The sequence below is a fragment of the Pecten maximus genome, chromosome 14 (assembly GCF_902652985.1).
Source record: "Pecten maximus chromosome 14, xPecMax1.1, whole genome shotgun sequence".
In the NCBI taxonomy this organism is placed as follows: domain Eukaryota; kingdom Metazoa; phylum Mollusca; class Bivalvia; order Pectinida; family Pectinidae; genus Pecten; species Pecten maximus.
The window spans coordinates 24,739,617-24,811,705 of NC_047028.1; the positions used below are offsets into that span (position 1 = coordinate 24,739,617).

Genomic DNA, 72,089 nt, shown 5'->3' on the forward strand with positions numbered 1-72,089 from the left:
TAATGTTCTTTACACGGTTCTGATTTTTTTTATCTATCTGAAGGGTGAGTGACAATGTTTTTTGATCAGAAAAATATGGATGCCAGTCACCATTTTGCACCATAAAATTTCACCATTTTTCACCCTGGTAAAAATTTCTTCCTGAGCATTTATAGTTGTTTATTTCATGTGTAATAATGAAACTTTATTACAATGCTAGATCTAGATATATCCTCTTCTTATTCAAATGAGGGTAAAAATGGTGAAAATTCAACGTTGGTGAAAGATTTGTGGTGCAATATACAGTGCTTACTTTTACTTTAAAGAATCATAATGATTAAACTAAAATAGGGAATTAGAATAACAATGTAAGCATATCACAATACAGGTTATACTATTGAATTACGGGTGAAATGATATCACAAATAATCATGACAATGGAACATATCATACAATCGTTTATAAAAAATGATGGCCAAATTTTAAACAAAATGGAAAACAAAAGACGGTAAAATTCGATTTGACACCATTTACTCGTAATAGTCGCTACCACAGACTCATACAGCATATACATACATACAAACATACAATATTTCTTTGCAAATAAAATAAACTGAAAGTAAGTACATGTAGCTAAATATTCAATCTATGAAAACGTAAATCAAGATCACTTGTAGAAGAACAGTGAACATATTAGTTTCTCTCTTGTTGATGATGCTCGTCTTGTCGAACAGTAAATTATTACAAACAATACTAGTTGTTCGCATGGAAACCTATATAAGCTTTGCCTTAAATGTCAATACTTTCATGGTAGAGCTCTGTCCAGATACTCACTTGTAGAAGAACGGTGAACATATTAGTTTCTCTCTTGTTGATGATGCTCGTCTTGTCGAACAGTAAATTATTACAAACAATACTAGTTGTTCGCATGGAAACCTATAAGCTTCGCCTTAAATGTCAATACTTTCATGGTAGAGCTCTGTCCAATGTATCTGGTATTTGGAAAATCCATGGTACGTGTACATAAATTTTTCTGCCAATTGTACATGTATTTCTTAGAGCTTCCAATTCGCCTCAGGTACTTTAGTATTTACTTTCTATCATTGTATAATTCACAAAACAAAGCTGAAGTAATAAATAAAAAATTAATCCTTCTCCATACTATGCCACACGCATTGGGAAAAAGGACAGACCTCGTACAAAGTCATCCATTTTGCTCTCAAAAAGTTCACTTTTGATGGGTTGGTCCAGGGAACACATTGGATTTCTCACCACATACTCCACGAAAATCTGAAATAAATGTTACCATGTAATACTTCAGGATGTAACAGTCTGGGGGTTGGGTTGGGGGATGATCAAGAACTGCTTTCTGTAAGTATACCACAACATGAAATAACAGAACTCGATCTTTGACATTTAATCTTGAAAACATTTCCAAACTTACTCTTCATCAGGATTCCTAACCACTGTATTTGAAATTGATAGCCCAAAGCAAGTTGATATGGAGTAATATTGACTTACTTGCATTATGATAACTTGAAATTTTGTCTACATACCAGAATTATCAAACAAACATTATTCAAAAATTCCACCGTTAATGAATCTTCTATTCAAGAAAACCATATATACTTACATTGCTGTACATTTGATGTAAAACATCCTTGATGTTGCCAACAGACAGGTCTGTGTTCATGATAAACTTTAGTCCACTTGGGGTCTCATAAAAGTGAAGCTTGTACTGACTTGTTCTGAAGTTGAGAAATCCATCTTTTCTAATAAAAAGTCAAGGACTGATTATACTTCAGCTAGCTAATTAAGGTATCTTGCTATTTTTTGGTTTTGACACCAACCGAAAGTGCCTGTCGTAAGTTTCACGCCGTACGGGTTATCCTCTAGCCTTGTTGGAGTAGGACTGATTAATGTGATTCTGATACAAAGACACTTGACAGGTGGATTTGCTGGCATCTTCATCAAAACAAATCTAACTGTTTTTTTTTACACCTGTTGAATTCACATATCAAAATCATGAAATTAACTTCCTGCGAAAATAATCATTTTTTCATGACAAAAACAATATTTTCAGGCAACAGTTTTTAGTAACATTTGTTCTGATAAATGATTACAAAATTTTACACTTTTTTTATTGTGAGAAACATTACAATGATGAGATTAAACTAATAACAAACTAACACTAAAATGAAACGCCTATAATCTTTGCTATGCATTACCAATTGACAGAGGAATGCATATGCTGTATAATAAACTAAAACTTGATTCTGGAAATGTTGCTATAGCCTTTTAAAGCATCAGGAAATTGTGGAGAGATGACTGTGTAGCCACCAGCTGATAAAACTGGTCCAAATTTTGGTTAGCTGATATAAAAAGGATACAGATCTGTTGGTGATATCCTGTTCACAAAAGATTTGATTGAGTGAATCATTCCATACATCAGTTTGTACTCCTGTAAGTAAACAATGTTTGCATCAAATTTCAAGTGAATGGTTAACAGGTAAAGTATATATATACATAAACAAAATATTACCCGGTATGTAAATCACATGTGTGCTCATTTTACATGAAAATTTAAAACCATGTAATAAATTATAACAGTAAATAATTAATAAAAAATAACTTAATAACCCTCCAGCGCCCAAATTACAAATTGCACAAGACCCATAGTCATTATCAATTTTTGGATGGTGACTATGCAACCATGGTGTGGTATTTTGTCTATCAGAATAATGTTGCGCTGTGCCAATCCATTACAAATGAAAACAGTCCATGAACAAAAAGAAAACTATATCTTAGTTGTGCTCAATTTGCTGATATAGGATGTGTTTTTGGGCCCCGAAATTGGGTACTTTCTGGTCTAGATGGGTCCAATGACCAATGTTAATGCAAAATTATCTGAAGCTCTAGTCTAGTATTTTAATTTTATTAAAGACACATGTACTTGTGGACAGGAGTGTGATTTTTCATTAAATATTCGCACTGTTCACAATGTTCTCCGGTCACTTAAGTACTGCATGTAAGACTGTCCTTTGCTTCTTCATCCTTTTAGGGTTTTGTACGCATACCCAATAAGAGACCCATGAGAAGAATGGATATCTTTTTTAAAAGCCCATACATATATATATATATGTGTGTGTTTTAAAAGCCATGAATTCGAACAACTGTACATGGGTCAGATCCACAATCGAATCCCCTTCACTCTAATATGGTGAGTGAGAAGAGAATAACTCATTTCTATAGGTGCTAAAGTTCAAAAGCTTATGGAATTTACGATTTACAGATACGTATAATAAGTGTCCTTAAAATCATATGCATGAAAAACCACAAGTACACCTGCGATTAATGTCATTGTAATTATGCAGACCAAGCATTCAATTCGTTAAGAATTCGTAAAGAACACATTTAAAATTACCTCTTCCCTATCCATTCCTGACTGTTTCCTCCGATTCCATTCTGCGTAGTGTAGACAAGTTCCATTTCTATCAAAAATATAGAAGTTGTATACTGTCATCTTGTTTCAGAAAGGTGGACACCGGAAGTGCCTGACAACACATTTATATTCTTAATGAGCCATGGACTTTTTTTTCAAATGAATAAGTAATATATAGGATTACTCAGCAAATATTACAATATCAATAAATCGTTGTAATTTAATGTACAATAGTATGCATATTGCTATGTATAGTTTCTGCCCAATTGCTTCATTTATCTATATTACAACGCGTAGTTATATCGGCTGTACCGGAAGTGAATATTTTTGCCATTTCATTGCGCGTGCGTGTGTATATCTGCGGTTAGTTTTGAAGCGTGATACGATGTTTACACACTTATAAGTGGTGAATTACATTAACTGTATTCTAATGGAGGTGAAATAAACAGGTAAAAAACATTTCCTACAACATAACATAGTTTTAGGTGCTGCATTTGCCATACCCATGTACTACATTATATGCAGTGATGATGAAAAAAATGTAAACAAACTTTTGGCATGTTACATGTTGATGCACGAATTAAGAGATTCTGATATTTAGTGTGATTTATCATGTTTCTACAAAATGTCGATATCCTGTTTTAAATAAGATCGGTCCCTGACATTGAAGAAATCAAACTAATGATGAGAAATTTCTCTTTTGCACTTGTGACGTTGTCCATGTGTATGGAATCTAATAATGCATGGTTTTCCTATTTCAGGCTAACATATAAACTGATCAGCCAGCCAGTCATCATAATGGATGAGTTCAACGACAGTTTAAATGAGACTGATGGAATCCCTCAAGAGGAAATAAGATTTGTTGGGTCGGGTCCAGGACATTTTAAAGGAGAGGGGGCTCAGGAGGAAGACGATAACTTTGTTATGATATCTGATAGTTATGGTGATCATGCACAAGGCTCACAGCAACAAGGTTTTGACATGGATGTGAACAGGGAGAATGGAATGATGCACCCAGAACAACTACCAGGGAACTACAACTATAGGAATAGATTACAAAACAATGCTGATATAAGCAGAGATACTGTATCAGATTTTGGAAACATGGAAGCTTACAGAAGGTCTGGGCCAGAGGGAAGTCCAGCATTTCAGCAGAGTGGAGGCTTTCTGCCCAGTATTGCAAGCGATAATGAGTCAAGTGTAATATTCAGGCCTGTTCGACAGCTAGACTTCTCTGCTTTGGATGAAACTGGACAGACTGATGAAATAATACCCCATGGTATGAATCGTTCCGTGTCAACTCCAGAGCATGAGGATAGGAGCATGTCCTACCTGGAGAGAGAGGTGTGTGGTTCTCAGGCAGATGATGAAAACACAAGAGAAACATCACCAGAAACAGGATTCTTCGAATTGAAATCTTCTCCACTACATACAAGTGAAAGTGAGGGTGAATTAGACAGTCGTGTCATATTCTCGCCATTAAACAATGGTGGGGCGGGTACTATGTATAACACATCAATGACATTTGAACCAAATTTGAATCAGGTAGATACGGTTAATAAAAGTGGTCCTCCACCTTCAAATATGGTGACAAGGTCTCAGTATTCACCACCTAGTCGTCCATTTGACAACCAAGGTTCACCTCAGGCAGTGCAGTATCAAATGTCTCCTATCACAGGTCATCCTGTGGGGAAACGTTCAGTCTTTGTCAATATACCTAATCATTCAGTGTATGATAGAACAGAAAAAGAGTCGCCAAATAATAGAATGTTAGAAACCAATCTGAAATCACAATCTCCAAGGCTTCAGTTTGTTGATGATACTAATATCCAAAGTATGTCCCCGTCACAACCTCAGTCACAAGTATTCTCAAATAGTTTGCCTCCTAGATTACAGGGAGTACAAAGATCGCCACTCAGAAACCAAGGACAAATGATAGGTGCTACTGGCTCTCCACGATCTATGAATTCAAATATACGAACTGACAAGAGTGTTGAAAACTCTCCACAACAGCTACACGCAAATGGAGCACAAAGATTAGACTCTCATCAAGGTCATGATCAAGTGACAGATCATCCTCAGAATCAAACAGATGATTCCACACAAAGGTTACCCTCTCCATCGGCTTGGAAAATTCCTGGTGAGCAAACAAAACAAAATCGAAATCTTTTCAAAGAGCCAAAAATGGCAGCCCCAAAGCGAGCCGGTAACACTCAAATGCAAAATAATAAAAGACCAACTATGCCAGCAAAGAACTCTCAACGAGAAGTTGTAAACTCTGGGCTTAAGGCCAGACAGGTACAAGCAAAACAGGATACATCTGGTGCCAGGGTCAAAGGTCAAAATTTAGATACAAGGCTAGCTAATAGTGCTGGAACAATGTCTAACAGGATGGTCGGTCCTCCTACTCAACAGCAGAGAGGGGGTCCTAACTCTCAGCCAGTAGGAGAGGATATGGCCAGAAAGGGTGCTGCGATTGACAGGAAGGGTAACATGACCCAAAGGTCAACAGTGACTGCAGTGAAAAAAATGGACAGATCACAACAGAATCCTCCGTCTGAATACGAGAGAAAAGTGGAAGGAAGTTTGCATAGAAACAGATCAGAAAGGTCAAGAACAATAGGTCAAGTATCATCATCAAGTGACCGAGGGGCAGGTACTGGACAGGATTCCAGTTCTCCTGGCACACATGCACAGCATCCTGGAGTGAATGTGGTCACCCAAGTCCAACAGTATGGCCGAGACCCACGGCAGGATGAGTTTGGTCAGCGTGTCATGTACAAAGAGGTATTAAACTAGTTTTCCTGAAAATGCATGTCTCCTTTGTAAATTAAATACATGCATGTATATCTAAGATGAACCACAATTCTTGGTGGTAATATTAATCCATACTAATTAATGATAGTCCCCCACAGAAGTAACACAGTAACCTGTAGATTGACTCTAGATCTACATGTAGATTTCCATCCTAGCTTTCATTCATGAATTGTGATAAAATTGGTAAATCAGTCTGATATACGTATACACTGTTTAAAATTGTCAAATTTGTGTGCATGTACACATGCTACATGGAATGTATACAAGGTTTATTTTCATGAGACTTTTGGTACTAATAATTGGCCCCATTCTCAGAAATTGATCAATATAGATAATATAATTTAATATCTATAGCTAAAGTAAAGCCAAAATTTGCATGATTCTTTTCATTTCACTGTTCTTTCCCAGATGTGATAAAAAGTGCCAAACTGTAAATGGTATATGGTTATTCGCCAGGAGCATATTATACTTACATCTCACTTGCTTTTGAATATTCATCAACTTTTGTGTTTATTTTCTAACTTGTGTAAACATATATAGTTAAATTTATTATTGTTTTTAATGCTTTTGATAGGAATCTAACCAGATATATCTAGGTCAATATAATTGGGTGTGCAACATGTATATAAATAATTTGATAATTTTCATGTTTTAGCAGCAGAATCCTCATTTTGGTATGGCTGTCCATGGAGGAGATACAAGTCTGGATGTCCAAGGGATGGAAAATGTCCGTAGTCAACTCCAGAGTATGCTGAAATTTTCATCAGATGCTCTCAATGGTGAGCACTTATATATGTCACTAATTATCAAAATGGTTAGGTGAAGACATCTAAACTTAATAGTTAACTGGTAAATATATAGGAAACTGTGCAAGTTCTGATCTTCGGCAAGGTTAGTTAAGTAACAGTATTGTTTTCCAAGATTTCACAACACAAACTGGTTTTTTTTTCTCGCTGGTTTGGGGTGGGGTCTTTTTCTCTCATTTTTGGAATAAAATTGGTGAATTGGGAAGATTTTTCCTGGAATAAACAGCAAATTTTTGCTATTTGGCATCAATATGATATAATTTCAGCTGAGAATGGGGTCCATCATCAACCCAAAATGCCCCCAGAAAAAGCCCAAACAATGATTTGATCACTTGATTGTACCTTCCTTAAATATATGTTTTCATATTTGGCTGATAGAAACACAGCAGTACAACCATGTTGATTCGGTCAGTGGACTTTTGATGGATGTGCCACAGGATCCCTACCTGTATCAGGCCTCGCTTGACCAGTCAGTCTCCAGGTAGGTCAGACTGTCTCAGATTCTCATTGCTTGATCAGTAACCATAGAGGTGGTTCATTATTCACCATCTGAAACCCTGACAATATAGGTACTGCTTGACAGGCGACGGTCTGTGAATATACAGACAGATCAAACTTCTCTAAACACCACTATCACTTGACCATGAGAACCCTGGTAGGTCTTACTCCCACCTTTCAGCTGAAAGGCTTCAAGGCCGTAATAGCCGACGTAAAACCCGTTAAATAGATAAATAAATAAACAAATAAAGTGTACTACTTTTGTAAATGTAGCAATACAATAAACATATAACAATAATGCCTTAAAAAATAATACATGTATAACCCAACATGCCAGAATAAAATTGTGTATGTAGGTCGGGAAATCTTGTTATTTCTTAAATGTTTTTACAACGGTTGACTTGTAAAGACAAAGAATCTTGATTTCTATAGTCCTTCCTTGAAAATGTCCAAAAAACAGCAGGCACATAATTATAGGGCCAGTAAAGTTATCAGAAACAGGTGTGGTTTTTTTTATAAGACCTGACATATATAAGGTGTATTGTAATTATTCATTAGCAGAATTATTCACATTAACAAAGAAACCATTTTGCAAATCAAACCAAATTAGAAAAAACTTCTAAAGAAGGAATACTGTTGTTGAATGTCTTGTTTTTTTATTTACAGGGGTAAAGAAGATGCATCAGAGTTTTATGAGAACTTTCCGAGTTTTTCATCTCGTATTTGGTCAGACACTTCCAATGTTGCCCGTAGTGATACCTCGTTACAGCAGGAGAACCAGCGTCTCAAGGATATGTTGGAGAAGGAGCGGTATCGCAGGAAGGTACACGCGTTATAATGTAGTTACCAACAAATTGGGAAATTATTTTCGTACAGGTAAAAAAAAGTGTCTCAAAAGAAAATGTCATTTGAAGAATGTTTTTATGCAATATATTTTCTTTTTCTTTTTGTTTTTTTTTTGTTTTTTTTTTGAAGAATGTTCTTTTTATGATAGAAAGAATCTAGTGAGAATTACCCAGAAAGGAAAAAAGATGAGTTTAATTTGACTAAATATGTGACAATGTGCATGAGATCTAAAAAAATGTAGATAAATGTTTTACTCATATTAAAAATAGTGTTTTTTTTTAAATATTACAATTTAAAAATAATTGCTTTTCCATTGATTTTCATCCTATATGAGATAAACATTTCAAATAAAATTTCTTACCATTGCAGCATTGTGAGCAGCACATTCAGAAACTCAATGTCAAAGTAAGTTTTAATATATTTCAAGATCCCTTGTTTATTTACAATAGAGCTGTAAAGAGATTAACATGAATTGATGGATCTTGTTTTGCAATTGTTGTTAGAGAAATAAAATCTGGCCTGTTCTAACATGTAATTCGCCCAATGTCATAGACAGAGTTGCAAATGTTGTGACCTAGTAAAACATCTACCCCACCCCAGGATTCCAGGTTTTGTTAAGGGGTACCACCTATAGAATTTATTAAATGAATTACATAGAAGTAATAAGAAGGAAATCTAACTTAGGATAAAAGTCATCTATCTTAAGAGTCCTGAGGTCAGGTAGATATTTTAATGTAATAGCCCTTAGTACATTTATATCACATCACACCATTGTAGTGATTACAAAGCCTCTTTTAAACCAAAAGTTTGTTGATCACAGCTGTTAGAGACCCAACAACAGGTTGCTGTGGCTGTTTCCACTGACAAACGTAAAGACATCATGATTGAACAGCTTGACAAGGTATGTGACTGTTGATATTGTGTTGTTTCATGCAAAGTTGTTAGAAATCAGCTTATTAATTTACAGTATTAAAAATTTATTGACGTATAATATGCATTGATTCTCTGAATCATCTGCAAATATGTTGAATATTTCGTAGATTATGGATACCATTTGACAAGGGATATGATTTAATGAATTATGTGTAACTAAAGGATATAATGATATTTGTTCATTCATGGTTAAACAATGGGTGTATATATATATACCTACGAGTGTTGGTTGATAAGGATTTATATCTTTGAACCTGGTAGCTTATACTTCAAACTTACTACTATCTCTAAACAAGTCTTTACCTCCTACCTTTGGCAGTTGTAACCACGACTTTCCTGAAATAGGAATTCTTATTTCAATCTCTTGTAATATGAACTGCTGTATACATTGAATTCTGTTTTAGTAAACTTCTACTTGGTATAACTCTTATTCACTTGTGAGTTGGCATGTGATTATTATTGTATAGAGTTCAAGATGAGATGAAACAGTTAATTTCAAACCATCAAGATGAGTTGAAATAGTGTATTTCAAACCATTAAAGTGAGTTGAAATAGTTTATTTCAAACCTTCAAGGTGAAGTGAAATAGTTTATATAACCAATTAAGGTGAGATGAAATAGTTTATATAAACCATTAAGGTGAGTTGAAATACTGTAAATCACTTATATTTCGCGTGGGATTTATTTTCGCGTTAATTCGCGAGGAGAGTCAAACGGGAATTCAAATCCCTCGCAAATATTTATATAAGAATGACAAGAGGCGTCCATTTTGAATCTACTGTAATCTTTAGTTGGTGAACAGACATCGCCATGAAAGTAATAATAGAATGATAAATTATATATTTACATATATCAGATTGTAAATTTATATCACAAAACACTACATATGAACGGGCGTGAAAGCTTTATTTACATTGAAAACAACTCACTTCACTCTCAACATGGAAATATCGCCGACCTGTTAACGTCATTCGCGAATTTTAAGTAATTTTGAGATCATAAATCCCGAAATTTTGTATTCGCGAATAAGTCGAATGAGGCGAGTTCGTGAAATTAAGTACTCGCGAAATATAAGTGATTTACAGTAGTTCATTATTTCAAATCATTCTTTCAGCAATTAGCCAAGGTTGTGGAAGGATGGAAGAAAAGAGATGAGGACAAAGAGCAATTCATCAAACAAATGGAAAGAGAAAAGGCGCAGTTGGAGGAAAATCTGTCTAAACAGCAGAATGTATGTATTACACAGCCAGTATAAACAGATCTCTTCAGGGACTATGTCTCATCCACATCAGTATTACAAAAAGAACATTGACATATTCTCTGATTGACATATTCTCTGATTGAAAGGGAGGGGGATCCCAAATATTTTATGTGCCTATGCACTTTATACATTGTGCTTATCTAGTTTTGACAATTTACAAAAGTTATGAGTTTGACCATTAGAATCTTGTTTAAATTTCTTGGATGGCTCTATAAGAAGTTATCAATATAATATTCTAGTGAATAATCAACATATTAACTTAGAGTATGAACCGGTCATTGGATGATACAATTTATTATCTGTATGACATAGAAAATGCATTAAATGTTATCAACAAACATAACAAATGTTTGTAGATTACTGCCAACTTTGAACAAGATATGTCTCGAGCTGTGAATGAGATTCGTCAGGAGAAAGAGGAGGCCATTTTGACCATACAAAAACTGAGGACTGAGGTGAGACTTGTTAATTTCTCACCCATTTTAACTTATTTATTTTTGGTCAGACATTTCTACCTTGATGGAGTAGAGGCAGACATGCTTCATGAAGAAGATGCTAGTTTAAAAGTTATTAAAGATGGCTGGGGCTAAGAATTTGCCTTTAAATGGACCTTGTTCATTTTGTACTATTTATGCATTCCATCAATATTTGTTCTCAAATTTCAGTGTTAAGTGATCTGTTTTAGAAGATTTTCAAATGCTTTACTTTGATTGTAGGCTGATGACCATGAACGGAATCGCATTCACCTTGAAGATGTCATCAAGTCTGAACGAGAAAGAACAGAACTGATGGAACAGGAATGGCAGAAAGTCAGAGAAAACCGTGAATTAAATGAGATGAAAGTGCAACAGTTGCAAGATAGATTACATAAGGTATATTGTATGAATTTGTCAAAATCAACATGCTGGCTACTTTAATATACTTTTGAGATATTGTCGAAGTGCAATGATTTATTTAAGGATTGAATATAGTTATGTTGAGGTGTATGGGGGTATAAACCTCAATAGGTCTTGAGACAAATTGTATGAACTGCATAAATTTGTCTCAAGACCTATTGAGGTTTATACCCCCATACACCTCAACATAACTTTGTTCAATCCTTATATTTATATAAATTTTTTTTTATATTTTTGTATGATATTTTGTCCTTGACAAATAGGGACTTGTACAAGTCTACCACGGAACTTACCGTCATCACTCTTCGTCTACATATGGTTATTTACTTAATAACGAATTAATACAAATATTATTTTTAATGGAATTGATTTCATATAAATATGATCACTTTTAAAAAGGAGTTTAAAAAATATAGTCCAAGCTTGACAAATGTATTCCTACGCCGGACTTGATATAGTTCATTGGAAAATGACTTGAGTTAACTGTGGTAGGTTCATTGAGTCTGAATTAAGTGGAAATATAAATATTATACAGTAAGTATATAATCATCAGTATGCAATTTATCAAAATTAAGCTCATATTTCCTGGAAAATTTGTATCTCTTGAATGGTTTGAAGATATTGATCATTGATGTTGCAAGTTAAATAGTATTAATTCATTGTGTTGGACAAGTCTAAGGACCAAGGTATTGTGACTGTGTCTCACATCCCAAAACAGGCCGTTTATGATGGATGTAGATGTTTCATTTCTCACATTAATTTTCAGAATCATGAAAACAAAATGTCGTGTAGTAACACCCCACCCCTAACTTTGAAGTATATATGTTGGCACCTTAGCATGTAGTGGTATAAATACATTGCATAGTGGTCGGATGGCACAGTGGTAACACCTTGCCTTTCACCTAGGCGACAGAAGTTTGATTCTCTGATTGGACATATTAAAAGAGGTATGGGGTCACCTGCTCGAACACATGCATTTTCTCTGGGTACTCCAATTTCTTCCCACAGTAAAACCCCTATCATAGGGCTGCCATCTGGGTCATCAAGATTGATTATCAAAAGTTGGTATAACTTATTTCGCAATTGTTGTAAAATAAATAAAGAGATAATAAAACTCCTGCCGCCTAGGTGAAAGGCATGGTACCCCAGTGTTACTACTGTGCCATCCAACCACTATGCAATGTATTTATACCACTGCTATGTAAAATAAGTAAAGTTTACAATACATTGCCTGTTCATAGTCATAGTTAAAAGTCCAAACCAACAGTCCTGAGTCAGATTAACAGTTAAGAGTGATCTACCCTTGGCTGAATTCTGAAAATATTGCCTTCGCTACTGTAATAAGTGAAATCTGTGGTGTTCTTTAATTGTATTGTGGTATCTATAACTAGGAGCAGGACGAATGGTTCAGAAGGGAACAGGAACTTCTGCAGCGTGTGGAGGAAGTGACAGAGAAAAACATCAAGGTTGTTCAGCAGGAACGGGTAGGTGGAGCATGACTGTTGTTCTCACTTTAAGAATGCATACATTAGACTGAAGATCAGTGTAAAACATTGTGTCCGGACACTTTATCACTAGCCCTCCACCTCTGGGCTGCGAGTTAGAAAACTACGTGGGGCAGTTGACAGGTACTAACCGTAGGCCTCCACCTCCAAAACCTGGCACGTTCTGAAATGACCCTGGCTATTAATAGGACGTTTAACAAAATAAACCAAACCAATAAACCAATGCACATGTGTTGTGATTATTAACTCTCCTGCCAAAAGTACAAGTAAGCTTATTTAACATATCCTTGTTGCAATGTCCATCTGGCATAAATTTTTCCGCTCAAACATCTTCTCATTAACAAAAAAAGCCTAGGGTCATTGTATTGGGGTAATGATATGCTGGGATAAAGGGATACATGTTTAACTTTGACATACTTTCAAGGTCACCAGGGTAAAATGTTTTTAGTTGTTACATTTTAAATAACATTTTTTTTTCAAATACAAAAAAGCTGGGGTCATATTTTCCCAAAAGCATGCTCAGATATAAAAGGCTTATTAAATATGTTGATATTTTTTGATGTCACATGATTCAACTGTGCTAATATTTTAGATAAGTTGTTCCTGAATATTAAAATACCTGTGTTATATCTTACATGTACCATTTACTTAAGAAAAATGGCATTAAGTTTGTTTTATTTAGTATTCCTTTGACAATCTGCAGAACAGACGAACTTGTTATTTTGAGCTAAAGGAATTTCAACATTATACTGTGAAACCTAACTTTATTGACACACTGTGGGACGAAGTCAAAGTGTCCAATATGACAGTGTGGCGGTAAAGTCAGTGTCCGGAATGACAGTGGAGTATTTGCCATTCTGCTGGATGGTCAGATTATGTAGGATGTTGTTAAGTCAGTGGTCGGTAAAATCAGGTTTCACTCTAATATCAATTACTTTAGTTACAATATTTAATGATATTTATTAGTAACACACACATTATTAATTAGTAACAAATTATTCATTAGTAACACACGTTTTTGTTTTTACAGACAAAGAACACTGAGCTGGAGAGTCAGGTAAAGGAATTAGAGGAGAAAAGACAGAAGTCTCTCACAGACATCAAACGTCTGGAGATGGACATGGACGTCGTCACAAGGGAAAAAGAGAGTATGAAGGTAGAGATGGGGATAATGGAAGACAAGTATGAGACCTCACAAAGGACGCTCGAGGCAGAACTACACTCACAGATGCAGAAAGAGGTATTTTTATACTTAACACACTTTGGAAAATGGAAAATCTTCAGATGAAAAATGAGGAATCTTCTGATGTAAAATCTGGGAAAATTCTATTATTTTGAAATTGTGAAAAAAATCAGTTTACTTTTCTTTCAGAATGTTAACAAAAGAATTATACTAAAAAGGAGATAATTTTACTTGAATTTGACTCTGTATACTATTTACATGATAATAAAGGTGACTTCAACATTAAAAAAAGACAAATTCTGGTGTTAATCTATTTAATATATTCCTGAAGTTTGGAAAGGTTATCAATACTTTGTCAATAGTTTGCATATCGTTGAAAATCCCATCATGGAGAGAAGCCCTGGGGTTGGAAGAGGTTTTTGTTTTACTGTAAAAGACCTTTAAATACAAATTACAAGTTAAAATATTTAGTTATTTTGTGACATACATACAAATTTATATTTTATTTACAACCGTATGAGTTAGCATCAAGTTCAGGTACACTACAGTCATTGTGATAAACTTGGAACTTTGCCCTGACAGATAGCATCCCAGATCGCTGATGTCCATAAACGTATCGAGGAAGAGGAGGAGACGATGAGAGAGAATCATCGTCACCAAGTTATGGAGTTAGGACAAAGACACAAACGTGAGATGGAAAAACAACTGGCCCGCTACCATGAGGACCTGAAAAATCGTGAGGATGAAAGCAGGAAGATTTGTCAGGAATATGAACAGAAGTAAGTAATAGAATAATGATATGATGAGATACAGAGTTGAACACTTCTTGAATAGAAAATTATTGATACTCCAAATATTTTACAACATTGAAAGAAGAAGTCATTTTAGTTTTCAGTTTGGCATTTGATATCTATCTCTATTCCTGATTATTTACCACCAAGAGGTTTTGTACACCATTGTTTCTATTTTTTCTCTGTAGGCTCCATGATAGTAGGACAGAAATTACTTCACTGCAATCGTCGAAACAGAAACTTGAGTCCCAGAGGTGAGGATATGATTTACACTAATCTATCATTCTTGTGTCCTGTGAGAAATAAACATTGCTGTGATATCATGTAATACTGTAAATCACTTAGATTTCGTTGATACTTTATTTCACGAACTTACCTCTTCAGTCGACTATCTCATGTAGAAAGTAACTTAGAATTCGCTAGTGGTGAGCTATATCAGCAATCTATATCTTGGCTGTCATCCAAAGGTTATATTTTAGAACAAATAATCGTGAAGGATTTGAATTTGCGATGGACTGTCCTTGAGTATTAACGTGAAAATTAATCCCATGAGAATTATAAGTGATTTACAGTATATGTATTGAGATCATTACACTACTCTTTACAACCTAGAGTTTACAATCCATATGGTTGTTTTAATGTTAGAAACAAAAAGATACCATCATTATTCCCCATCAAACTACACAGATTGACCCAAGACCCAGAAGACTTCCTATATTGAATATCCCTCACTACTAGATGTTCATTAGTCTCTTGAAAATTATTAGAATTTCCCTTTTTAAAGTCAGATTGCTTGGTCGCCAGCTCAGAATAAAACAAAAAAAATTAAATGATGTTTAGATGTCCATGTGCTATCTGTATAAAGTAAACAATAACATTTAGATCCATTTTAAGATAATAACCAGAATGTTGATGTTTATTATTTATGTTGAGTAGGAGCGAGATCCTTACGAAGCTGCAGTACATGATGCAGTCACAGTGGAATGAGGCCGTGTCATTACTGTCTGGCTCTCCCAGCAGAAAGGTACAGTCCAGCCATGCTCTGTAGTATAAATCGCTTTGTTCATCCATATGTCCACAATTATTTGTGTGGACTTCTTTTTTAAAGCTATTAGGGCAAACCTTGTAAAACTTTATAAACATAATCCCCATTTGGGGAAATACTGGTAGTATACATGTGCAATTTCTTCCAAAATTTGAATGGTAAAGTGCAAGTTTAGTGGGTCTGATTTTATAGGAAACATGTTAACTAGCAGGGTTTTTCCTGGATAACATTTGGGTCCAGTCGAACTGGAATTATTATTACTGACATTTTTTTCAGTGGTTTTGATTATTTTGGGAAATGTAGCACAATATATATATAATATATAATGTATTTTAAATTAGTTGACATATGAGTTTAGATCAATGTATCAAATATGGTCATTCTACTATTTTTCCAGAAGTTGCCGTCCTCAAACACATCCTTCTTGTCCATGGCTGGCCAGACAGATGATGGTGTCCAGTCTGTTGGTCCAGCAGTTAACACTCTGACCACAGACACTGCTGACCACAATCCCCTGGGTGTGTCTGAGAGTGGCCCCTTTAACCCTGAGCTCAGTTTGGCTGACTTCAGCACCTCTCTACATATACAGCAACTTCTCCAGAGGTAGGACTTTCGATTCACAAGCTAAAACTGCTGGCTGAGTTTTTAACACTGTAACTTATACCTAAAAATTGTTTTAATTTAAAAATTATAACATAACTACTCTATTATAAGAACAAGATTAAAACTGGTACATGTTGAAGAATTGTACAAAAACACACATGCAGGGTTCACCCTGGACTCAAAAATCATGGGTCATTTTGACAAGATTTCAGAAATTGTATGGGCCAAAACATATAAAATTGAAGAAATTTGTGAGTTTTGATGGGCCATTTTGGAAAATATGGCCCCCCCCCCCTCCAGAGTTATTCCTGCACATGTTTTAATTTTATCATCTTTTAATACACGCTGAGAGTTAGATACTTTTACTACTGCATCATAAAGCTGTTATCCTTGTGATTGGTTACAGTTCTAAGGGCATAAAGTATTGGTTATGGTCCAATTTCACAAAGTTTTTAACCACTCATCAATGTTATGGCTAATACATGATACAATTTGTAGTATTGGGTGTTACTTTGCTGTGCAGATAGCTTATACCAAGATCAAGTGCTATCACAAATCCTTATTTGTACAATTGACTAATGCTACATCTACATTTCTGTGGTTTGTGGAAGTTAATGGTTACATGACCAGCATTGAGCTGTATATTAAATTTGCTGAAGTCTCTTTCTAAAACAGTTTGTCTTTTCCTTTCCAGTCTTTCTCTGCCAGGTATAAGAGGAACAAGTTCTCCTGAGGCAGTAGGTAGCTCAACCTACGATCAGGGTGTCACTAAGTTGGTGACTTCACAACCAGTCAATACAAATACTGACAGACTTACAAAACCAGGGACAAATCAACAGCCAGTAACAATAAGCCCAGAGACATTCCAAATGCCAAGCAATCCACCGACAACAATGAATCAAGAGGTGTTCCAAAATCCAAACCATTCACAAACATTAATTAATCCAGAGGATTATCAATTACCAAACAACACATTGTTGTCTTTTCAAAATACAGAGAGATTTCATGGACATGACACAAGTCAGCGGTCAGATTTATATAACCAAAATGTTCATAACTGGCTCCACCAGGCGACCATTACAAGCCTGCAGCCAACATCTACTAACAACTTTGATTGGTCAACTCAACAGGCCAAAATGGCATTAGCAGCCAATCATCAGCAGCAGCAGCAGCAGCAGCCTGTTGCTGTGCCCATCAGGCCTCCTCAGCAGCACAGCAGTGAGGTTCAGCATCATGAGCAGACCCCTGACAGTACTCTATCTGAGCATCCCTCTGGTAAATACATTTGGGAATCACATTTGAACAGTTTGCCAAGTCAGCTGTTTCCTTGACGAAACATCTTGTAGTAAGACTTTGATGTGGGCTTTTCTAGTAAAATATCTACCCAATGGGAGGACTCTAGGTTTGTCAAATAGGAACCACCAATAGAGAATGAAAAGTGTTATATTATAATAGGCAGCGTTTTCTCCAGCGCCCACTTTTCATCAATTTTTTTAGGTCACCTGAGACAATGTCTCAAGTGACCTATTCTAATCCCCTTTTGTCTGGCGTCGTCCGTCATGCTTCCGTAAACAATTTAAATTTTCGACTTCTTCTCCAAAACCCACAAACCAAATTCTATGAAATTTGGCAGGAAGCTTCTATGGCTAAAGGTCAACCAAAATTGTAAATTATATGGTCCCCACCCCCCAGGGGCCTGAGGGGCGGGGCCAAAAAGGGTCAAATTGACTAAAACTACAAAAATCTTCTTCTCTACTCTCAGATATGCTGGAATCAAACACTCTTCATAGATGGAAGGGTCTTAAGGTGCTTTACCAAAATTGTAAATTTCATGACCCAGGGCTTTCACGTTTGCCCCTAGGGAGGGGCTAAACTTTACTATGTAATTCATATAGGGAAATCACATTTTTGACTTAAATTTAATTTATTTCTATTGGAATTCATTCTAATTTTGTAAACATTGTCAGCATGGGATGACAGTTTGATGGCATGCACATGTTGGCCCTGACTGACCCCCAGAGGCTGATGGGCGGGGCTAAAAAGGGCCAAATTGACTGAAATTTCACAAATCTTCTTCTCTACTCTCAGATATGATAGAATCAAATACACTTCATAGATGGCTGGGTTTGAAGGAGCTTTACCAAAATTGTGAATTTCATGACCCTGGGGTCTCAAGTTTGCTCCTGGGGAGGGGGTAAACTTTACCATAGTTTATATAAGGAAATAACATTTTTGACTTTAATTTATTTTATTTCTATTGGAATTCATTCTAATTTTGTAAACATTGTCAGCAAGGGATGACAGTTTGATGGCATGCACATGTTGGCCCTGACTGACCCCCCGGGGCTGATGGACGGGGCTAAAAAGGGTCAAATTGACTGAAATTTCAAAAATCTTCTTCTCAAGACTGAAATAAGGTGGAATCAAATACTCTTTATAGTTTGAAGGGTCTTATGGTGCTTTATTGAAATTTTAATAAATTTCATGACCCTGGGGTCACAAGTTTGCCCCTGGGGAGGGGGTAAATTTTACTATAGTTTATATAGGGAAATCACATTTTTGACTGATTTGTTTTGATTTCTATTGGAATTCATTCTGGTTAACATTTTCAGCTGATAAGGGCCCTGAATTAAAAGTTGGTTATTGCACTTGATAGTTTTTCAACACTTTTCTGAATTTTAATATTAGTTATCTTTAATGAAAAACTCATACAGATATCCTTTCCTAAAATATGTCAAAAATAATGGTCATGGCACTTTGCTATAATTTGAAATTTTTTCTTATTTGAAAAATAGAGAATGAATTTTGGTCTTAGATCAATACATACTATTGATAAATGAGATCTGTTGGGTCTTTCTGTAACAGATTGGTCGCAGCCTGGCCACTCGCCCCCCACCAAACTGCAGGGTCACCGACGCATTAGGGAGGATCAACAGAAGTCTGATGAGGATGAGACTTCAGAAAACTTGAGGTGAGTGTTGATCTGAGAATTGATGCCAGATTAAAACCATTATAATCTGGACACATCTTGAGTAGTACATTAAAATTTTAGACTGAAGATCATAGAGGGATGTTCTTTCTCCAATACAATATCTTAATATATCTATCAGGATATACTGAAAAGTCCCTAATCTTTGTAATGCCAAATTTCATTCACATTAATAGAGGCAGTATAACAGGTTTAATGCTATTGTAGCATCCCTTTGTGATTATTTTAAGGTTTTAAAATCGTATGAGATGTTCTATTTTCTGTACTTCCAGTTCAATAGATTTAATATTGGAGGAGAAATATTAGGTATTTAATATTACATGATAAATTATATAAATGTTTTTTTGTAAAATGTTTTACTTCCAGACTTGATGTGGACTACAGTCAGTTATCGGACAGATTAAGGGAACACGAGTCGCGCCAGGGGCAGCTACAGCACTATATACAAATGGTATGATAAAAAACTGGCATTGTAAAACTAGGTGGTATTATTACATGTGCCCCATTACTGCAACATTCGCCGAGTGGTTCATGTGTCCCGACACTTTATCACTGGCCCTCCACCTCTGGGTTGCAAGTTCGAAACCTACATGGGGCAGTTGCCAGGTACTGACCGTAGGCCGCTGGTTTTTCTCCGGGTACCCCGGCTTTCCTCCATCTCCAAAACCTGGCGCGTCCTTAAATGACCCTGGCTGTTAATAGGATGTTAAACAAAAACAAAATTTTTAAAATATACCTAAAACAAATTCCGTAGGTCCATAGAAAAAAGTCCATAGTACATCTAAATGTGTCCCTTTTATGCTGTAAACTACATAGAAATTAATATGGCATTATGAGGATAATTATTTGCTTTTTAGCCCACCATCATCAGATGGTGGGCTATTCAAATCGCCCTGCGTCCGTGGTCCGTCGTCCGTCCGTCCGTCCGTCCGTCCGTCCGTCCGTCCGTCCGTCCCTCCGTCCGTCCCTCCGTCCGTCCGTCCCTCCGTCCGTCCGTAAACAATTCTTGTTATCGCTAATCCTCAGAAAGTACTGAAGGGATCTTTCTCAAATTTTATATGTAGGTTCCCCTTGGTGCCTAGTTATGCATATTGCATTTTGGGACCGATCGGAAAACAACATGGCCGACAGGCAGCCATCTTGGATTTTGACCATTGAAGTTTGTTATCGCTATTTCTGAGAAAGTACTGAAGTGATCTTTTTCAAATTTCATATGTAGGTTTCCCTTGGTGCCTAGTTATGCATATTGCATTTTGAGACTGATCGGAAAACAACATGGCCGACAGGCAGCCATCTTGGATTTTGACCATTGAAGTTTGTTATCGCTATTTCTGAGAAAGTACTAAAGGGATCTTTCTCAAATTTCATATGTGGGTTTGGCTTGGTGCTTAGTTATGCATATTGCATTTTGAGACCGATCGGAAAACAACATGGCCGACAGGCAGCCATCTTGGATTTTGACCATTGAAGTTTGTTATCGCTATTTCTGAGAAAGTACTGAAGGGATATTTCTCAAATTTCATATGTGGGTTTCCCTTGGTGCCTAGTTATGCATAATGCATTTTGGGATCGATCGGAAAACAACATGGCCGACAGGCAGCCATCTTGGATTTTGACCATTGTAGTTTGTTATCGCTATTTCTGAGAAAGTACTGAAGGGATCTTTCTCAAATTTCATATGTTGGTTTCCCTTGGCGCCTAGTTATGCACATTACATTTTGGGATCGATCGGAAAACAACATGGCCGACAGGCAGCCATCTTGGATTTTGACCATTGAAGTTTGTTATCGCTATTTCTGAAAAAGTACTGAAGGGATCTTTCTCAAATTTCATATGTAGGTTCTACTTGGTGTTTAGTTATGCATATTGCATTTTGGGACCGATCGGAAAACAACATGGCCGACAGGCAGCCATCTTGGATTTTGACTATCAAAGTTTGTTATCGCTATTTCTGAGAAAGTACTGAAGGGATCTTTCTCAAATTTCATATTCAGGTTTCCCTTGGTGCCTTGTTATGCACATTGCATTTTGGGATCGATCGGAAAACAACATGGCCGACAGGCAGCCATCTTGTATTTTGACCATTGAAGTTTGTTATCGCTGTTTCTGAGAAAGTACTGAAGGGATCTTTCTCAAATTTCATATGTTGGTTTCCCTTGGCGCCTAGTTATGCACATCACATTTTGGGATCGATCGGAAAACAACATGGCCGACAGGCAGCCATCTTGGATTTTGACCATTGAAGTTTGTTATCGCTATTTCTGAAAAAGTACTGAAGGGATCTTTCTCAAATTTCATATGTAGGTTCTACTTGGTGCTTAGTTATGCATATTGCATTTTGGGACCGATCGGAAAACAACATGGCCGACAGGCAGCCATCTTGGATTTTGACTATCAAAGTTTGTTATCGCTATTTCTGAGAAAGTACTGAAGGGATCTTTCTCAAATTTCATATGTAGGTTTCCCTTGGTGCCTTGTTATGCACATTGCATTTTGGGATCGATCGGAAAACAACATGGCCGACAGGCAGCCATCTTGTATTTTGACCATTGAAGTTTGTTATCGCTGTTTCTGAGAAAGTACTGAAGGGATCTTTCTCAAATTTCATATGTAGGTTCCCCTTGGTGCTTAGTTATGCATATTGCATTTTGGGACCGATCGGAAAACAACATGGCCGACAGGCAGCCATCTTGGATTTTGACCATTAAAGTTTGTTATCGCTATTTCTGAGAAAGTACTGAAGGGATCTTTCTCAAACTTCATATGAAGGTTCCCCTTGGTGCCTTGTTATGCATATTGCATTTTGGGACTAATCAGAAAACAACATGGCCGACAGGCAGCCGTCTTGGATTTTGACAATTGAAGTTTGTTATCGCTATTTCTCAGAAAGTACTGAAGGGATCTTTCTCAAATTTCATATGTAGGTTCCCCTCAGTGCCTAGTTTTGCATATTGGGACCAATCCAAAAACAACCTGGTCTACAGACAGCCATTTTCGCTAAATCTTAAATTTTATATATAGGTTCCCCTTGTTTGAAAAGTACTAGTTATAGAGGGCTGTTTCTGAATTTACACAGATTAGTAAGACTTAGAGGAAGGGAAAAGTAGAGAAAAGATCAATCTGACATGGAACCTATGAAGATCATTCAATGGTGGGCGCCAAGATCCCTCTGGGATCTCTTGTTGAAATTTGTAACTTCTCTATTCCTAAGATTTGTGTTATTTTCAGCTTCTGCAGAAACCTCCAGGTTCAACCAATGAGGACGGAGATGATTATGAAAACAATTCTCAGACATCTCAAGACCAGACAGGTATTATTTTAAATCACTTACATTTTGCATGGGATTTATTTTCAAGTTAAAATGTGAGGAGAATCAACCGAAAATTCAAAACCTTGGGGATTATTTGTACTAAAATAACACCTTTGGATAGTGAATAAGCTGTCTGTTATCGATATAGGAGTCTTGCAGAGTCCATGCTTCCTTCCGCTATTATTGGTGTACTAATTAATTGATTTGATAGTTGTTTGATCAAATTGTTTTCAATCAATGGATCAATCACAATTGGATGTGTTCGATTTTCAGCAGAAAAAACCGGTTGTTAGTTGACTTCAAATTCAGTAGGATAAAACCGCCTTAGATAACAGGAATCTGGCAATCAAATTTGTATCTACCTTGTTTCAATAATGTTTTCACCGAGGATGCCATTTTGTCAGATGGAGCCGCAACAGTTGTCCTCACATATTACCCATCACTTAGAACAATCAACATTAAAAAATTTCACCTCACTACTTACTGTAAACTCAAGCTACCATATTTTTTTCAACAAGATAAGCATTGCACCATAAAAACTATGTCAGACTCCCGTACTTTTTACTGGCTATAAATGAATACACATAGTTCACATATATATGCCATTATGTATATTATAATTAGTTTTAACCAATGATTGATCCTGAGTTTGGAAACAATTCCCAGCACTTCCTCCTTCTAAACCCTTCTTTAATGAAGAATGACATTCCTCTAACCATCGGATACATCCACATCTTCATATACATGCAGTGAATATCAAACTTACCTGTTGCAGAGGAACTGGACTTAAATGATACTGCGCAAGCAGCTCAGCTTCAGAGGGAGCTCACACGGATTCAGCAGCTTCGAGATGGGAAGGTAATAACAGAGGTAGTGTCAAGCTTATAAGATATATAGGGGAGGGTGTCGCACACTTCTAACAGCCCCACCACAGGAAGATAGTACTGGGGAGGGTGTCACATATATACAACAGCCCCACTACAGGAGGGTAATACGAGGGAGAGTGTTGCATCCATCCAACAGCTTCATGACAGATAGATATATTGGGGAGGGTGTAGCACACTTCTAACAGCCCCACCACAGGAAAATAGTACTGGGGTGTGTGTCACATACAGTCAAACCTCGATGATTCGAACTTCGTTGATTCAAATTTCTCGCTGGTTCAAACTTTTTGCTTGGTCCCGAATTTCCTTACTATATAACACTACTAACGAACCTATGCATGATTCGAATTTTTATAAATCAAAGTTTTCGATGTATCAAACTTTTTTCATGGCCCGTTAGCTATGATGTCATAGGTAATTGACATCTCATGATTCGAACAAAAGTTTACTTGTACTGACCACTGGACAGGTGTTGGTCGTGACCCCCGCGGCAAGATTTCACACTTCTCCCCTAGATGCCCTGACTGACAATAGGGATAACGATAGCGTGTGTTGTCACTCCCGATCATGGGGTTAATTAATAATCAGACCAAATTGATAGATAAAAGGTGTATTTAGAAGCCATGACATTTAATCACTCCGGCAAAACATCTCAGTAGTCGTCTCTGATAATCTTCGCCGCCATTGAAATCCAAGTAAATCGATTATTTGTCATTCAATCATGCATTCTCCAACCGATCGGCATTCCGTATTTTATATGCACATAACGTAACCGTACGTGTCTTTAGCAGAAAAGCCTAACGACTTACGTAAGTGTGCATTGTACTTCTTTTGCTTTATCTGTTAAACGTGATATAAGTGTTTTGTAACCGATACATAGGTTGTTTAATTAATAAAATACTTAGGTATAATTAATGAAAAGTATTTTTATTTTGTTGTGTTTGAGGTATAAATTAACTTTTGAGCCTGACAGGCGACGATCATCACGAAGACACCGAGGACATGTAACGTTAACATATATGGTCATTATCAACAAAACATTGATCTATTGTCAACCATGAATAATTCGAAGTCCCGCTGTTTCGAAGTTTTTCTGTTAGTCCCTTGAACTTCGAAACATCGAAGTTTGACTGTATATACAACAACCCCACCACAGAAGGGTAATACAAGGGAGAGTGTCACATCCATTCAACAGCTTCACCACAGATGAATATATTGGGGAGGGTGTAGCACACATTTAACAGCCCCACTACAGGAAGATAATACTGAGGAGGGTGTTGTATACATCTAACTGTCCCACCACAGATAATACTTCTTTTAGAACATTTCTTTTTTTGGTTTCCAGGCTACAAGTACAGGAAACAAACAGACCGTCCCCAGTCAGGGTATGTATAACTAAATTCTGGACTCAAGTTGAAGTAAAGAATGATAGAATTAATTGACCTCTTCTCAATCTTACGTCTAGTTCTGTATTGGGATTTTCTGCATTTCAGTTCAAATACATAATTTTTTACAAATTAATCAGTATTCCATTTATGCGAGCAAAATGTCATCATTCCCAGTGCTCTTGATCTGTTAGTTGCTAGGTCTCATGTCAGTTTTTGTTGCTAGGCAACTCATTTCAAGGAGTACTTAGTCCAGACCAGCTGGCTGAAATATCCAGATTATTGGGGCACCAGAATACGTTAATGGAGCAACCTCAGGTTCACCAACAGGATGCAGAACAGATCACAGAGTTAATGGAGGTGTTAAAGAGTTTAAACTCAAGGTAGGGATCAAGTTTAAATGCAAGTCAAGACAAGGTAATGATCAGAATTTAACCCACTCTCCAGCCACATCTTATCTTGTCCATGCCTGTGTCTGTGATAAGCTTTTGTACAGGATATCTTTAAAAGCTTAGGATATATATACATTTACACCATAAGGTCAAGTTTTACACCTGATTAGATTTTGGTGGTCATCGGTCAAAGGTGGCACTTAATCACTTTCAAGAGTAGTGGCAGTATATGAGATCATAGTCACTATGCTTTCATTCTGAACTTATGGTAATTCCTTATTATCTCATTCCTATTCATAAATTTTCTAACCATTCAGCTGTTTCATGAACCTGTCAGTTACAACTAGGAACAGGTGTGGCTGGACAAACAGGGCTCTGATATCTTCATTCAGTTAAAAGTTGGATCAAAAGCACATATTGTTACGGTAAAGTTTGACAAATTTTCATTTTTACTGCAGACAGCCCCCAAAACAGTCTGGACAACAACCACCTCCAAAGGGAGGGAAGAAATCAGCTCCCCCCAACAACAGTTCACCACGCTCCCCACCTCAGGTCACACACAGAGATGTGGCCAAGGTCAAGCGGAATCTCAAGGTCGCTCTGGCAGGAGTAAGTATAGTTTGCCTTTATCTAATTGAAAGTACTCCGACTTGGAAAATCTTCTCAATTGATGGTCAGATTCTATGCTGTATAACAATTCAGTGAATCAATGGTTGGATGGCATAGTGGAAACACACTTGCCTTTAATCAAGGCGACCAGGGTTTGATTTCCTGATTGGATGTGAAAAATCATTGAGGTCACCTGCCGACCACGTGGTTTTCTCCGGGAACACCGGTTTCCTCCCAGTGTAAGACCACTTGCACATTTTCATCCAGGCTGGCAAGAGGGATTAGTATAAGTTGATATTGCAGTTGTTGTACATAAATAAAGTCAACAATTACAGGTTGTTTTCAAATATCATAAAGATACGATAATTTGAACATTTTTATTTTTTCAGATGCCTGAAGGAGTCCAAGGACAGACTACTTCAAAACCAGGGTCACAGGTCAAAAAAACTGACAGAAAAGTAGCACCTGTTGTAGCAGGTGGGGTCAGGCCAACTCAAGGAAAGGTCAAATCAGCATGGAAATAGTTTGTGATTGGTCAGGGGAAAAAAGTGGGCGGAGTCTGTGATATTGATTGACAGAATGATGTCTGTTACCTAAGTGTGAACCTGTTCTTGTTACCAAAGTTTATATATAACATTATAAGTTTATGGTACTGTTGTGCAAAAACATCAAATTTCATACATATAATGTATCAAAGTTGATATTTGAAGACATGACTCTTACAGTTTATGCTGTGAGGACTTTTTTTACCTCACTTAAAGTGAAAGAATCTTATGACAAGGAAAGAAATGTTTTCTAAATTAATAGTTGTGCGAAAACCTATAATCATGTTATTGTTATGATAGGATATACTGTTAAAAAGTGGTACATAATGGATACTGGCAATTTTGTACTACTACCTGAAATTGCAAGTTCAGGCGTGCAAGGAATGACCTGGTAAAAACCTAATGGGAAGTGGTCTTGGGGATTCACCCATGTTTTATTGTCATTTATGGCCTATAATGTAATCAAACTTCATATGATGTTTTTGATGGTCAGAGAAAAAACATGTTTTGTGACTACTTTCTTGCCATTACAATGAAAATAGATTTTTGAATTTCACAATTTGGACTTTTCATGTCAGATTCATCATAATTAGTCATTGCTAAAATTAAAAAAGACTTAATGTGATGTTTTAAACATTCAAGAAAGACGACTATATTACTCAAATTAGTAAAAATTCGAAAACCTTGTGATTTTGTAGTTGTGGCAAGCTTTTTTTTTGTGCATTCACCATAACACACATGTATTAGCATTGAATGCAGTCTTTATAGAATCATGCACATCAGAGTTCGGCTCACAAGGGCTGTACACAATGTGGTAACATCTGACTTGTACAATTGTTAAACTTTAGTGGCCAGTAACAGAATTCTATAACCATCATTTATCATCTGCTTTCTATGAAAATGTGGAATGTATGTTTAAATGGGATGATTTCTAGAGTTCACATTTTGGATAGACTTACTCCCATGGCTACATGAAGTAGAAATCAAAACAAGTCAACTAGATAATATTTTTTCTGGAGAAGTGTTGTTTGTTGATGTTTCAATGTGACTGAGAGTTTACAAACATTACAGTAGTTTCATGACAAATGGCCACAATGCTAAGTGTTCTTCCCGTGAATTTGATTTGATAACTTATGCATTGGTACCTTCAACATGTATCCAGTTATTAAACATTAAGTTGTTGTTTATATTTAAGGAATCTCCCAGGTTTAATCTATTTGCTTTGATGTAAAAAAATTATTGGAAGTATTTTGAAAATCAGTGCTATGAATATATTACATATTTTTTATAATGAAAAATACAGAAGTGGGGTGGGTGGATGGGGTGGCGTTTCTCATTGATTACTGTTTGGTAAAGAGTGTATAAACAATACAATAACTTGTAACAGTGTGATGGCATTGTCCAATTTGGTAAATGTGATATTTTTGGTGTCAGCATGTAATTTTTATACAGGAGTGAATATTATGAAATTTTTTTTATTTTTTTTTATCATTTTCTTAATTTTTTGAGGGGGTCAAATTTCAGTATGACACAGGATATGTAGTCAGCTGTCTAATGTTGTAACAGATCTAGAATATCTAATTTAAAACTGTAATGTCACTACACTAGGTATGTAGAACTTCAGGAGTGAAGATACATTGAATGATTTTTACACGTACATCAAATTTAAAAAAGTTATTTGTATGGTATGGCATTGTCTTTCCGTCCATCCGTGCTGAGGGGCCGAGTGGTTAAGGTGTCCCGACACTTTATCACTAGCCCTCCACCTCTTGGTTGCGAGTTCCAAACTTAGGTGGGGCAGTTGCCAGGTACTGACCGTAGGCTGGGGGGTTTTCTCCGGGTACTCCGGCTTTCCTCCACCTCCAAACCTGGCACGTCCAAAAAAAAAAAAAAACATCCGTACCTCGTAAACTTTTGTTTGTCCAGAGATCTTCTCCTAAATTTATTGTCTAATATATTTGAAACTTCATGTACATTATAATCATGATGATATATGGTTGCATTTCTAAGAAAGGAATTTATATTTTAGACTTTTTGCAAAAAGTTATTTCCTTTTGTTTATTTTGGTATTTCACTTTTGATCTGGACATTTTCTACATTTTAATTAGACTTTTTTTGCAAAAGTTATTGCCCTTTGTATATTTCAGTATTTGATTTTTGTCCTGAGATCCTACATTTTTCAAATGATTTCTATGACACTTGGTATGCTTTATAATCATGATATCAAGTTGTGTTTAATGAGTTGGAGACTACTTTTGTCCTGATTATTCCTCAAGCTGTTGGAAAATTAAACAATGACTTTGTAGTGAAAGTGTGGGTTTAGAGCATGCCACCTATAATCACACATACGATGATATAAATCTTATTTCAATGCTAGATAACATACAACACTATATGAAATTTGATGGGCATATATATTGTTCTGCCTTATAACCATTCTCTTGTTTGAAAGTAGTGCCATGACACAAACTAGGTCAACCATAGTGGCATTTTCATTCATTATTGTCACGCTTTTTTGATGCTGATGTTGCAATCGTTCTCATTCCATATCATTTAACTCACTGACAGTACCGGTGGATACGTTTTTATCTTTCTCATAGATCATTTTATACAGTTGAGCAGTAAGAGCGATATTCAGTCGAGATTGCCACTGTTAAAATAATAAGTCGCAAATCATTTACAAGATGTGTCCATATTTATCAAGAGGTAATGCTTTGAAGAATAAAGTTTTCCTAGGATGCTATGTACATAGGGGTAGGCTCCAACTTAACAAGTCTCAGTTTGTTTTCAAAGCCTCCTGGTTTACTAGACAGATGATCTTTTTTAAGAAAAAACTTGCTAGCTCAGTGTTAGAAGTGGAGAGTATATTGCTCATATGTCTGTAGAAAGAAGAGAGTTTGTTCTTCGTTCTCCAGGTAAATTCTTTCTTAATACATTTTCTGTGTTTTAACTTCAATCTTCCTTGAAAATGAAATTAACACGTCCATTGGATTGTAATTCACAAAAGAAAAAGAAAAAGTATCGCCACTTATGTGAATTACAATGTTACAATCACCTATGAAATCTGGAATTATATCTGAAACTACATAAGTTCCATTTTCCATGAATCATTTACGAATACAGGTCTACGTGTCATTGTTAAAAATATTTTAATGCCAAATACAAATTAATGGTTTGAAAAATTGCAACTATGTGACTTCATGCTTAGGTTTGATATTGTGGATTATCACTTTAAAAGATACATGCATTACTATGATGAAGATGAATTAGTAAAATTAGTGAAAATTTGGTAGTACAGCAATGAATACACATATGAATTATGTACGAGTCGTAAAATATATTGATTCATATAGCAATTTGTTTATTTATACACCTTATATATAATAATTTATACCGTCCGATTTTTATTAAAAATGTTCAGAAAGTGAAACCAGATGTTTACTCAGTTTGTTTACGACATGATATATGGGAGATAACTCTATATTATTGGTTTGGTATCGGCGTTGCTTTATTTTCTATATGGTTAAATTCCAGCAAGTTTTTATTGTCTACATTCACCTGATATGATTACCAAGCTCTGATGCTCTGAGAGGAAACTGATTATTTCAATGTTGAGTACATATCATAATTCACATTCCGTTTAAATCGGATCTACCTACTCGTATGATCATTGTAATGGATGAGAATCCATGATTCTCTTGTTAGAGCTATGGCAATACATGTACCCATCTGCACTTTTGTTTACAAATATTATCTCACAATCCAGAAGGCCAAATATTCTGAAGATTCACATGGTGTTACATTTTGATATTAGGATGTACAATAGTGATTTAGAAATTCCCAAGATCAAAGTCAATGCTACTATACCATAACCGGTAATATATACTTATTATACATAAGATAACGCTTAATCAGAAGGCAAAACAGATGAAATGCATTGCCATACAGCTGTGAATAAAGGTTTAAAAGTAGCTGTTACTATAAATAAAACATCAAATAGATGTAAGTCATCGTGGGGTTTATTGAATTTGGGTGATCATGATCAATGTAAGGGTGAAAGGTCAAACATGCAATTGATCACCTTTGAAATTGAGTACAACATATCTCATCAACACCTCGATCTATTTACATGCATTCCGTGAAAGTATATAATCCGTAATAATGCTAAACTATTTATAGAGTTCCCTGGGTTTATGTGAAGTACATTGTAATGCTAAATCATTTATAGAGTTCCCTGGGTTTATGTGAAGTACATTGGAATGCTAAATCATTTATAGAGTTCCCTGGGTTTATGTGAAGTACATTGAAATGCTAAATCATTTATAGAGTTCCCTGGGTTTATGTGAAGTACATTGGAATGCTAAATCATTTATAGAGTTCCCTGACTAAACTATTTTTAGAGGTACAACATAATATTTACAGTTATAGTAGTGTTCACAATCGATACACAGCACTGCTTCACAACAAAACATTTTCATTTTTAGCTCACCTGGTCCAAAGGACCAAGGTGAGCTTATGCCATACCGTGGCGTCCGTCCGTCCATCAACAATTAACTTGTTTGACTTCTTCTTCATAACCGCTGATCAGAATTTGAACAAATTTGGTAAGAAGTATCCCTATGGGCTGTGGACTCAAAATTGTACAAATGGTGGGGCTGACCCCCCAGGGGTCTGAGGGGCGGGGCCAAAAGGGGTCAATTTGGATATATTAATATAAACGACTTCTTCTCTGAAACCAAGCAAAGGATATCGCTCCTATTTGCCTGGTAGCATCACTATGGGGTGAAGATTCAAATTTGTACAAATGGTGGGGCTGACCCCCTGGGGGCCTGAGGGCGGGGCCAAAATGGGTCAATATACCTATATTTATATTAACGACTTCTTCTCTGAAACCAAGCAATGGATATCACTCATATTTGCCTGGTAGCATCACTATGGGGTAGGGATTAAAAATTGTACAAATGGTGTCTATTGGTGAGGCTGACCCCACGGGGGCCTGAGGGGCGGGGCCAAGAGGGGTCAATTTGGCTAAATTGGTATGAACAACTTCTCCTCTGAAATCAAGCAATAGATATTGCTCGTATTTGACTGTGAGCATCCCTTTGGGGTCAGGGTTTAAAATTGTACAAATGGTGGGGCCGACCTCCCTTGGTGCTGAGGGGCGGGGCCAAAAGGGGTCAATTTGGCTAAATTGATATAAACAACTTCTCTAAAACTAAGCTATATTGGATATCGCTCATATTTGCCTGGTACAACCCCCTGGGTAGGGATTCAAAACTGTATACCGGGGGTATATGACAGAGCTGACCCCCGGGGAGCTAAGAGGCGGGGCCAAAAGGGGTCATTTTGGCAGAATTGATATAAACAACTTCTAAACAAACTAAGCATGGATATCACTCGTATTTGCCTGGTAGCTTCTAGGATTGCGCCAAAAGTCAATTTCATTTCATGAATTATTGCATTTTTTGGCATAAGAACCTCATGTACCCATATGAAATGACTGATATATTGACATAGCAATACCAGTGACAAATATACTTAATCATCATTCTTGTTTCATATCTCATGAAATTCAGGTGAGCGATACAGGCCTTCTGGGCCTCTTATTATCAAGGACTTTATCTCTAGAATTTGTGTTTATTTGCCAGACTTCACTTACAAAGTATGACTCATAATCCAATACCCTGAAGGGCCCGATATCAGCGAACCTTGGTATAATATTTTAAAATGTTTGGGGTAAAAAAATCCTTTTATAAACCTGTTTTCCGACTTTTCAATGTAAAATCTTAAATTCTACACCAGGCCTATATAGTCAATAAGTAAATCATCGTATGCAAGCTTAGATGCAATTTAGTGGGTCCGCTATACTAGATGTGTCCCCGAGTTATAAATAATTAGCTGTTTATCATACTAGACATAATATACACTGATATAAAATATGACGATGATATGTCGCCGGTTCTTTTGTCACCCTATCGGTGTACTCTGCCTATCGGTGGTTTCAACACGCTAAAGTGTATCTACATACGGTGATTTTCCTATCGACTGTATAGGCCTGGTGTAGAACGCAGGAACGCATTGTGGAAATGGGAACTCATCTCGGTAGCAAATTTATAAAGTTATACAATGGATATTTGCTGCCAAGCGTTGGACTCGGCACGTATCAACTTTTTGGAGACAGCGTACGCGAAGTTGTGGACAAAGCAATATTCCTTGGATATAGACACATTGATACAGCTCATTCTTACAACAATGAGAGTGAAATCGGTGAAATACTCAAATCTCGTGTCGACTCTGGATCCATCAAGAGAAGAGACATTTTTTTGACAACCAAATTACCAGCTGTTCTGCACGAACCTCGCGACGTCTTGTATTGTATCGAGGAGTCAAGAGCTAGACTGAAGACGAAGTACCTAGATCTTGTATTGATTCATAACCCGTGGACTTTAAAACCCACGGATTCGAAAGGAGGATTGCAATTCGTTCAGTTCAATTTACAGAAAACATGGCATTCTCTAGAAACGTTTGTGAAAGAAGGGTCAGTAAAATCGATTGGTTTGTCGAATTTCACGATAGGACAAATACAAAATATACTTGAAGGATGTTCAATAATGCCAGCCAATCTTCAACTCGAGTGTCACGCCTATTTACAACAAAGATCACTGCAAGATTTCTGTAAAGCAAGGGGGATAACTCTGACGGCCTACAGCCCCCTCGGTGCACACGGACGGCCAGAGCGCCATCGTTTTACGGACCAGCCAGTTTTGTTGGATGATCCAGCATTAGACTCACTTGCACAGGCTCATGACAAAACTAAAGCGCAGATTCTACTTGGATGGCTGATTCAAAGAGGTTTCTGTGTTGTTCCAAAATCTAAAAGCGATGACAGATTGGCAGAAAATTTTGACATTTTTGACGTCAATTTAAATGAATCTGAATTAGCACAAATTCAAGCAATGGACAGAGGCATACGGTATTTTAAGTTTAAAAATATGACTGGACACCCCGAGTTCAAGCCGACAGAGGACTTTTGATGACTTAATGCACAATAACGTTAAGATTTCATTTTAGGAGAACTAAAAATCTCAAAAATGTATAGATCTACCTTGCATTATAATTAATAATATAGGAATTGTGGATAAGAGAGGACCCACACCCCTTCCATAAATAACCAGTCATGGACACAAATATGGATAAGGAGAAATATATAAGCAAAATATTAGACTCAAAACTCCACTTTGAGGATTATCTAAGTGAAAAGGTAAATAAGGTCAAATCCATGTTCGCCTCGCTCAGGAGAACTTGTTTACCTCTTTGTAAAACATCGATACGAGCCAATTTGGATTTTCTGTTTGGTGAAATTAAAGACATAGAAAAGGTTAAAGGTGTACAGAGAAAGTCAACAATACAGTTGGTCAGAAATGCCTGAAGGATTTTTCGTAGTTAAATGTAACCTACCAACACTCGCATATCGACATATAAGAGATAGTATCGAAATATATAAGATTGTAATAAGTGGAGAATACAATACAGATACCAATATCCTAAAACCATGGGGTATAATAGTGGTAGAGAAAACTGAAAAATAACTATTTCAACAAAGTGCTGAACTAGTATACGTATAAGAAAGAACTTTTTCTCACAGCGAATAGTGAATGGTCGGAACACTTGACCAGAGAGCGTATTAACAAGTTTCAAGATTAATTTATTTCTCATGAAACATACATAATATTAATTTATTGCATTTTTGCCAGTGAAATCTAGAAATTTATCAAACTGATAAAACTTAAATTTTCATTGCAGCTATGAGCAGTGAAAATATAAGATTTTGCAGAGAATATGTAAGGTTTTTGTTTTTGACTAATCAGAGCGCACCTTTTATTCACCTCATTAATTGAAACTTGCCAATTTTCCAAGCGAAGAGAGATAGATGGGTAATTTTGTTGTGTTTCAGAAATATTTAGACTAGTTTTTGACAATTTGTGAAAATATAAATATTCTGTCATACTCTTAAGATATATATTATATTCAACGAGGAACCATTTAATATCCTCTATATATTTTTCTGTCATAGAAGACTTACTACAAAGATCACATATGCAACCCATTATCCTAAATGTGTCTGTCGATGAAAGTCTTGGCATTTTTTTAATGGAGTTTGCCTTAAAGTAAACTGGAATCTTACTTTACATTCTTAATTTGACAAGTTTGAACAATCGGAAATAGTGTCAGTTATGAACAACAAGAGGTCGAACAATAGCTAGAAATTTTTTTCTTATTGAAAAAATATTTGTTCCAACTATCAGCCTATTCTATCTGACCAGAGATTACTTACTTACTAGTTATTTATTAGTGAGATGTGAATACACAGTGTTATTATTTGTACATGTACTTCAATTGTTTTTGATTTTGAGAATAGTAGAGGGTCTTACAATGAGCCTGTACCAGAATGAACTTAACTAGTTAAGTTAGTGTGTAATTAACAGTGTGACAATTAAATCTTGGTCTGTCGGTCTGTGAAAAAATTTATGAAAACGTAACCCTGTATTAAAATATGATATCTATCATCTCGTTTGCTTTTGCTGTTGCATTTTGATGTTAACACAATTTTTACAAATATATACAAATTGTCACTGGAAAAAACTTTTTTAACATTTTAAAATCTGTCTCCACTTACATAAGGCTTAATTTATTTAACTGTTTGTTGCCATGGCGATTCATTTACTATCTTCGTATGAACAAATGTGGGCGACAAAGACCAAATAAGCAAAAAAATACTTTATTTTTAAAAGAATTTGCATTGTAAATATTTCAGTCATTGAAATAAAAAAAGGGTTAAAATAATAAAAGATATAACAAATATGTATATGATGTGAACTTTGTGGTATATAACCAAACAAACTCATTCTGAATTTGACCAAAACTTGGTACATGCTGATAGGATCGATAAAATCCTCGTAGGTTTTTTTTACCGTTGTATGTCGTGGAAAGACTGCATTAACTTTTTATATAAGAAAGTTTCAAAAAAGATTGGTGTTCTGAAAAGGTAACGGCCATTGATGTCTAACGGCATTCTGAGCAAATGTATCGAAGTATAGTTTTTTCATATTTTCATCTATTGATCATGATAGTGTCCGAGTGTTCAAGTAAAATCCTGTAGTCTGAAGTGAGGCCAGTAACAATTCCTCTGTTTAAAAAACTGTTCAAACTGCAAAAATTGAGCTGTAAGAGTTTTACTGAATGTAAGAGATGTTTTAACCCCATCTGAATTACTTTTTACACAGCTGAAGTGGTTGCCAATTGAATATTATTTCAATTTTAAGAAAGCTGTTCTTGCTCTCAAAATTTTACATGGGGACATTCCAAATGTCTTGAGTAATATGTTTACCTATGCAGGGATCAATCTAGGGATTTTTTGCTACCATTTATGGGAAGTTTCACCTCAAGATTTTGTTCCATTTTCCCCCTCAGACTTGTTAAATTCCCTGAAATATTGTATTTTCCCTCATTTTTATGGCAATAATATTCCCAAATACTCCAGATTTGCTTTCCTGATTAACCATTTGCTGTTTTTACTTGGAAAATGTGTTTTTAAAGCAAAAACCTGAAACTTTTTGATGTTTAAATTTCCCCTTTTCAGAACTGATTTCCCCTATGGTGCAAAAAGGGTAGTTTCCCCTAAATTCTAGATTAATCCCTGCTATGTCAGAGATGTTAGTGTAAGTGGCTGCCGATGGAAGATTATTTTAATTTTAGGAAAGCTGTTGTTGCTTGCCATGACTTGAGTAAGAAGTCGTGGATGTTAGTTTAAGTACAAGGTCTTCAGTTTCTGATAAGTTTGTATTCCAAATGAAAGAACAAGTTATTTAAAATGCTTATTTGTGTTGCGATTTATGAAGCAGGCTAATTGAAAATATCAGAAATGCCAGCAGTGTCGCTATTTTTAATCACAGATATAGTCAAACCAGAATGACCTGTTGCGTTGACCTTTTCAATAATATTCAAAGTGGGTAGCTCCATTTGTGCACAGGTGTGTTAACAAAACATATTGATTAGGAATACTACGGTGTCCAGCAGGGTGCTGTTTTGGACCAGTCGTTTTTTGTTACAATTTTATTTCGACAACACAGGGATTGTATCATTTATTTTTGATGCATGGTTTACACATATCCAAGTAACTATGTGATCAATTGTTCACATGTTAACAGTTTTGTCGCGAAATCTAGACCATTATAAATACAAATTATGCAGCTAATGATAAGGTTTGTTACATTATAAACAACTAACAGATATACATGTATATATACAAAACAACTATTTCCCCTAAATAACTATACTCATCTGTAATCAATATACACATGTATATAATGCTAATCAAAGTTCAACACGACAAGTCATTCTGGTCGGACTATATTTAAATGATGTCTTTTCATTACTGTAGAGAATTATATTTTACTTTGGTATAGGTACACTTTTCCATGTACTTTATTGACAGAACTTTATATGTGTTTTTGATATACATTACAGGTATTTTATTTAAGGTGCTTAATGTATTGATATTTTGTTTATCTGTGATAACTATGTATTGATGCAGGGTCGTAGTATAAATTAGACTTGTCTAAATGTGTAACCCTGGATAAAGAAAATATATCACAAGCTATTTATATAATATATATTGATGCATTTAAAATGCTCTTGTATCTACCCCCAGTGTTCATTAAAGAGTAAAAAAATCTATATGAGCCAGTATTGGGTTCTTATACTTTTTTATTTATAGAAAGCAGTCTTTCATTGATAAAGCACTGGACGAAGTCTGAAAGCATATATTTAGCCTCAACTGTAATCAAAGTAATTTGCATGATTTTTTTCTCCATTTATAGTAACAGTTTCTGTAACCTTTGACCTCCAAGCCTGATACTTTCTTTAGTAACAGTGACATAGACCAACAGGTCTGATAAGTTATCCTAGCAAGCAAGCACAAGATAGATCTTGATAAAGTCTTACATTAAAGCATACTCTGCTCAGGTGAATTAGAAATATACTGTACATGGTTACATTGACCTTTGACCTCGGGGTCTAAACGATATTTCAAAGCAAGCACCTTATATTTTAAAGCAAGCTTCTACTTCTCTAGACCTCTTTGCTATTGAAAAAAGTGTTTTAAGCATTTTAGCATATCTGTCCTGTGTGACCTTGAATACATGTCAAGGTTGTTGACATTTTAACAAATCTTGTATAACTTCACCCAATCATGCTACAGGTCAAATATCAAGCATCTGGGCCTTATGACTAAATAGAAGATGATTTCTGAAGATTTACAAACTGTGGACGCAAAAAGCAACCCAAAAGCAATATGGAAATACATTCAATCAAGTCAAAAACAAAAGCTGAAATTGGAGATATATATACAGAACCTGGTAACAATTAAACACTCTCGTAAAGAACAAAATGACATGGAAAAGGCGAATATTTTAAATTCTTCTTTCAAAAGTGTGTTTGTTACGGAACCAGATGAAGAATCAGAAATCCCCTCCCTTCCATATAGAGACATCGTTTCTCCGATGTAGCCATTGTGTATAACCCGTGACTTGGTTTTAAAAGAACTTTTGAAATTAAAGATTAATAAGTCGCCAGGAATAGATAGAATACATCCAATATTTCTCAAGAAAACGGCAGAAACGATTGCATCACCTTTAGCAAAGTTATTCACTATTTCGCTGGAAACCACTACTGTACCAGATGATTGGAAAAAAGCTCCGATAACAGCAATTTTTGAAAAGGGAGATAAATGCGAACCAGGGAATTATAGACCGGTTAGTTTGACATCAATTGTATGCAAAATGCTAGAAACTTTGCTAAGGGGTCACATCACAGAATATATGAAACAAAACGCGTTCTTTTCAAATAAGCAATGCGGGTTTATGGCTGGAAGGTCCACGTCATTACAACTTCTGAAAGTTTTAGATGAATGGACTGAACAAGTAGATAATAGGCATTCGATCGATTGTATATATATTGGATTTCCAGAAGGCGTTCGATACTGTTCCTCACAAAAGACTTTTAAGCAAAATGTCATCTTACGGTATCGGTGAAACATTTATCAAATGGACGGCCAGCTCCATCGTCAACAGGAAACAGAGAGTTCCTTTAAAGGACAAACATTCCAACTGGAGCGATGTATCCTCCGGAGTTCCCCAGGGATCGGTACTCGGGCCAGCATTGTTCGTCATCTACATAAAAGACTTACCAGATACTATTCAGACAGATGTTTATGTCTTTGCGGACGACACCAAGTTATTCAGATACATACAGGGAAATACTGATCTGGATCACCAGGCACAGCTTGGATTGATAAATGGTTGCTTCAAGCCCGTAGCATTCTCGGCTAGATAGAAGGAAACACGTTTTCGGTCTGCGCGTTGTTAGAATATGGAACAATCTCCCAGAACATGATGTCCTAGCACCAACAGTTAATTATTTCAAAAACAGACTAGATAATCATAGGGAAAAGCACGATCTTTTATATAAATATAAGTATGACATTATATAGGACTTGTAACTGTTGTCACAATTTATTGATTCTATTTATTGTAATAATCATATTTCGGAGTCCGGTATCACTAGCCCTCCATCTCTGGGTTGCGAGTTCGAAACCTACGTGGGGCAGTTGCCAGGTGCTGGCCGTAGGCCGGTGGTTTTTCTCCGGGTACTCCGGCTTTCCTCCATCTCTAAAACCTGGCACGTCCTTAAATGACCCTGACTGTTAATAGGACGTTAAACAGAAACAAACAAACCAAAGTCTGGTATAGAGGATCAAAAGGTCCTGCACTGGTAATAAAATTTATCTATCTTATCTTTATCTCACAATATAGTCTACCTACTAGGACCTACCGGCCGGTCACCAATCGGAGCTCTTTAAACTTTTCCAATATTGAAGTGGAGATGTCAATTTCATTAATAACGTTATAATTGTACTATACGGATTTCACATTTACCTATTCAAATGTCGCGTTACTCTAGAAAGATGTTTTCAATGATACAGATTTTATGTGAAAAATTTAGTAGATAAAGCTTTATTGCTATACGGTTATATACTGAGTTACTATACGGTTATATACCGAGTTACTATACGGTTATATACCGAGTTACTATACGGTTATATACCGAGTTACTATACGGTTATATACCGAATCTTTTGTTTAATAATATACTCCAGGAACATTGTATACATCTGGTAAATGGTACGATGTTTTTATAGGCAATATTTCAATAAGATGTGCCAAGTTAAAATTTGATTTAAAGTGATTTTAAAGAAAAGAAGAAAGCAAATTGAAATGGAAGAGTCATAACTTGTTGAGCAAACGTAACGATGACGACGACGACGAGGATGCTGATGCTGCTGCTGCTGCTGCTGCTGCTGACCTTAGTGACACTGAGGTATGTTTTGTTCCATACGACACAGTCAATGTAGTTAGTATTGATCAGCAATCCTTCGCCTGGCCGAAATTCTGTCTGAAACTTTAAATATGCACGGACCATCCATCTTCGGTTCATATAGCTCGAAAACCTTTCTGTGAAATTGTCGACGCTTGAAAAGTCTCCAGACTTCATTACTCTTAAGCGAACGGTTCCTCGAGATATATGGCTGTTTTGTCCACAGCTTCCTTCATCATAAACGTCGTTTAGAGTAGAGCTGTACAAACCGCCATCTTGGAACACCATGGCAGGTGATGTTCCTTTGCCAAAAATTCCAAATTCAGAATTGGTGAAATTGAACCTTAGATAGTTTTGGCCGTATTCGTCAATTAATGGATACGATTTCATCGTCCGGGTTCGTAGAAATTTAGTTGTTTTCTGCGGGAAAAAAATATTGAAATTACAATTTAAGTATGAAACTTTGCATTTTAAATAATAAAGATTGTGCATTTTTTCTAGAAATATAGAATATCAAAATGATCTGTTGAATTCTATAAGGAGTCTGACGATTAGCTTTTTCGAGATTGGGGACTCGGCAAACTACAGAATGCGGCACAGGACATTAGACGTCACAGAATATGGAAAAGAAAAGGTCACCGGGAAGTAAAAAAGAAAAGGTAACAGATAAAAGGTCACAGAATACGGAATATATTAGGTCACAGAATACGGAATATATTAGGTCACAGAATACGGAATATATTAGGTCACAGGATACGGAATATATTAGGTCACGGGATACGGAATAGATTAGGTCACAGAATACAGAATATATTAGGTCACGGGATACGGAATATATTAGGTCACGGGATACGGAATAGATTAGGTCACAGAATACAGAATATATTAGGTCACAGGATACGGAATATATTAGGTCACAGAATACAGAATATATTAGGTCACAGAATACGGAATATATTAGGTCACGGGATACGGAATAGATTAGGTCACAGAATACAGAATATATTAGGTCACAGAATACGGAATATATTAGGTCACAGGATACGGAATATATTAGGTCACAGGATACGGAATATATTAGGTCACAGAATACGGAATATATTAGGTCATAGAATACGGAATATATTAGGTCACAGGATACGGAATATATTAGGTCACGGGATACGGAATATATTAGGTCACAGGATACGGAATATATTAGGTCACAGGATACGGAATAGATTAGGTCACAGGATACGTAAAATATTAGGTCACAGGATACGGAATATATTAGGTCACAGGATACGGAATATATTAGGTCACAGGATACGGAATATATTAGGTCACAGGATACGGAATATATTAGGTCACAGGATACGGAATATATTAGGTCACAGGATACGGAATATATTAGGTCACAGAATACGGAATATATTAGGTCACGGGATACGGAATATATTAGGTCACAGGATACGGAATATATTAGGTCACAGGATACGGAATATATTAGGTCACAGGATACGGAATATATTAGGTCACAGAATACGGAATAGATTAGGTCACAGAATACAGAATATATCAGGTCACAGAATACGGAATATATTAGGTCACAGGATACGGAATATATTAGGTCACAGGATACGGAATATATTAGGTCACAGAATACGGAATATATTAGGTCACAGAATACGGAATATATTAGGTCACAGAATACGGAATATATTAGGTCACGGGATACGGAATAGATTAGGTCACAGAATACGGAATATATTAGGTCACAGAATACGGAATATATTAGGTCACGGGATACGGAATATATTAGGTCACAGAATACAGAATATATCAGGTCACAGGATACGGAATATATTAGGTCACAGAATACGGAATATATTAGGTCACAGGATACGGAATATATTAGGTCACAGGATACGGAATATATTAGGTCACAGAATACAGAATATATTAGGTCACAGAATACGGAATATATTAGGTCACGGGATACGGAATAGATTAGGTCACAGAATACAGAATATGTTAGGTCACAGAATACGGAATATATTAGGTCACAGAATACGGAATATATTAGGTCACAGGATACGGAATATATTAGGTCACGGGATACGGAATAGATTAGGTCACAGAATACAGAATATATCAGGTCACAGAATACGGAATATATTAGGTCACAGGATACGGAATATATTAGGTCACAGGATACGGAATATATTAGGTCACAGTATACGGAATATATTAGGTCACAGGATACGGAATATATTAGGTCACAGGATACGGAATATATTAGGTCACAGGATACGGAATATATTAGGTCACGGGATACGGAATAGATTAGGTCACAGAATACAGAATATATCAGGTCACAGAATACGGAATATATTAGGTCACGGGATACGGAATAGATTAGGTCACAGAATACAGAATATATTAGGTCACAGAATACGGAATATGTTAGGTCACGGGATACGGAATAGATTAGGTCACAGAATACAGAATATGTTAGGTCACATAATACGGAATATATTAGGTCACGGGATACGGAATAGATTAGGTCACAGAATACAGAATATGTTAGGTCACAGAATACGGAATATATTAGGTCACGGGATACGGAATAGATTAGGTCACAGACTATGGAATGAAATAGGTCATATGATACGGAATATGATAGGTCACAGGATAAGGAATATAATATGGGGCAGAGTGCTATATATGACCACAAAAAATATTTAAAAAAAATAATAAAAAATAAAAACGCTTGCGGAATCATTAAGTTCAGAATAAAATTGGTAATATAGAATAGACTACTATCACACACTTAGTAATGCTAGTCTATATTTAGTGAGTTGACGCGTGCTTTGAACAATGCTAGATTATAGTATCCTGAAGATACATTTGTACCTTGGTTTATACAAATCACTGCTGATATATTATATTCGATAAAAACATTGCTTAAGATAAAATATCGAATTTTGAATTTAAATTGAAAGTAGGAAAGTTCATGAGCAAATTATATGTATCTATATATAGCTACTATACTATTTTTAAGAATTCATAGAAACAAATTTATCTAAAAGCTATATAAAAACTCGTCTGAACGATAAATCTTAGTATAAAAATTGGACTTCAATGTGAACACACGTCCAAGGCACACATTCATGGCGGAATTTGACAGGTCACAAACTATGCAAGGTAGGTTGTTTGTAATTTTTTTCATCTAATTAATTTAATCACCATATCTTTTGACACTGGACAATATGGAAGACATAAAACCCTTTAGACAATAAAAGGACGATACGATAGTCTTAAACCCTTATAGTTAGGAATAGCATACATGACCACGGCTTATCACCACAACAATGCCTCATAAACTGACCTTAGTGACACTGAGGTATGTTTTGTTCCATACGACACAGTCAATGTAGTTAGTATTGATCAGCAATCCTTCGCCCGGCCGAAATTCTGTCTGAAACTTTAAATATGCACGGACCATCCATCTTCGGTTCATATAGCTCGAAAACCTGTCTGTGAAATTGACGACGCTTGAAAAGTCTCCAGACTTCATTACTGTTAGGCGAACGGTTCCTCGAGATATGTGGCTATTATGTCCACAGCTTCCTTCATCATAAACAGCATTTAGTGTGAAGCTGTACAAACCGCCATCTTGGAACACCATGGCAGGTGATGTTCCTTTGCTGGAAATTCCCAATTCGGTTTTGGTGAAATTAAAACTATAATAGTTTTTACCGTCGCTACCCTTCAGTAGATGAAATTTCGTAGCTCGGTTTCGTTGATATTCACTTGTCTGAAAGATGAAAATATTGAAATTATGAGTCACGTGTGAAACTTTTAAAAAATCTGCACATTTTCTAGAAACACTTATCAAGATAACTTACATCAACAAATTTGATAATGGTAAAATTGTAAGTGTAGATCAATACATAAATCAAAGCTATTGACGGACGTGTATCACAGAGAAACAATGTATTTTACGGCGAAATGATGCACTCATCGTCTTCGTAGATAACGAGCTATCAAATGATATGTTGAAGGTTACAGAAATATCCGATTAAATGTTATATATTTTGAGATTGTGGAATTCATAAACACTAGGATACAACACAAAACATAAAATGTCATATAATACGGAACATAATAGGTTAAATTATACGGAACATAAAAGGTCTCAGGATGCAGAATATAATAGGTCACATGATACGGAATATGATAGGTCACATGATACGGAATATGATAGGTCACATGAAACGGAATATGATAGGTCACATGAAACGGAATATGATAGGTCACATGAAACGGAATATGATAGGTCACATGAAATGGAATATAATAGGTCACATGATACGGAATATGATAGGTCACATGATACGGAATATGATAGGTCACATGATACGGAATATAATAGGTCACAGGATACAGAATATGATAGGTCACAGGATACGGAATATGATAGGTCACAGGATACGGAATATAAAAGGTCACAGGATACAGAATATGATAGGTCACAGGATACGGAATAGAATAGGTCATAGGATACGGAATATGATAGGTCACATGATATGGAAAATGATAGGTCACATGATACGGAAAATGATAGGTCACATGATACGGAATATGATAGGTCACATGATACGGAATATGATAGGTCACATGATATGGAATATAATAGGTCACATGATATGGAATATAATAGGTCACAGGATACGGAATATGATAGGTCACAGGATACGGAATATGATAGGTCACATGATATGGAATATAATAGGTCATAGGATATGGAATATGATAGGTCACAGGATACGGAATATGATAAGTCACATGATATGGAATATAATAGGTCACATCATACGGAATATAATAGGTCACATGATATGGAATATAATAGGTCACAGGATACATAATGGAATATGTCACAATGTAAGGATTAGATAGGTCACGGGGTACAGAACAGAATAAGTCACTTAATATGAAAAAGAACACATGCCAGAATGATGACGTCACGTCAGTATTCTGAATATGCCCGGGTTATATAAATGATACCAATTAAAATTCACTACTTACACATTGTATAAAAAAGAAAATTCTGTACCGGTATAATATTGAAGGCTACAAATTCTGAATTATTAGTGACAGTAGAACAGTCGAAGGCAAATAATATATATATGTAGAATGTGGCATTTTAAGATTACAAAGGAACAAATTTACCGAAAAGATTTAGAAGAATACACTTGTAAATATTTATTAGAATATTATATCAAAGAATACAACTTCTAATTGCAAACTACGTGGACAGGTCAAAGACAAATATGTATCTTTGCATAGTATTCTATTTTAAGATTTCCTAGAAACTAAGTTATCGGAAAGCTATATAAGAACGAAACTTGGAATTCAACGTAACCGACTGCGTGGTTTGGACGCGTGTTCGGGCAGATTGTTTCCATTCCCAAAGAAAACTATCAACAAAATACGTATCTGAGGATACATATTAATGTATTCTAAAATAAGAGTTGTATAAGAATGAAAATTAAATTTCTGTCTGACGGAATGATTGATTTGGATTCGTGTTCTTGGCGGATTGTGACAAACAAGGTAGGTTATGTTTTTTTTACCTCCCCTATGCCTATGTGTTAAACAATGCTAAATATACGCAAGTTAAAACGGAATTTAGTGTAAAATGTGAATTTCTCTCAAAATGGCGGAAGAGGACATTTAAAAACTTATTACACTGGATATGCCCTAGTTTTTGGGTCGACTCCCTTCAGGGAGTCGTACCCATTGTGATCACACGAATGTTTACATCGCACTCGAGACCTCTCACAGCTGCTCCAGATTCCTTCGGCCTACTATATATAGATATAATCCGTTTACTATCACATTTGTTTATCACGTACACGTATCTTTTCACATCTTTTTTTAATGAAGAATGTGATAATGTTTTAAATCAATGACATTTTTTAAGTTTATGTATTGTGACAGGCCCGAAACGCTAAATAAAATAATAATTAATCACTCCGGACATTTTCACCTGAGGTACGCGAATGAATATGTTCAAGACGGTAGTATCGACTGCATGCAGTGGCTGTGTGTGGATGCTACTCGATCAGGTTGTTTTGAGCTGAAAGCACATGGTCCTATACAGTAGAGCATGGCGGTGTGAAAATTGTAACCGCGTCATTTGGGCGAGGTCCTGGGTCGTATTTCACTGATAACGAGAATAGCACATCATACGCAAACAATGATGATGTGTTTTGTTTCAAATGGCAAGTGATATTTATTTTTAAATGCGAGTAAGTGGTAGGCCTAGGCTTGTGCAATATCCGGCCGGCTCTTCCCACATAAACACGCGATGTCTTTCTGTTCGTAACGTTAAACTTATTAAATGTTATGTCATATAGAATTTAAGAGTGTTTCTATTTCTACACTCTAGTAAAATAATCAAGCGGAATAGCACCATACATATTGCCATTCACTATCGATATAAATTATGTTATACATTCAAACGCACGAGTAGCCTTGACTAATAATCATGAATCACAAGATTGTGACGATCGATCTGTCCAAACTTCAGGTGGGTTTTTCTCAAATGTTTTAGATCGTTTTTTAGCAATTATGGTTTGATGGTGTTAAATCTTGTCAGTGGAAATGTTACTGGAACTAAACACATTATTTTGCTCGACATAATATTAACAAGATCGGGAACTATTTTCCTACTTGAAGATCGAGTGAGCATCTGTTGCTCTGGTGCAGCAACCGTCGTTTGTCCAACCTGCTGCAATTATTTCATTCTGCAGTTTCTTTTTATAATAAGCCCACCATCTGATAGATGGGGTGCTATTCAAATCACCTGCCGTCCGTCGTTAAACAATTCTTGTTATCGCTGTTTCTTGGAAATGACTGGAGGGATCTTTCTCAAATTTCATTGCAGGTTCCCCTTTGTCTATAACATGCATAGTTATGCATATTACATTCGAGACTGATCTGAAAAAAGACATGGCCGCCAGGTAGCCATCTTGGATTTTGAGAGTGGAAATTAAAAAAAAAAAAAACTATTACAACTTTCGCTTCCTAATTGGACACACATAGATCTTGTGTATTATGTATATTTCGATGATGTATGGAACATAATATTTCCCAATCTGAAAGAGTCGACCCTCAGGCCCTTCAGGCCTTTGATTATACTAAATAGTGACATCGGTTCCTTTTATCATTCACATCCTTCATCGACAAATAATATATATATATATGTGTAATGTATATCGGGGGGAAATTACACTGTATATTATGCCTTATTTTTTACCAATACTCTATAGTCTAATGCTTTTCTAAAAGATGGCTGGGATAGGGATCGGACCCGACACCTCTGGCGTTACTTGTCTTACACTCATGCGATAGTTCTCTTATTCACCAGGATTATGTGAAAGTAACGCTTAACGTAAGTATAATACCACTTGTCTCTACATTGTATAGCACCCATGTAACAGAGGTCATTATATATAATCCACTACCTCCGCTAGGGTTCAAACCCAGACTTGTTGTATATATACATGTGTTACGGGTAGTATTTTCCAGGGTTACATATATTTTTAAAGTGTTATCACACTGAAATACCATACCATTTATACAGGAGCTAGGTACTTTACTGTGTTACATTTCAATAACGACGGGCTCGCCAGTCATACACGTTAACGTTTTAAACAAAAATAACCCATAATCGTCTTCGCTTGGACAGACCTTCAATAAGTAGTGATAACAGGGAAAATATGAGTACAAAACAAAGATACTATAGATTAGTCCAACTCCAATTTCGTAACAACAAGGATCCGTAGGTGTTTCCCACATTAGCCACCTCTTACGGCGTGTGTCGGAGAACGGCATTCGTTTTCTGTCCATATACTCGATAGTTAGTCGATTAATTGAAATGTTCCGTGTCTTGATTTATTCATTGGCATCGATAACATCTACAAGTGCTATTACCTGTGTCTTTTAATAGATTGAAACCTGGAGTCAAAGGATGCTTTTACGTGTATCTAAAAATAGTCTGAACCTTATTCAGAGATAAACTATTTTGTAGGATGGGCCTTGGAAGTTAAGGGTATTGCATGTACTTTATTTAAACATAATAACAAAACAGCCCTACATGTAAGCGAATATTCTTGTCTTTAAAAAAATCATATGATTTATATAGAAATGATTATTAAGATATTCAGTTTTGATATGATATTCCGTGTGATTTATCAACAACAGCACGTTCAAGTAAGACATTTTTTTAAATTAATTTTTAGGGGGACTTTACCCAGATCACAAGCCCTATAGTCCATATATATGGGTGAACGTAATAGGGATATTTTGCTATGTCCGTGTGACCTGTAACGTATACCTATTCACAATACTCAATTGAGCCATTAAACACAAGATTCCGTATGTTGTGCAGACACCAAAAAAATCAAGAAACACATTCAGTCAGCCAACTCGTCTGATAGACAGATAGACGGCCGGCCAGAAATTAAATCTACCTTTGGAAATAAAGGTATCGTTCAATAAGGTAGCAAAGTAAGTTTTTGTTATGTATATGGACTGACACCTTATTGAAATAAACATATGCCTATGAACCAGTTAATACATGTGGTTTAAACCACAAAACCGCTATCATACTCGGTATATAATCACACACAGGTATTCTAGTTTTAAATACACCTCAGTCTGATTTGTTAATGCGATATTTAATAAACGAACATTGAACTGCTTTAACAAACATTCTTTTCGATATCTTGGATAAATAATGTTTAACAATTTATAAAATGAGTAAATACTTATCTGATGAAAGAAAATATAACATTATCATTTGAGTACACGTGTAAGACTTACCTTATTCCTTTTAGTGGTGACGTTATCTCGATCAGCGGTAGCAAAAAGTCCACATGTCAAGATCAAGCTAACTAGGGCGATTAACAAGAGAGAGAAAAATGCCAATACAGAAATAATATGTTTTCTGTCCATCCTTCAGGTAAGTTACACAGACAGGACACAGTATGTATCGGCTTTATCTTTTAACGTTTCAAAAACATATTACCATGGTCCCTTTATATATATATATATATATATTTCGCAAGTGTAACGATAGAAGCATAATGTTTTAAATTTAGAAAACGTATGTCCTAATATAGACCGGAAAAACCATAGATATTAATAAACATGCTGATTGCTCATAAGATACGGAAATGGTGGATAGTCATAACATGCTTTTGTTAAAAATGTGTTCATTATCATTGGCTAGTTTATAGCAGTATTCAGTGATTGGCATTTCATAAGGTTACAGGTTAATATCAGATAAAATATAACGACAATTTTCCGTCAATGTCTTCCATATTTCTATTGTACTACTTTCTGGAACTAATATGTTTGGTTTGAGCGCCGAGGTAACAATTTACGTCTCTAAACAGCTATCGCCGTATGGAAAGGTTTTTTTTTTTTTTTTACAAAAGACCAGAACACGCAAGGGTATATTTAACAAAAATTGTTTTACGGGTTTAACGTCGCCGTAAAATCTGTACATATATGTATCAAACATTAAAAAATAATGAAATGCAAGTTTAATGATATTTTTTTGGTATATAAATATCAAATCTCAGTGTCCGATATTATATATATGAAAAAACATGTTGATCTGTAAAGCATACGTGCTTTCATTATATAAGCGTCTGAAGGTATATTTAAGCACCCATGCCTTACAGATCAACGTGTGTTTAATATCATTAATTTAATTAATTTAATTTACCTAGTCACAGTTGGAAGGATATGCAGGTGGTCGCCATTGATCACTGTCCTACCTGGAATGAAACGAAACGTCGTTCCAGAGAAAGATACTGGATAACCAATCTCCAAACCTGCTACCCTCGGGGTATGAACGAACGTTAAAGACGTCTTCTGGATGTACTCTCCATCTGACCATTATATTTGACTATTCATGTAGTTAATTATTCAATTTGTTAAAATTTTCATAATCGCTGTACTTTTTGGGGTATCTATTCATTGTTGCTCTTTGAGACTCACATTTAGTCGCCTCCCGCCATCATGCAACAGCATCTTGGTCCGAGTTGGCCCGAATCGCCTGTTTCCCGTAGCGTCCTGTAGGAACACTTCGGCATTCGTATTTCTTATATTTTCAGTCTTGATAAATATTTGTAGTAGTTTTTTCACACCACTCTCTATAATTCTAATGATCTAAAACATATTTTTCTAAAGTTTTTAATCAATCACCGTAGAGACGATAATGCAATATTTTTTATATGAATGCAATGTCGTCCACTAGCAGTATTTAGGGACGAATCGTCTTTGAACTCTTCGGTATACTTTCACGTGCGGGGGAATTCAAAATATATCTGCCGTTGGTCGCATAGCGTTCTAGTGTTGAACATGATGCAGTCACGCTAGTATCCGCCTTCGGCCCACGTTTGCCGAAGGGTTCATTGTGGTTTCTCCAGCTACTAAAACATTATTCTTATTGTATTTTATTGTACTTCCAGTACTTCTTATATATATTATGTGATTGTATTTGTATTTTTTTGTGTTTTGATAAAGGGGCGGATTGCCTCGAAAATTTAACAAGCCTTATTGTTTACACTGTTTGAATTCCTTCTTTGCCCCATATATATATATATATAGATAGATAATAGATAATAGATAATAAATCGTTTTTATCCTTACGGACGAATTATAACGGAGAGTTGGTTATTTTATTTTACTTATATAATGTATATAATGTATAGACTAGCTAAGAAACACAAATGACGAAGGAAGACAACTTTTTGACTCGTGCCCCGAACTCACGATCTACGGCACCCAATCGCCTAGCCAGAAATAGGTCTATCCGCAGCCTATACCGCTGCGCCACATCGGCGTTCTTAAAAAAGAACGTTTCAATGGCACAGTGATGGTCGGCCCGATACCCTGACATGATCATTGTGGAAGTCGTCTATAAGATGATATATGAATACCTGGATCGCAATGTATTTACATACATGGATACGAACCTAGTTTCTCCACTGTCACATGAAATAAGGATATCCGTTAAGCTTTCAATCTATGTAAAACAAGGGACATAACTCTAACGGCCTACCGCATCGCCATCGTTTGATCTAGAATTAGACCCACTTTCACGGGTTATGACATAGCTAAAACAAATACTTCTTGGGTGGCTGATTCAAAGGGGTTTCTGTATTGTTCTAAATTCTAAAGTGATAATAGATTGGTGGAAATTTGGACAATTTTAGCATCAATTTTCAAGCATTGGCAGAAACATACGATCTATTAGATTGAAAGGAGAAAGACTTTTGCTTCTCTCCCAAAGTCGAGACGTACCAGAGACTATATATAAAAGGTAGTTTCTATTCTTGCTAAACTCTCAGCATTTTGAGTGCGAGGACTGGTTCGCTCGTTGTCAGTAAAATGTGACCTCATCCTCCCAAGACATATCACACGCTCACCTCACACAGGGGAAACCTCACCTCACACGGGGAAAACTTCATCTTACACGGGAAACCTCACCTGTCACGGGGGAAACTTCACCCCACACGCACAAAACCTCACCTCACACAAGAGAAACCTCACCTCACACGGGGGGAACCTCACCTCACACGGGGGAAACCTCACCTCACACGGGAAACCTCACCTCACACCGGAAACCTCACCTCAAAAGGGAAACCTCACCTCACACGGGGCAAACCTCACCTCACACGGGAAACCTCACCTCACACGGGGGGAACCTCACCTCACACGGGGAAACCTCACCTCACACGGGGCAAACCTCACCTCACACGGGGCAAACCTCACCTCACACGGGGGGAACCTCACCTCACACTGAGGGAAACCTCACCTCACACGGTGGGAACCTCACCTCACACGGGAAACCTCACCTCACACGGGGCAAACCTCACCTCACACGGGGGGAACCTCACCTCACACTGAGGGAAACCTCATCTCACACGGGGGGGAACCTCACCTCACACGGGAAACCTCACCTCACACGGGGCAAACCTCACCTCACACGGGAAACCTCACCTCACACGGGGCAAACCTCACCTCACACGGGAAACCTCAACTAACACGGGGGGAACCTCACCTCACACTGAGGGAAACCTCACCTCACACGGGAAACCTCATCTCACACGGGGGGAACCTCACCTCACACTGAGGGAAACCTCACCTCACACGGGAAACCTCAACTCACACGGCAAACCTCACCTCACACTGAGGGAAACCTCACCTCACACGGGGCAAACCTCATCTCACAAGGGGGAAACCTCACCTCACACGGGAAACCTCACCTCACACGGGGAAACTTCACCTTACACGGGAAACCTCACCTCACACGGGAAACCTCAACTCACACGGCAAACCTCACCTCACACTGAGGGAAACCTCACCTCACACGGGGCAAACCTCATCTCACAAGGGGGAAACCTCACCTCACACGGGAAACCTCACCTCACACGGGGAAACTTCACCTCACACGGGGAAACTTCACCTTACACGGGGCAAACCTCACCTCACACGGGGCAAACCTCACCTCACACGGGGGGAACCTCACCTCACACTGAGGGAAACCTCACCTCACACGGGGGGAACCTCACCTCACACGGGAAACCTCACCTCACACGGGGCAAACCTCACCTTACACGGGAAACCTCACCTCACACGGGGAAACTTCACCTTACACGGGGGAAACCTAAAAAATAGTCGAAGAAGGAAATTTAAAAAATGAAGAAAATGGATGACTTTCACCCAAAATTTGGTAGTGATATATGAGAAAAAAAACTCTTTCATTATGTGTGTATGTGGGATAGAGATATTTCACCCTCGGCAAGCCTCGGGTTTAACCACATTTTGTGACCCTTCGGGTGGAATATCCCTTTCCTACATATACACATATGAAAGAGTCTTATAATATTTATACTTTCAAGCTGGAAGCGGAAATGGTAAATGCTTAATTTTGATTGATATATTCAAGCTTGAAGCGGAAATGTGTAACATTTTATTAACGTTATACGTACATTACGTATACATATTTTCAATTCAACGATTCAAATGTCGCGTTTCTATCGAAATATGTTTTTAATGATACAGATTTTGTGTGAATGTTAGATTAGACAGAGCTATTTGACCATACGGATATATACTGGTTCTTTTTCTAGGTAATAATTGTGTGATGTTTCTTATAGGGATGTCTCAAATAGATTGAAAGCCATGATTTGATTCAAAATATTTTTGCTGTTTGTAAATGAAAAGTAAAAGGCAAATTTAAATGAAGTCATCATAACTTTTTATTATTGAGCAAAAGAAGCAATGACGCCGACGACGACGACGATAGAGAGGATGATATGATTGGTCATGTATAGATACAAGGCAGCTTTGAGAGTCCATCAACAATAAGTCACACTGGCCACATAACAGTTTTAACAGTCCGCCAAAACATCAAGTTACACAGGACCACGCGACAAATCAACACCATCAGATCACAGGACCACACCACAGTCTTAACAGTTCAACATCATAACTTCATACGGGCCACACTGCAGACTTAACAGTTCATCAACATCATAACTTCATACGGGCCACACTGCAGTCTTATCAGTTCATCGACAGCATAAACACATGATAGTCCGGGTCATCTACACAGTAATTTTCATAAACTGACCTTACTGACATTTAGGTATGATTCGTTCCATGAGATACAGTCAATGAATGTAGAATTGATCAACAATCCTTGTCGACATTTTGTGTGAAAATCTAAAGTTGCATGAACCATCCATGTATAGCCCGGACGGCTCCAAAACTTTTCTGTGTGATCTTTGACAATTGTATTGTCTTCAGATTTCATCACTTGTATGTGAACGACCCCATTATCTATATGGCTATTTACTTCTCTGCAGTTTTCTTCATTATAAACTACGTATAGCGTAAAGTTGTAAAAACCGCTTTCTTGGCATACCATAGCTGGTGAGTGATGATATGTGAACATTTCCAATTCAGAATTGATTAAATCAAATCTTAGATAGTTTTGGCCGTATTTGTCCTTCATGGCATGCAACTGCATTGTTCGGTTTTGTAGATTTGTACTTGTTGTCTGCAAGATAAGAATATTGAAATCACAATTTAAGGATGAAGCATTGCATTAAGCAAGAACATGCACATTTTCTAGAAACAAAATAATGATATGTCTTGGAATACATTTTTTTACTGAATACTTATGTATCGGAAAAGAATAGTTGACAGGATACAGAATAGGATGCAAAATTGTATATCAACAGGATACGGAATAGAATAGGTCACAGGATACGGAATATGATAGGTCACAGGATACGGAATAGAATAGGTCACAGGATACGGAATATAATAAGTCACATGATACGGAATATGATAGGTCACAGGATACGGAATAGAATAGGTCACAGGATACGGAATATGATAGGTCACAGGATACGGAATATGATAGGTCACATGATACGAAATATAATAGGTCACAGGATACGGAATAGAATAGGTCACAGGATACGGAATATGATAGGTCACATGATATGGAATATAATAGGTCATAGGATATGGAATATGATAGGTCACAGGATACGGAATATGATAAGTCACATGATATGGAATATAATAGGTCACATGATACGGAATATAATAGGTCACATGATATGGAATATAATAGGTCACATGATACATAATGGAATATGTCACAATGTAAGGATTAGATAGGTCACGGGGTACAGAACAGAATAAGTCACTTAATATGAAAAAGAACACATGCCAGAATGATGACGTCACGTCAGTATTCTGAATATGCCCGGGTTATATAAATGATACCAATTAAAATTCACTACTTACACATTGTATAAAAGAAAATTATGTACCGGTATAATATTGAAGGCTACAAATTCTGAATTATTAGTGACAGTAGAACAGTCGAAGGCAAATAATATATATATGTAGAATGTGGCATTTTAAGATTACAAAGGAACAAATTTACCGAAAAGATTTAGAAGAATACACTTGTAAATATTTATTAGAATATTATATCAAAGAATACAACTTCTAATTGCAAATTACGTGGACAGGTCAAAGACAAATATGTATCTTTGCATAGTATTCTATTTTAAGATTTCCTAGAAACTAAGTTATCGGAAAGCTATATAAGAACGAAACTTGGAATTCAACGTAACCGACTGCGTGGTTTGGGCAGATTGTTTCCAGTCCCAAAGAAAACTATCCACAAAATACGTATCTGAGGATACATATTAATGTATTCTAAAATAAGAGCTGTATAAGAATGAAAATTAAATTTCAGTCTGACGGAATGAATGATTTGGATTCGTGTTCTTGGCGGATTGTGACAAATAAAGGTAGGTTATGTTTTGTTCATTTTTTTACCTCCCCTATGCCTATGTGTTAAACAATGCTAAATATACGCAAGTTAAAACGGAATTTAGTGTAAAATGTGAATTTCTCTCAAAATGGCGGAAGAGGACACTTAAAAACTTATTACACTGGAGATGCTCTAGTTTTTATACTAAATAGTGACATCGGTTCCTTTAATCATTCACATCCTTCATCGACAAATAATATATACATAATAATATGCAATGTATATCGGAGAAATTACACTGTATATTTTGCCTTTATTACCAATACTCTATAGTCTAATGCTTTTCTACAAGATGGCTGGGATAGGGATCGGACCCGACACATCTGGCGTTACTTGTCTTACACTCATGCGATAGTTCTCTTATTCACCAGGATTATATCCACGGAAGTAAAAGTGATGTTTGTGAAAGTAACGCTTAACGTAAGTATAATACCACTTGTCTCTACATTGTATAGCACCCATGTAACAGAGGTCATTATATATAATCCACTACCTCCGCTAGGGTTCAAACCCAGACCTGTTGTATATATACATGTGTTACGGGTAGTATTTTCCAGGGTTACATATATTTTTAAAGTGTTATCACACTGAAATACCATACCATTTATACAGGAGCTAGGTACTTTACTGTGTTACATTTAAATAACGACGGGCTTGCCAGTCATACACGTTAACGTTTTAAACAAAAATAACCCATAATCGTCTTCGCTTGGACAGACCTTCAATAAGTAGTGATAACAGGGAAAATATGAGTACAAAACAAAGATACTATAGATTAGTCCAACTCCAATTTCGTAACAACAAGGATCCGTAGGTGTTTCCCACATTAGCCACCTCTTACGGCATCATCATTCTTTATTTCCTCCTTACCGGAGATTTTGTTTGACAATAAAGTAGACAAAAAAAAAAAAGCATTCAGAATGTCATATAAAGAATAAGAAATAAGTCACGCCGTTAAGCACTCGCCACCCTTAATGGGGGCGCTCACGTGACGCGTTTCGTGGTCAATTAATCACTGTGTCAGTTTTAAAGGCGAGCATTAGGTATGCAAGACACATCCGCTTGAAAGGGTCGTGTACGGCGTGTGTCGGAGAACGGCATTCGTTTTCTGTCAATATACTCGATAGTTAGTCGATTAATTGAAATGTTCCGTGTCTTGATTTATTCATTGGCATCGATAACATCTACAAGTGCTATTACCTGTGTCTTTTAATAGATTGAAACCTGGAGTCAAAGGATGCTATTACGTGTATCTCAAAATAGTCTGACCCTTATGCAGAGTTAAACTATTTTGTAGGATGGGCCTTGGACGTTAAGGGTATTGCGTGTACTTTATTTAAACATGATAACAAAACAGCCCTACATGTAAGCGACCATTCTTGTCTTTAAAAAAAATCATATGATTTATATAGAAATGATTATTAAGATATTCAGTTTTGATATGATATTCCGTGTGATTTATCAACAACAGCACGTTCAAGTAAGACATTTTTTTAAATTAATTTTTAGGGTGACTTTACCCAGATCACAAGCCCTATAGTCCATATATATGGGTGAACGTAATAGGGATATTTTGCTATGTCCGTGTGACCTGTAACGTATATATATTCACAATACTCAATTGAGCCATTAAACACAAGATTCCGTATGTTGTGCAGACACCAAAAAATCAAGAAACACATTCAGTCAGCCAACTCGTCTGATAGACAGATAGACGGCCGGCCAGAAATTAAAATCTACCTTTGGAAATAAAGGTATCGTTCAATGAGGTAGCAAAGTAAGTTTTTGTTATGTATATGGACTGACACCATATTGAAATAAACATATGTCTATGAACCAGTTAATACATGTGGTTTAAACCACAAAACCGCTATCATACTCGGTATATAATCACACACAGGTATTCTAGTTTTAAATACACCTCAGTCTGATTTGTTAATGCGATATTTAATAAACGAACATTGAACTGCTTTAACAAACGTTCTTTTCGATATCTTGGATAAATAATGTTTAACAATTTATAAGATGAGTAAATACTTATCTGATGAAAGAAAATATAACATTATCATTTGAGTACACGTGTAAGACTTACCTTATTCCTTTTAGTGGTGACGTTATCTCGATCAGCGGTAGCAAAAAGTCCACATGTCAAGATCAAGCTAACTAGGGCGATTAACAAGAGAGAAAAAAATGCCAATACAGAAATAATATGTTTTCTATCCATCCTTCAGGTAAGTTACACAGACAGGACACAGTATGTATCGGCTTTATCTTTTAACGTTTTAAAAAACATATTACCATGGTCCCTTTATATATACATCCATTTCGCGAGTGTAGCGATAGAAGCATAATGTTTTAAATTAGAAAACGTATGTCTTAATATAGACCGGAAAAACCATAGATATTAATAAACATGCTGATTGCTCATAAGATACGGAAATGGGGGATAGTCATAACATGCTTTTGTTAAAAATGTGTTCATTATCATTGGCTAGTTTATAGCAGTATTCAGTGATTGGCATTTCATAAGGTTAAAGGTTAATATCAGATAAAATATAACGACAATTTTCCGTCAATGTCTTCCATATTTCTATTGTACTACTTTCTGGAACTAATATGTTTGGTTTGAGCGCCGAGGTAACGATTTACGTCTCTAAACAGCTATCGCCGTATGGAAAGTTTTTTTTTTTTTTTAACAAAAGACCAGAACACGCAAGGGTACATTTAACAAAAAATATTTTACGGGTTTAACGTCGCCGTAAAATCTGTACATATATGTATCAAACATTAAGAAATAATGAAATGCAAGTTTAATGATATTTTTTTGGTATATAAATATCAAATCTCAGTGTCCGATATTATATATATGAAAAAACACGTTGATATGTAAAGCATACGTGCTTTCATTATATAAGCGTCTGAAGGTATATTTAAGCACCCATGCCTTACAGATCAACGTGTGTTTAATATCATTATATATATATATATATATATAGATAATAGATAATAAATTGTTTTTATCCTTACGGACGAATTATAACGGAGAGTTGGTTATTTTATTTTACTTATATAATATATATATATGTAGCTTAGAAACACAAATGACGAAGGAAGACAACTTTTTGACTCGTGCCCCGAACTCACGATCTACGGCACCCAATCGCCTAGCCAGAAATATCCGCAGCCTATACCGCTGCGCCACATCGGCGTTCTTAAAAAAAGAACGTTTCAATGGCACAGTGATGGTCGGCCCGATACCCCGACATGATCATTGTGGAAGTCGTCTATAAGATGATATATGAATACCTGGATCGCAATGTATTTACATACATGGATACGAACCTAGTTTCTCCACTGTCACATAAAATAAGGATATCCGTTAAGCTTTCTCCGATTTCGCAAAATAAGATTAAATCATAGGTAGATTTCGCTATATACATTTTTTTTTGTACTTCATCTATTTATTTTAAAACAAATCAAATGCAAGATATATCATCTTACACTTATTATAGTTGGTGGCCCAGATGAAAGGGCACATGGGTCTTATTGTGGGAGGATACAGGTTAATCCGTAGAAATTAACATCCAAAGATAGGCTTGAGATTTTAATGTCAAAGATTTGATTATGTGATATATAGAAATAGTAAATAAATAGTAAGCGGTGCCTGCACGAACCTTGCGACGTGGTGGATGAGTCCAGAAATAGGCTAAAGATGCATCGCCTATGAAGGATGTACAATGTAGTTCTAACAAAATGGAGATTTGAAGCTCACAGATTCGAAAGGAAATCGTTATGTCCAAATTAAAAGAAACATGGCGATCTCAATAGAATCAAGTGTGAAGAAAGGGCCAAAAAATGTAAAATCTGTTGATTTGTCGAATTTCTTGTCGAAATACAAAATATGCCAGCAATCTATGTAAAACAAGGGACATAACTCTAACGGCCTACCGCATCGCCATCGTTTGATCTAGAATTAGACCCACTTGCACGGGTTATGACATAGCTAAAACAAATACTTCTTGGGTGGCTGATTCAAAGGGGTTTCTGTATTGTTCTAAATTCTAAAGTGATAATAGATTGGTGGAAATTTGGACAATTTTAGCATCAATTTTCAAGCATTGGCAGAAACATACGATCTATTAGATTGAAGGGAGAAAGACTTTTGCTTCTCTCCCCTAGTCGAGACGTACCAGAGACTATAAAAAGGTAGCTTCTACTCTTGCTAAACCCCTCAGGATTTTGAGTGGGACGACTGGTTCGCTCGTTGTCAGTAAAATGTGACGGCATCACACGGGGAAACGTCATCTCACACGGGGGAAACCTCACCTCACACGGGGAAACCTCATCTGACCCGGGGAAACCTGACCCCAAACGGGGGAAACGTCATCTCACACGGGGGAAACTTCAACTCATCCGGGGGAAACCTCATCTCACACGGGGGAAACCTGACCCCATACGGGGGAAACGTCATCTCACACGGGGGAAACCTCACGACAAACGGGGGTAACCTCACCTCACAAGGGGGAAACCTCATCTCACAAGGGGGAAACCTCACCTCACACGGGGGAAACCTCACCTCATCCGGGGGAAACCTCCCCTCACACGGGGAACTTCAACTCACACGAGGGAAACCTCACATCACACGGGGAAACCTCCTCTCACACGGGGGAAACTTCACCTCAAACGGGGGAAATCTCACCTCACATGGGGGAAACCTCACCTCACACGGGTGAAACTCACCTCACCCTGGGGAACCTCACCTCCAACGAGGAAACCTCACCTCACAAGGAGGAAACCTCATCTCACACGGGGGAAACCTCACCTCAACCGAGGGAAACCTCACCTCATCTGGGGGAAAGCTCACCTCATACGGAGGAAACCTCATCTCACACGGGGGAAACCTCACCTCAACCGAGGGAAACCTCACCTCATCTGGAGGAAAGCTCACTTCATACGGGGGAAACCTTATCTCACACGGGGGAAACCTCACCTCACCCAGGGGAAACCTCACCTCTCACGGGGAAACCTCACCTCACCCGGGGGAAACCTCCCCTCATACGGGGGAAACCTCACCTTACACGGGGGAAACCTCACCTCAAACGGAGGAAACCTCACCTCATACGGGGGAAACCTCACCTCACCCGGGGGAAACCTCCCCTCATACGGGGGAAACCTCACCTTACACGGGGGAAACTTCAAATAAACGTCAAAGAAAGAAATTTAAAAAATGAAGAAAATGGATGGCTGAGGGACACTTTTGCCCAAAATTTGGTAGTGATATATGAGAAAAAGACTTTCATTATGTTTGTATGTAGGATAGGGATATTCCACCCTCGGGATCACAAAATATGGTAAAACCCTCGGCAAGCCTCGGGTTTCACCACATTTTGTGACCCTTCGGGTGGAATATCCCTATCCTACATATACACAAATGAAAGAGTCTTATAATAGTTATACTTTCAAGCTGGAAGCGGAAATGGTAAATACTTAATTTTAATTGATATATTCAAGCTTGAAGCGGAAATGTGTAACATTTTATTAACGTTATACGTACATTACGTATACATATTTCCAATTCAACGATTCAAATGTCGCGTTTCTGTCGAAAGATGTTTTTAATGATACAGATTTTGTGTGAATATTAGATTAGACAGAGCTATTTGACGATACGGATATACTAGTATACTGATTCTTTTTCTAAGTAACAATTGTGTGATGTTTTTATAGGGATGTCTCAAATAGGTTGAAAATTATGATTTGATTTAAAATATTTTTGATGTTTGTAAATGAAAAGAAAAAGGCAAATTTAAATGAAGTCTTCATAACTTTTTATTTTGTTGAGCAAAAGAAGCAATGACGCCGACGACGACGACGATAGAGAGGATGATTTGATTGGTCATGTATAGATACAAGGCAGCTTTGAGAGTCCATCAACATAAAGTCTCACTGGCCACATAACAGTTTTAACAGTCCGCCAAAACATTAAGTTATACAGGACTACGCGACAAATCAACACCATCAGATCACAGGACCACACCACAGTCTTAACAGTTCAACATCATAACTTCATACGGGCCACACTGCAGTCTTTTCAGTTCATCAACATCATAAACACATGGTAGTCCGGTCATCTACACAGTAATTTTCATAAACTGACCTTAGTGACATTTAGGTATGATTCGTTCCATGAGATACAGTCAATGAATGTAGAATTGATCAACAATCCTTGTCGACATTTTGTGTGAAAATCTAAAGTTGCATGAACCATCCATGTATTGCCCGGACGGCTCCAAAACTTTTCTGTGTGATCTTTGACAATTGTATTGTCTTCAGATTTCATCACTTGTATGTGAACGACCCCATTATCTATATGGCTATTTACTTCTCTGCAGTTTTCTTCATTATAAACTATGTATAGCGTGAAGTTGTAAAAACCGCTTTCTTGGCATACCATAGCTGGTGAGTGACGATATGTGAACATTCCCAATTCAGAATTGATTAAATCAAATCTTAGATAGTTTTGGCCGTATTTGTCCTTCATGGCATACAACTGCACTGTTCGGTTTTGTAGATTTGTACTTGTTGTCTGCAAGATAAGAATATTGAAATCACAATTTAAGGATGAAGCATTGCATTAAGCAAGAACATGCACATTTTCTAGAAACAAAATAATGATATGTCTTGGAATACATTTTTTTACTGAATACTTATGTATCGGAAAAGAATAGTTGACAGGATACAGAATATGGTGCAAAATTGTATATCAACAGGATACGGAATAGAATAGGTCACAGGATACGGAATAGAATAGGTCACAGGATACGGAATATGATAGGTCACAGGATACGGAATAGAATAGGTCACAGGATACGGAATAGAATAGGTCACAGGATACGGAATATGATAGGTCACAGGATACGAATATGATAGGTCACAGGATACGAATATGATAGGTGATAGGATACGGAATATAATAGGTCACAGGATACGGAATATGATAGGTCACAGGATACGAATATGATAGGTCACAGGATACGAATATGATAGGTGATAGGATACGGAATATAAAAGATCACAGGATACGGAATATAAAAGGTCACATGATACAGAATATGATACTGTAGGTCACAGGATACGAAATAGAATAGGTCACATGATAGGAATAGAATAGGTCACATGATACGGAATATGATAGGTCATAGGATACGGAATAGAATAGGTCACATGATACGGAATGGGATAGGTAACAGAGTACGAAATGAGATAGGTAACATGATACGGAATATAATAGGTCACAGTATACGGAATAGGATATATCACGGCATACGAAATACAATAGGTTTGTTTGTTAATCTCCCCGTGAACAGCTGGAGACATTTTGAGGCGGGGTACCATTATCGTAGTTGGTGACTACCTCTTTAAACAACATAAATTGTATGCCATATATATCAATAAGGGTAAAGTGTAAAATATTAGATTAAAGTGATTGAGACACGGTAAAAGGTGGGATATTTTAAACATTTTTCGACCCTCTGTCCACTTTTAAATCTTGATAGCATGCAAAGTAAATAATAAATCGATGGTTCTGCTTCAGCATATAATTGGATACAAAACGGAGTTTTGTAGAAATGAGAATAATCATTTGTGTATCAGGTCACGAATTTCTCCCGCAATGGCGGAACCCTTATACCAACCGTTTGTAACAAAATGAATGCATTATTTTTTTTTTTCATAAATTTTGAAACAGACTATAAATTTCTCTAAATGCTCGTATGTGTCAGTAATTCACATGCGCTAAAACGTCGTTATCGCGTAATCTGATAAACGAAGACGCTGCTGGATGCGAAGAATCATTTATCACGTTGATCAAGTTTATTCTATCGCCCTCCTGACTTCGAGATAAGTACGTTCGTCTAATAAATAATTTCTAGATAATTTCTCGAATATTTATCGGTTAATTAAATGATCGATATAAGAATGATTGATTCGCGTATTGATTGATTGGTTTGCTTTTATTATATTCTTGCTCTGTTTTTTGCTTTACACAGAAATGTAGGATGCGCCTAATGTTGATTTGCGATACATCTTGTTGTCTACTATGCCGTATATTATATCGTAAGTTTTAACACATCACTACTCTTGTAGGAAATGTCCTTTACTCATCTCCACGGGGAAAATCTATAACCCTGCAGTTTATACTTATGAATTTATATGTGACATTTGGAAAAGGAGGACATTATCCTGTCGAAACGTCTGCGGAAGTTCAGCATGATAACAAATTGTTTACCACATAACCGCTATCGCTTGCTAGGTAAATGTGTCACACGGTAGCGTGTATTCAGACACGGAAACTCCAGTTTAAAACACACATGCAACCAGATAACATTGCTATCGGCGGGTAATATAGTGCTGAGTGTTAATCTATTAAGATATTTTAACATGCTTATCAATTAATAAAGTTAATGCTTAATAATTCATCATATAATATTAATCAACAAACAGGATATAGTTCCTGTATCGACTTAAATGATACTCATGTGTACTACAGACAGGCAAATAAATAATTCTTACTTAATACGAAATACTTACTGTAGGAGTATTCGGTCTGGTTTTGTTCTCGGTGGCAAAAGAATATTGATGTATTAAGATGGCGAACAATACTAGTAGGATTGCTGAGGCAGAAATCAGTGTCAATGCAAAAATAATGTTCTTTCTCTCCATCTTTAAGTTACGTAGATAGGATCTGTCCCGTTCAAGCGCCATCAAAATAATGACTTTGTGTTAAGAAATTTCAAAAACACATCTTGATCCTTCGAATGTTTTCATATATCTGGCGTGGACCGAGGAATCATAATGCCTATAAGTTAGCGTGGAAATACCACACTTTAAATATATGTTCTCCGATGCCTTATATAGGCTTCAAAATTCCGTTCAGTTCTGTGACCTTGACGCCCATCACACTTCATCTACTAGTGAAATGTTATACTTGCGCATTACGAAATCTTCGTTTGGGGATTTTCATTTGTTAGGAAAAAATATATGTATTATCACGGACTAGTTTACAACGGCATTTAGTGTATAGACACTTTGTTAGACAATTCAAATCGTATGAAGTGTTGGATATATTTATATACCGTTTGAATTATAATACATTTCGGTCATTGTCTTCCATGTTTTACTACTTTTTTTAATTAAGAGCTTTGACAGATACTTCTAACAGGTAACATAGTGCGATATCTATGCCCTCAAATGATAAGATAATTCAGGTGTCGATTTTTGTTTTATGGGTTTTATTTCCTCGTCAAATCTAGGGCAATACATTTAAGGGTGTCTCGGGTTTGTTTAGTTTGTTGGATTTATCGCCCCGTGGACCTTTTGTTTGGTTTGTTTTTGTTTAACGTCCTATTAACAGCCAGGTCATTTAAGGACGTGCCAGGTTTTGGAGGTGGAGGAAAGCCGGAGTACCCGGAGAAAAACCACCGGCCTTCAGTCAGAACTTAGCAACTGCCCCACGTAGGTTTCGAACTCGCAACCCAGAGGTGGAGGGCTAGTGATAAAGTGTCGGGACACCTAAACACTCGGCCACCGCGGGCCCTAATGCCCCGTGAACAGCGGTGGTAAATTTTAGACGGCGTTTCATTGTAGTAGTTGGTGACTACCTCACTAAACAACGTGCAGGGCCCCCGTCGTATGCTATCCAGAGCAATCAGTGTAAAGTGTCTTGCCCAAGAACGCTACCACGACAGCAAAATAAAAGTTCTTGAAAGTTCCATTTTCTCCATGGTTTATTAAAATTCTAAGTACAGACGTGTACATTGTGTATGTATCCATTCCTTACATTATACTCATAGAAAGACAGTTACACTTGTCCTTATGTTCTCTCTTTTGTCATCATAGTGCTTTAAAAGTTTCTTTTATTGTTCATTCATACTGTGTTCTTATTCAGTGTATTAGTTCAATGTTTCAGTTACCGGTACTCTGTTCCACAGGCGCTTGCATAGAAAATATGACTTTCAATTTGTTTTGATATGACAGTGGTATGTGTAATCTGTTAAGCTGACCAATTACACATACCACTGTCATATAAAAAAAACAAGAGGCCCAATGGGTCTGTATCGCTCACCTGGCTCTACAGCAACTTTGAAGTTGATTGAGGTCATTTCTACAGATGCTATGCTGATTACCTCTTTATTCAAATATCATAGTAAGCTAGGTTTATTCATATTAATAAATTTTCTAGTCCTTCATTCCAGCATTCTATTGGCCTAATATCAGGTCTCGGAGGCTCTTGGCTATCGCATAATTATTGTTTACAGATTTAAGCCGATTTCACACCTGTGACCTTGAATGTAGGTCAAGGCCATTTATTTGAACGAAATTGGTAGCCCTTCACCCCAGCATGCTGAAAGCCTAATATCAAGTCCATGGGCCTCTTGGTTATTAAGGAGAAGTCAATTGAAGATTATAGCCTATTTGAAAAATGTGACCTTTAGTGACCTTGAATGAAAGTCATTTATTTCAACAAACTTTGTAACCCTTTACCCTAGCATGCTACAGACCATGCTACCAAGTCCCTGGGCCTCCTGGTTATTGAGAAGAAGTCGTTTGAAGATAAGAGCCTATTTGACCCATGTGACCTTGAATGAAGGTCAAAGTCATTTATTTGAACAAACTTTGTAGCCCTTCACCCCAGCTAGCTACAGGCCCAATATCAAGTCCCTGGGCCTCTTGGTTATTGAGAAGAAGTCGCTTGATGATTATAACCTTTTTGACCCATGTGACCTTGAATGAAGGTCAAGGTAATGTATTTGAACAAACTTTGTAGCCCTTCACCCCAGCATGCTACAGGCCCAATATCAAGTCCCTGGGCCTCTTGGTTATTGAGAAGAAGTCGTTTGAATGAAAAAGTTGACGTCGGACGGACGGACGGACGACGGACGCCGCACCACGGCATAAGCTCACTTGCCTTTCGGGCAGGTGAGCTAAAAATTGAAAGTCATATTTTCTATGCAAGCGCCTGTGATCTGATCAATCGTACCGAGACCATGTTTCAGTGTTGGTCATATCAACTTTTACCACATTCACATAGCTATCGACATAATTGACCAGACTCCACACTAAAAATTCAACTTTAGAATAAATGCATTAAGCGTTTTTATCTTGTTATTTCTCAGATAATATATATAATTTAATTTTAAAGTCATTTTGTAACACCCGTTTCTCAGATATCCGAGAAAAACTCGGGAGACACAAACAAATGAGAAGCAAAAAAAAGACAAAAACAAAAGCAACATGTCCCTCTTTAATTGGTCCTAACTAGTGATATTATTAAATTCAGAAAAGATAATCGTCGTATTGTAGGCATGAAGGTACGAATAATATCCCTAGATCGTTTTCGTATGCAGTGGATAATGGCAGGTGACAGTATTGTTGTTTTCGTAATTTTCCCCTGATGTGAGTTCATCCGTAAAGCCATCTCCGACTCCGCGAAATAAGATCTACGGGTTCGCTACCTACTATCAACTTTATTTGAAAATAATTGCAAGACAAGTTATATCAACTTACATTTATCATTATCCTTAACCCGGATAAGTGCGTGCTGCGGTTTAATGTGGGAGGAAACCGGAATAGCCAGAGAAAACCCATGTAGTAGGGTAGGTTGACCTGTAACATCCGATCAGGGGATCGAGCCATGATCGCTCAGGTGAAACACTACTGTATTTCTACTGTACCAACCGTCAACTCCGACATCAAGTAAATGTATATCGATTGTTAAGGGGACATTCCTTCGTTCGGACATCAGAAACATGCACACTTTCTATTGATGAATCACATGTCCGAACGATGATTATGTGAGTGTTGTGCCTACATGTAATGAAACTAACACCGAAATGTACAGAAAAAAGGTGTATCGTATGCAAATATCGTATGTATTTGCGGTAATTTGTGATACTTCGGGTCGAATTAAGAATTTTCAGTACTTAATACTCGAGGAATTTTGGTTCCTCTTGATAGTAAAACTGCCTTATACATGTAAAGATTATCACTTTTACTACTTTAAAAAATGCCTATATTCCAGTATGTACGTATGTACGTACACATAGATTATTATGTACGTGATGTACATCTACATAGTTCGCAATATTAATCAAAGTACTGGTGTTACTGTAGCACTAAAACTCTTGTGTAATTTCATCACATGACACTGTTTTGCAAGTCTTCTTCTTTTTTCTTTTTCTTTTTTTTTTGAATTGTATCACATGGAGGATTTCCCTTATGTCTGAGCAAGTCAATATTCAGTTCTCCTATTGGTTCATTACTGTACTTTGACAGATACCATATTTGGATATGACGTATGCGTTTTAGTTATACAGTTGTAACATTGAATATGGTTGATGTTAACTTGTTCCAGCAAACTGTGTTGAGTTCCATAACAAGAACGCACCAGTCAATTGTAACTAATTTATAGCCTTTGGATTTTGTGAAGCAGTTTCAAGGTAAGAAATGAATGTAAGACGGACGCTGCAATATTGTGAAGCGTTTAACCACGGTCATTGTATTGGGATTGTAAAAGTGATAATACTCTTCCGTCTCCCAACTATAAGATTAACTGAATCTGAAAGAATGAAGAACTTTGTCAAGCTCTAATAAGTTTGAAGGAAACCCGCCATATTCTGATTCAGTTATTACATGGAAAGATTAGATGGAAAATGTGGCAATCGAACATGGCAGAGCTGTTAAGGCTTTTCAACTTGTTACCAAGTTTGATTGAAATCTCTCCGAATAGTTAATTTCGAGAAAACTGACAATAATGTAACCGGTTGATCTTGTTACGCAATGTGTACGTTTGCGCATGCGTAGTATGTCGATTAACGTTTGTGTTGCAGGCTCTCCGTGTGATGTGTCGTCCCAAATAAATACTGAACCAAACAAAATCACCTTTGTCATGATGGACAACAAAAGTTACAAAATGGCGCCCATGTAGGGACCCTTAAAGAGCAAAATTAAGATCCAGGGTGAAGTGATAAGCTCACAAGCCACGAAGCTCGCCGACCACATTCAGAAACAAAAGCAGATACGAACCTTTACGCTTAATCAGAAAGCAAATATAGACAGGACGTGGACAACCGGGTATGTGCTTGGGAGAGTAACGAAAATGCTGCCGATGATATAAACATTGTCTGTGTACCCTGAGGACCAGATGAATCAAAGGCGAAATTTCTTGCTGATAGTGTTAAATTTTTAATGTTATTGACGGCTATACTGTTATACCTCACTATATAATATTCACGGAATCAGACACTTTCCATAGTTTGAACTGTTGAACCAAGTTATTATAGATTAATTCCAACTGATAAATTACCAGTATAATTTCCATATGTTATTGAATATTCAATGTTTACAATTATCATCTGAGTAGATCCTAGTCGAACTCAACTCCTAGCTGATGTTGTGCTATTTAATTTGCTGTGTATTTTGTGTGTTACTGTGTATATAATCTGTTTTTGTCGTTTAGGCCTAGTAGGTTTACCAGGGAACATCACGGCTGCACGTCATCCTGGTCACTACTCATCATAATCATCATCACAATCATCATCATAATCATCATCACAATCATCATCATAATCACTATTATAATTATCATCATAATCATCACCATAATCACCATCATAATCACCATCATAATCATTATCATAATAACAATAATAATTATCACAATCATCATCATAATCATCACCATAATCATCATCATAATCACAATCATAAGTATCATCATAATCACCAGAATCATCATCATCATAATCATCATCATAATCACAATCATAATTATCACAATTAATCATCATCATAATCACCATCATAAACACCATTATAAGAATTAACCACAAGCATGAAACCTTGCCGGTATGCACACTCTCCCATTACCATGCACTGACCCCTTCTCCATTGTAAGGTAAGAAACATATGTATTTATCTGGTGTAAATGTGTGCAAGTGGTTTATGCTCATCTTAAAATTTGTATGTGATAATGTGTACCAGACTCACTTGGTTATCTGACCTCTATAATATTTAATATGTTTGTCATTTCAAATTGTTAAATAGTAATATTGGTGATTAATTTTGTTGCCATGAGTACTGCAATAAGAAGATGTAAATGAGTTTCAGCAAACTACAAAAGTTTGTGGAAAAAACTTTCTCCGATCTGCCGTCCTGTTTGCTATTTATCATTTATTGATAGACTGGGTGAGAGAAGGAGTGTAACTTGTTTGTGTTATTGTTATGAGGTAATTCATGTGTCAGTTGTGTGACGTGTGAGAGTCCCCCTGTGTGGGGACATTGTTTATATTTTGAAGGCTGACCCAAGGCCCCAACCATGGAAGCATTCCATTGTATACATGTTCTAGGGGATTAAAACGATTTAAAAAAAAAAAGAAAGATTTTATTTGATTGTTCTTTGTGATTGTATATTCAGTTAACATTGTACAGTAGCGCGTATCCCCACCTCAGTAGCCACTGAATTTGTTTTATTGTATAATCTAAAAACTGCCTGTATATGAACCTTACCTCTTTGTTTGTGCTTTTCCTTGGTGTTAAAAGATCAAATAATGGCTGAAGCCACTGAAGTGTCCGGGTTTGACCCCGCCGTTAAGGTTAAGGGTCAGATAAAGGTGAAGGATGGTAACATTATCGATGAGGCTGAACTCAATGCTCTACATGCTTTGAGGAAGTATCATATTGAGCCAATGGCTACCTCACAAGGTCATCCGACGATAAGGGTACGCCGATCCCTCAAACTAGACGCAGAACCAGTTCAAGGGAAAAAACTCTGATGATGGAGTTTGTGTTCCACCATACACTGTTTTGCCTCAGCTTCCACAGTTTTCATAGTACACGATACTTTGGTACAACCACAACTAATAAAACTGGCATTTTAGTACAGCATTCATCGTCACGTAAACAGCTGATGTAACTAATGGCATTCATCGTCACGTAAACAGCTGATGTAACTAATGCTTATAATACACTCTTTTTTATATAAACATCAAAAGCTGATGTCACTGACAAAGTACGTGTTACTTTGTTTTATCTACAACTAATACAACTGGCATTATAACACATTTTTCATATAAACATCAACAGCTGATGTCACTGACAAAGTACGTGTTACTTTGTTTTGTCTACAACTAATACAACTGGCATTATAATACAGGTTTCATTATTACATCAACAGCTCATCAGTTATTGATGTAATGATGAAACCTGTATTGTAATGCCAGACTGGCCCCCTGTCTCTAGAATATAGATAAATAAATGAAATTGAGTTTGATGAATTTGGTCCCTAGGAGTTGTCAGATTCTAGAGTTTCAAATTAGGGACAATTAATCTAGCATTAGAATTTAGCTTGAAAATTCTTAGGGTCTGGTGGACAGTCTACGGCCCCTGGTATAAATGCAGAAGCACACTTAGTTAGGTCACTTGACTAAACAAATACTGTTGACATTTTATTCCTGTTTAAGCTATACCGATCCCGTTTTTTGTATTATGTACCTATACAGATGGTTGAATAATGCAAATCAATTTACATCATCAGCCAGGTCCTTCAGTCTTTCACGATGGTGGGTCGACAATGGCGATCAACTCACTGCCCGTCAATGGATGGCTTCCAGTCCCTTTCCTCCCGTCTGTTCCACAACCAGCATGATGCGCGCTCGGCAGCCTCTGCTAGTCTGCATACTGCCGTCCTGCGTGCCTTCTCAACCACACACACAGCCTGTCATGTCTTCCAGACTGAGCGTGCTGGGAATCCTCTGCATCCGACCTCCACAAGAAATAGCAGAGTTCGCCATACTTGTCCCGTTTCCTTTTATAAGCCAGGTCCGCACTGCTCCACCCAGGGAACAGTCAGATTGATGACTATAATCTGCCTGGATTCGGTAGACCATATCACCACATCCGGACGTAGCGTTGTCTGTATGATGTCCGGAAATACCAATTTCTTCCCCAGATCTACTCTCATCTCCAATGTTTCTGCCCCTTCCAGGATGCATGTGTTGCTTGATGCTGCCTTGTCTCCTTCTCCCCTTCTTTTCGAGCCGGATGGAGGATGGATTGTGCTTGCGAAATGGAGGTGGTCTCTTCTTTTTCATTTCCATCTCATAAACATCTGCTAATTCCCGAAGCACCTGGTCATGACTCCACTGGTATCGTCCTACAAGCTAAAAGGATATGACCTATGGTCCCACGTCCAGCTGACACTTTGGCTCGTCAACTAGTCCCCACCGATGTATGTTTGCTGGCGATGGTAGTGTCTTATACTGCCCGCAGCAGGAACTGGATCCTGAATGGTTCACATCGCCACAAGTCTGTCCATGAGAGTTTTCGTTCTGTCAGCCGCCATCTTGTCCATGCTCCTTGAGAGCCCATTTCCACTGCTCTAGCTTTCAGGGTCTCTTCTTCTCTGCAGATTTCCCTCTGTACCAAAGATATTTTCCCCATATCAACT

At 36.8% G+C, this 72,089-nt stretch overlaps 4 protein-coding genes and 3 long non-coding RNA genes across 9 annotated transcripts; 3 read left to right on the top strand and 4 right to left on the bottom strand.

Moving 5' to 3' along the window:
- Positions 1-493: 493 nt before the first annotated feature.
- On the bottom strand, positions 494-3,553 carry LOC117342892 (trafficking protein particle complex subunit 1-like). Of its 2 annotated transcripts, XR_004535924.1 has the most exons (5): positions 3,404-3,553; positions 2,370-2,440; positions 1,613-1,751; positions 916-1,269; positions 494-752 (listed from the first exon to the last, which is right to left on the bottom strand). XR_004535924.1 is itself a non-coding variant. In XM_033905182.1 (4 exons), exons 1-4 carry the CDS (start codon positions 3,500-3,502, stop codon positions 1,141-1,143), a joined length of 438 nt encoding a protein of 145 aa, XP_033761073.1. In that variant the 5' UTR covers positions 3,503-3,551; the 3' UTR covers positions 494-1,140. The 2 variants fall into 2 exon arrangements, 1 of the variants encoding a protein (XP_033761073.1); XM_033905182.1 differs by having other exon boundaries at positions 494-1,269; positions 3,404-3,551.
- A 226-nt stretch (positions 3,554-3,779) lies between these two features.
- LOC117341596 lies at positions 3,780-28,189 on the top strand. Of its 2 annotated transcripts, none has more exons than XM_033903448.1 (25): positions 3,780-3,870; positions 4,183-6,208; positions 6,894-7,017; positions 7,423-7,525; positions 8,209-8,365; positions 8,758-8,793; positions 9,209-9,289; positions 10,435-10,551; positions 10,938-11,036; positions 11,298-11,453; positions 12,869-12,961; positions 14,013-14,222; positions 14,748-14,944; positions 15,145-15,210; positions 15,893-15,980; positions 16,399-16,604; positions 17,299-17,879; positions 19,470-19,575; positions 19,960-20,044; positions 22,822-22,903; positions 23,679-23,761; positions 25,133-25,172; positions 25,399-25,555; positions 26,023-26,173; positions 26,563-28,189. In XM_033903448.1, exons 2-25 carry the CDS (start codon positions 4,220-4,222, stop codon positions 26,695-26,697), a joined length of 5,142 nt encoding a protein of 1,713 aa, XP_033759339.1. In that variant the 5' UTR covers positions 3,780-3,870; positions 4,183-4,219; the 3' UTR covers positions 26,698-28,189. The 2 variants fall into 2 exon arrangements, with proteins under 2 accessions (XP_033759339.1, XP_033759340.1); XM_033903449.1 differs by having other exon boundaries at positions 6,897-7,017.
- Positions 28,190-32,749: 4,560 nt separating this feature from the next.
- LOC117341597 (aldo-keto reductase family 1 member A1-like) lies at positions 32,750-37,455 on the top strand. The gene has a single exon (XM_033903450.1). It carries the CDS (start codon positions 32,805-32,807, stop codon positions 33,750-33,752), a length of 948 nt encoding a protein of 315 aa, XP_033759341.1. The 5' UTR covers positions 32,750-32,804; the 3' UTR covers positions 33,753-37,455.
- Positions 37,277-43,945, bottom strand: LOC117341598. Its single transcript, XM_033903451.1, has 2 exons — positions 43,523-43,945; positions 37,277-40,572 (listed from the first exon to the last, which is right to left on the bottom strand). Exons 1-2 carry the CDS (start codon positions 43,820-43,822, stop codon positions 40,015-40,017), a joined length of 858 nt encoding a protein of 285 aa, XP_033759342.1. The 5' UTR covers positions 43,823-43,945; the 3' UTR covers positions 37,277-40,014.
- A 3,553-nt stretch (positions 43,946-47,498) lies between these two features.
- Positions 47,499-49,136, top strand: LOC117341600. Its single transcript, XR_004535671.1, has 2 exons — positions 47,499-47,596; positions 49,044-49,136. It is a non-coding gene; the product is annotated as an uncharacterized LOC117341600 (long non-coding RNA).
- Positions 49,137-53,459: 4,323 nt separating this feature from the next.
- LOC117341602 lies at positions 53,460-57,909 on the bottom strand. The gene is made up of 2 exons (XR_004535673.1): positions 57,678-57,909; positions 53,460-54,286 (listed from the first exon to the last, which is right to left on the bottom strand). It is a non-coding gene; the product is annotated as an uncharacterized LOC117341602 (long non-coding RNA).
- A 3,481-nt stretch (positions 57,910-61,390) lies between these two features.
- Positions 61,391-64,481, bottom strand: LOC117341601. Its single transcript, XR_004535672.1, has 2 exons — positions 64,175-64,481; positions 61,391-62,171 (listed from the first exon to the last, which is right to left on the bottom strand). It is a non-coding gene; the product is annotated as an uncharacterized LOC117341601 (long non-coding RNA).
- Positions 64,482-72,089: the final 7,608 nt, after the last annotated feature.

Excerpts from the sequence above, each read along its gene's own strand:
- LOC117342892 (XM_033905182.1), bottom strand. The coding sequence starts at position 3,502 with ATGACAGTATACAACTTCTATATTTTTGATAGAAATGGAACTTGTCTA. Across the intron at positions 1,752-2,369 it reads AGGATATCACCAACAGATCT|AAAAGATGGATTTCTCAACT; the intron begins GTATCCTTTTTA and ends ACTTTTTATTAG. Across the intron at positions 1,270-1,612 it reads TACATCAAATGTACAGCAAT|ATTTTCGTGGAGTATGTGGT; the intron begins GTAAGTATATAT and ends CATTTATTTCAG.
- LOC117341596 (XM_033903448.1), top strand. The coding sequence starts at position 4,220 with ATGGATGAGTTCAACGACAGTTTAAATGAGACTGATGGAATCCCTCAA. Across the intron at positions 6,209-6,893 it reads AGCGTGTCATGTACAAAGAG|CAGCAGAATCCTCATTTTGG; the intron begins GTATTAAACTAG and ends TTCATGTTTTAG. Across the intron at positions 7,526-8,208 it reads CTTGACCAGTCAGTCTCCAG|GGGTAAAGAAGATGCATCAG; the intron begins GTAGGTCAGACT and ends TTTTATTTACAG.
- LOC117341597 (XM_033903450.1), top strand. The coding sequence starts at position 32,805 with ATGGGAACTCATCTCGGTAGCAAATTTATAAAGTTATACAATGGATAT.
- LOC117341598 (XM_033903451.1), bottom strand. The coding sequence starts at position 43,822 with ATGGTGTTCCAAGATGGCGGTTTGTACAGCTTCACACTAAATGCTGTT. Across the intron at positions 40,573-43,522 it reads CATACCTCAGTGTCACTAAG|AAAACAACTAAATTTCTACG; the intron begins GTCAGTTTATGA and ends TTTTTCCCGCAG.